At 46.4% G+C, this 67,028-nt stretch overlaps 4 protein-coding genes and 1 pseudogene across 8 annotated transcripts in view; 1 reads left to right on the forward strand and 4 right to left on the reverse strand.

The window, feature by feature from the left end:
* Positions 1 to 1,892, forward strand: part of ATP13A1 (ATPase 13A1) — a 29,243-nt gene extending 27,351 nt beyond the window's left edge. The window contains 2 exon segments of the mRNA XM_073318987.1: positions 239 to 382; positions 1,462 to 1,892. Coding sequence (XP_073175088.1) covers positions 239 to 382; positions 1,462 to 1,572 — 255 coding nt within the window. The 3' untranslated portion in view covers positions 1,573 to 1,892.
* Positions 1,647 to 9,181, reverse strand: MVB12A (multivesicular body subunit 12A). 2 transcript variants are annotated; one of them, XM_073318988.1, is made up of 9 exons: positions 8,948 to 9,181; positions 6,881 to 6,979; positions 6,450 to 6,546; positions 5,747 to 5,873; positions 5,525 to 5,656; positions 4,042 to 4,148; positions 3,474 to 3,538; positions 3,177 to 3,233; positions 1,647 to 3,008 (listed from the first exon to the last, which is right to left on the reverse strand). In XM_073318988.1, the coding sequence occupies exons 1-9, from the start codon at positions 9,029 to 9,031 to the stop codon at positions 2,946 to 2,948; spliced, it is 831 nt and encodes a 276-aa protein (XP_073175089.1). In that variant the 5' UTR covers positions 9,032 to 9,181; the 3' UTR covers positions 1,647 to 2,945. The 2 variants fall into 2 exon arrangements, with proteins under 2 accessions (XP_073175089.1, XP_073175090.1); XM_073318989.1 differs by lacking the exon at positions 6,881 to 6,979 and having other exon boundaries at positions 8,948 to 9,180.
* LOC140901028 (uncharacterized) lies at positions 7,242 to 8,873 on the reverse strand (annotated as a pseudogene).
* A 224-nt stretch (positions 9,182 to 9,405) lies between the features above and the next one.
* DSN1 (DSN1 component of MIS12 kinetochore complex) lies at positions 9,406 to 20,945 on the reverse strand. 2 transcript variants are annotated; one of them, XM_073318641.1, is made up of 12 exons: positions 20,705 to 20,944; positions 20,163 to 20,193; positions 19,522 to 19,582; positions 18,672 to 19,034; positions 17,635 to 17,708; positions 16,711 to 16,783; positions 16,130 to 16,217; positions 14,136 to 14,195; positions 13,417 to 13,488; positions 11,864 to 12,011; positions 11,317 to 11,404; positions 9,406 to 9,803 (listed from the first exon to the last, which is right to left on the reverse strand). In XM_073318641.1, the coding sequence occupies exons 1-12, from the start codon at positions 20,737 to 20,739 to the stop codon at positions 9,697 to 9,699; spliced, it is 1,200 nt and encodes a 399-aa protein (XP_073174742.1). In that variant the 5' UTR covers positions 20,740 to 20,944; the 3' UTR covers positions 9,406 to 9,696. The 2 variants fall into 2 exon arrangements, with proteins under 2 accessions (XP_073174742.1, XP_073174743.1); XM_073318642.1 differs by lacking the exon at positions 14,136 to 14,195 and having other exon boundaries at positions 20,705 to 20,945.
* Positions 20,946 to 23,811: 2,866 nt separating this feature from the next.
* On the reverse strand, positions 23,812 to 52,464 carry PBX4 (PBX homeobox 4). Of its 3 annotated transcripts, none has more exons than XM_073318262.1 (10): positions 52,082 to 52,463; positions 45,223 to 45,296; positions 34,943 to 35,184; positions 34,374 to 34,564; positions 33,907 to 34,042; positions 33,465 to 33,621; positions 27,605 to 27,711; positions 26,821 to 26,873; positions 25,882 to 25,968; positions 23,812 to 24,635 (listed from the first exon to the last, which is right to left on the reverse strand). In XM_073318262.1, the coding sequence occupies exons 1-10, from the start codon at positions 52,309 to 52,311 to the stop codon at positions 24,452 to 24,454; spliced, it is 1,461 nt and encodes a 486-aa protein (XP_073174363.1). In that variant the 5' UTR covers positions 52,312 to 52,463; the 3' UTR covers positions 23,812 to 24,451. The 3 variants fall into 3 exon arrangements, with proteins under 3 accessions (XP_073174363.1, XP_073174364.1, XP_073174365.1); XM_073318263.1 differs by having other exon boundaries at positions 24,453 to 24,635; positions 26,814 to 26,873; positions 52,082 to 52,464; XM_073318264.1 differs by lacking the exon at positions 26,821 to 26,873 and having other exon boundaries at positions 24,453 to 24,635.
* Positions 52,465 to 67,028: the final 14,564 nt, after the last annotated feature.

Raw genomic sequence — 67,028 nt, forward strand, 5'->3', positions numbered from 1 at the left:
TGAGAGTTTGGAAAAAGTTTGCTTATGTACAAAGATAGCTGTTCTGAATGCATCAAGGCGAGACCCAAATTGTACATTGAAGTATCAGTTCTCTGTCTGGGAGACCAGAATTCCTGTCCTGTTTTTAAAAAAGCTTGTGAATTTGGCATTGAAAGCTGCCTCCCACTGAACCTAGTGAAGATGAGCTGCAGCGGCTCTTCTGTTCTGATGGTGTCTCAATGTGCATTTGCCATTTCAGGGCCACCCTTTTATGGAGAGCCTGCGGGAGAACAAACCTCTACTGTGGAGCATTATCCTTTCAGGACTGGCCATTGTGGGCCTTTTGACAGGCTCCTCACCAGAGTTCAGTGAAAAGTTTGGGCTGGTGGAAATCCCCATGGAGGTGAGCAGGGACAGGATGGAGTGTTCCACACTGGCAGACTCTTCTGGAGTAACTGCTATAGAAACCAATACTCTGGAACTGCTACAGCAAGGACTTTCAAAGGGGCCCGAAGAAGTTAGGTGCCCACTGATTTCAATGGGAGTCAGACCCTTAACTCAGCTTAGGCACCTGTGAAATTCCCAACTTCATGCTTCACTTACAACTACCTAAACGCTCACTGGAAAGTAGCCCCTTGTACTGAAGACTAGACGTGCAAGGATTCTCTTGGACAGGAATCCGTTTGGGTTCTGAATTCCCCTGTGTACAAACCAAACTCCGCTCGCATCTAAGTTGTTAGACTGGATGACCCTTGCGGTTCCTTCTAACTGTATGGTTTTATGATTCTAAGGGGTGTTCCTTTTTAAAGATAAAACTTGATTTAAAATAGCCTCCTTATATATGGACTTCCAGAAACTCTTCCATAATGTGGTTTGTGTTCAGTGTTTGAGACTGAAAACAATTACTTGTTCTAAATACTCTGAAACTAAGAACACCCGGGTTACTCTCCCCAACTTGCCTCTGTGGCTGGGTCTCCCGGTGAGGTTCTGAAGAGCTGCATCCTGTCTGAGGCACAGTAGCAGCCTCTCAGAACTGTCTTTACATATTTTACTGGGCTTTAGACACGTTTAAATTCCTGACTAGCGCAGTACTGCAGTTACTGGCTCACTGAGCTTTTCATGTGACCCCCTGCTCTTCTCTCCTAGTCCCTGACAGCAACCTTGCACTGAGCTGTCCTTCCCCACCTCGAGGGAGACTAGACTTCTGGGTTTGGTCACATGAGGCAAGAGTTCACTTTGCATCCCTGCTTCCTTTGTGCAGTGCAGACTGAGGGGGATGAGACTGTCCAGTTCTGTACTAAGTGCTTGCTTGCCACCATTCACTGATGCGAGATATTTGTTCATTTACTTTGCTGATGCCCCGCTTGCCCCTTCATAATCTCCCACTAAAAATAAGTTAGTTATTAAAACAGGCTTTAACTGCTGGAAGTTTCAATATGTTGTTTAGCCAAAAATAACTTATCTAAGCTGCTTCCCTTTCAGTTTAAGATTGTGATTGCTCAGGTCTTGCTGGCTGACTTCTTCCTCGCCTTGGTGGTAGACCGAATTCTTCAGTTTCTGCTGGGGAGTGCAAAACTTAAAGTGCCTTCCTGAAACAGATTCCAAGCCTCCAACATCCCAGCAGTGCTGAGTATACAAGTGTGAAGGACAACACCGTGGGGACACACTTCCAGATTGCAAGAAGGATCTTTATTCTTTTGACAGTGACTTAGCCCTGCTCTGGAGCAGGCCTGGGAAAGCTTTCTGACATGCTCGTTTGGAGACCACTTGGTGTAACAATCAAGGCTGCATGGGGCAACACACCTTTAAATAACATTTCCAGGATGTGACATATTGGGAATTTTGTACTGCCCTATGCTTGAGGAAGCGTTTACAGAATTTGGTAATTAAATGGGAATCAGTGTATTTTAAAACACATTTGGAATTTCTTTTTTGGGGCTAGTAGTGTAAGAGCTCGACCTTTTGAGTAACTAACAGCTATTCCCTCTATGAGTTCTGAGGTTCAGACACAAAATTAGAGTCCCTCAATTATGAAAGAAACAAGGCAGGAAGAGTAGCTAGATTCACGTAGTCATAAATATGCAAGGAGGGCTTGAACAAAGGCTTGTTTTAATTAGTATGACAATAGCAGCAGCAGCAGCCTCTTTAGTCCTTAATTTGCTTAGTATTTCTGCTGTATAAAAAGTTGTGTCCTCAAAAATAGTTACCTTCCCAGGGGCAACGTCCGGAATAAAAAAGAGTTTTAGTAAGAGAGCTAAGAAAAAATGTTCAATACCCAATGTTCATTAATCTTTAAACACAGCCTGAACAAAATATTAGTGTCTTGCTGTCTGCTACACAAAAGTAAACCCTATGGTAAACCCTCAAAAACTTAACTTCCATGGAGAGCTAAATGCAGGTGACAGTGGCATAGTGGACACCACAGTAAAATACAAACAGCAGTGAGTTTTAGTCCCAGGGTCAGCTGACTGGCTGCAGGTTTAAAAACTGCAGTGTAGATATTTGGGTTTGGACTGGAGCCCTGGCTCTGCAACCTCATGACTTGGGGGGTCTCAGAGCCCAGGGTCCAGCCCAAGCCTCTCCACTGCCATTTTTAGCCCACCAACCCATGCCAGCTATGGCCATGCCTGTGTCTTTCATTGCAGTATAGACATAGCCCTACTAGACTGCAAGTATAAATGCACTTATTTGACTTTGCTAGTAATCTTTCAAAAGTTGATGGTGCTCTCTAGTTTCCAAGTGGATTACAGATTTAAATATTACAAAATTAGAAGGCAGAAACAGAGTTCATTCCGTTCTTTACAAGAGCGTCCTTTGGAGAATTGAGTCCATCACAGCTGGCTGTGCAGTTTGTGCACTGTGGCAACAGACAGCCTCAGCGGCATGATTTAATAGGAAGAATATAACTTTATCTGCTAGAAGGGACACGTACCCCATGCTTTGGTAGCACTCTGTGCTGCTCGCTGCTAACAGATGCTGGGTGGGAGTCTGGCAGCCGCAGTCCTTTCAACTACAAAGGCATAGTCATACTGAAACAAACCAAAGAAAAGGTTTATAGATAAAAAATGCTACCTCACGCTCATGGCTGTTAGTACATACAGAACTCTTATTCAGCCACTCTCATGCCTCCATCCTTTTGTACTCCAACTTGGTATTACCGGTAGAGAAGAGAGGGCAGACTGCAGTGAATTACTTACCTCCTTCTCAATGTCAGCAAGAGACTTAATGTTCAAGTTCGTGAAGATGGAAAAGGCCTACAAAACAGAGGTAACTACAATAGGTAATGTATTCCTGTTGTCCTAGCAGCCTCCTCCCACTGGTTCTTTATCCTGTAAAACTGTTTGCAATGCCCAGGAAACCAAAGACTTTTGCCCTATGAACATAAACAGAATCATCAACCCGTGGGACTACATGACCCTCTTACTCACCCCTTAAACAGCAATTTAATTCAAAGGGATTGGTACAGTGTCCTTGTAAATTACAGCGATACTCACATCAGTCCCACTAGTGATGCTGCTTTCAAATTTGGGGTGTAGAGCGAAAGGAACCCCGTCCATGGCTGAGGAAAGAGAAATGATCATCAGAAAGCTACAGATGAACAGCAGCACTATGAAAGCACTGTGCTGCAGGGCACTGGCAGGCCTGTCAGGAAAACCTGGTGCCTGGGACAGTCCCTCGACTGGTGAGTGCTAACTTGTGAATTGCCAGAGGGCTTGAAGAGTGAGTGAGAGGAACGCCCCGCTGGACTACCTTAGCCTAGTCTTCTAACATCGCAGTATGCCACTCCACTTACCAGAAGGAACAGGCGATAGAATACCCAAACTGCTCTCTGGGAAGCACCATGTGATAGTTTGGGTGTTCTGTCTGCATAACCCTGTCCAAGTGGAAGAGGTTAGAAATTCCAGCCCACAGCCTTTCCGATACCATAGTAGCACTGACTGGATTTTTTTTAAACTAGGTGGAGGAAAAAGACGAATACCACCTTAAGCAACTAATATAATGTGGAGTGTTTGTCCTAACCTAATTGTCAGACTTTGTACTTGGAAGGAGGACTTCACTTACCTGAGATGCCATAGAGATTAGATGTATCATAAATGGAATCATCTCGCTTCATGGATACATGTTTTGAGCCAACTCTAGTCAAAGACTTTTCTGATGAAAATTCTGTCCTGCAAGGGATTAGACAATTTACAAATGGAGGCCTCGGTGTTTTACATTTGCAAAACAGCACCCAAAAAAAAAAAAAAAAGAATTTAAATGAAAAACCTCCTCCTGCAGCAGCAGCTCCTACCCCATGGGGCTTGTTGGGCTGAGCTTCCCGCTCCAGCCATTGCCAGCAGGGACACTGGCATGCAGGGTGGCAGCGAGCTCAGAACTGGCCTAGCCCTCACCATCCTGACAGAGGAGCAGACGGGCCAACACTGAGTCCCACTGTGATCCCTGTGCTCCAGGGGCCAGGTCCCAACACTGGGAGCCAGACATCTGAGCCCAACTAGGAAAAGCTCTGTGCAGCTTCAAAACTTGCCCCACTCACCAAAAATGTCCAATAAAAGATATTTCCTTACCCCCCGCCCCCCAATACTCTGGGAGCAACACAGCTGCAACAATACTGCAAAATACTCTAAGATTCATTAGTGTCTTACACCAGAGCTGTGCCCTTAAAGCTAAGCAAACCTGAGCACACAGTATCCTCCTTCCATCCAGTCCCAGTCCCACCATGAATGGTGCATTTCCTGTGTGTGAAAAGGGGCAAAGGCCAGTGCCCGTCACTATTTTTGAAAGGGGGGCCACTTTGGCAAAAAACCTTCAACGTGAGAGCCACAGCAACCCCACACAGACGGTTGAACGCTCTGAGCTCTTTGTTAGTTGATATCATAATAGTACTGTTGTTGGTAATATTGTTTGGGGTTCAGGAGGGGGTATGGGGTGCTGGCTCTGGAGGGGGCTCTGGGCTGGGGCAGGGGCTTGGGGTGCAGGAGGGGGGTAGAGGGGGCTGGCTCCAGAAGGCTGCAGGTTGGGTGGGAGAAGGTTATTCAGAACCTGGCCATTGAAGGGGATGGCATTTACTTCGGGCGGTCCCGGACCCACGCCACTCCTGGAAGGGGCTCATGTGCCCCTGCAGCCCCTGTGGGGGCATGTGCTCTGCATGCTGCCCCTCTTTGCAGGCATCACGCCTGCAACTCCCACTGGCCCCAGTTCCCCATTCCTGGACAGTGGGAGCTGTGGGGGTGGTGCTTGCAGTGCAGAGACCTCTGCTCCCTGCCTTCTCTGGGAGAAGGCAGGGAGTCTGCCTTCGCTGCAGCCCTGCTGCCACTGGAGAGTGTGATCGACAAGGATCCGCACTTAGGCTCCAGGGGAGTCGGCCCTGGCTCATGCTGTGAAGGACACTGGGCTAAGGTATTTCCAGAACCCTTGGTAGTAGCACCAGGAGAGAGCCATATGACAAAACATCAGAAGCCACATGGTTGCACCATAACAAACTGGGACTTACTCCTAATTCAAGACAGGCACCAATGAAATCAAAGGTGACGACTGATATACTTACTTTTTGTTATCTAGGTCTGTGGTCTCCAGTGAAAGCCCCTTCATTGCTGGACTGATGTTCCTTGGTTTTGGAAGGGGTTTAGGTTTGAGAAGTTGCCCCTTTTTACACCAAACAGCAAAGCTGCTAATTTCCCTGGGGGGAGAAGAAAAACAGATTATACTGAGAACTAAAGCCACAGAAAGTGGGACCTGCAGCCAGGGTGAAAGGATGGCAGCATCTTACCCTATCTTCATATAACATGGGACCACTTTACTCTTGCCACTCAGCATAATGTCAAAAACAACTAGGTCTGCCGCACCTAATGGGACAAGCTTCACACATATTCGTTTCTTCTTGGAAATGGACGTTTCTAACAGGGAAGCAGAGATCATGACATCACAAGAAATTCCTGTGTTTGTTAGCAGTAAAGCTCATGGTATGTAACCTCAGTCTCTGCTGCTAGCCTTACCTGAACAGTGTGAATGCTGGCTCAAGAAAAAGCCAAGGTTAATGCTAGTGCTGTAAAAACATTACGGCTGGTAAGACGTTTTGAAGAGCTGAAATCCTAATCACCCAGCTTTAGATAAAGGCCCAGCGTCACCAAAACAGAAAACCTTGCACAACACTGTCCCATAAATGCGGCCTATGCATTTTCAACTCTGACTGTACAAAGACAGGTGCTGTGACATGTCTACGCCCTGATCTCCCTAGCACACAGGAATACAACTCCCAAACGTAGTACGTGGATTAAGCCTAGCAGAACGTGCACCAAGGCCAGGAACGCCTGCGTTCTAGTTCCAGCAAATCAATGGCACACCTACATCACACCGTGCACTGTTGCTTCGTGTTTAATAAAGTAGAAAGATGCTATAGCTGGGCTAAAGGGAAAGGTTGGGAGGGGCATAGGGGAGGGAGCGCGCCACAGGCATGGAGCAACAAGACTCACTTGGTTCTAAGAACTCCCGAATGTAAAGGTATCCTGTAGGCAGAGGCGTTTTCTCACTCAGGATCAGTACGTCGGCGACCACATGGCCTGGGGAGGTCTGAAAGAAAGACACTCAGGTCAGTCTGTAGCACTGGGTGACCACGGGGCTTAGAGGGCAGCAGATGCCCTCATCACGTGCAGGTGCAAGTTACTGTTAGGTCCACAGCCTCAGGGGAAGAGCGCGTGTGTGTGGCTAGGTTAAAGTTAATGCCATGCACTAAACTAAGGGGTCAAGGTCTAGCTCACACACACTGGCAAGTAGCATTGGGAGAAGGCCCTCTGCGTTAGGGCCACGCCTGCATGTGACCCCCCACTGGGTAATCACAGGGTAGGGGTAGGGTCAGGTTGCGGGCAGGATAGGGGCTGACGCAGCAGCGCTGGGCGCCTCCTACTTCACTGGCCACAGTGGAGGTGATGCACAAGACGTAGCCGGATTTCTGCCCAAATCCTTTCCCGAAGCTGGCTGTGGCTCCCTCCAGGGTCGAGGTGATCTGTGGGGGGAATGAGAGGCGCAGCCGCGTGAGTCTGTAGCCGCAAAAAGAACAGGAGGACTTGGGGCACCTTAGAGACCAATGGCTTTATTTGAGCATAAGCTTTCGAGGGCTACGGCTCACTGCATCGGAGGCCTTCTTCGGGGTTGATGGTGTTAGTCTCTAAGGTGCCACAAGTCCTCCCGTGCTTTGGGGGGGATGCAGACAGTGACCTTGAGCCTGGGCCTGGCCAAAGGGCGCAGGGCCAGGCGGGCGTCGGGTCTCACCCCTCGTGGGGGCAGCCCAGGGCCTCTGCCACTTGGGACAACTGCGCAGCCGGCGGGAAGTGGGGCAGGGGGGCTGTTCCTGCCAGGGGGTTCCAAAGGCAGGGGGCGGGGCTAGGCATGTCAGGGGGCGGGGGCAGTACAAAGGGCAGGGCCTGTTCCCGGCGCGGGGGAAAGAGGCGGGGCCTGTTTGGCGCGGGGGGGCAGTTCAAAGGGCAGGGGGCGGGGGGAAAGAGGCGGGGCCTGCTCCCGGCGCGGGGGGGGCAGTTCAAAGGGCAGGGGGCGGGGCCTGTTCCCGGCGCGGGGGGAAAGAGGCGGGGCCTGCTCCCGGCGCGGGGGGGCAGTTCAAAGGGCAGGGGGCGGGGCCTGCTCCCGCGCGGGGAGCAAGGGGCGGGGCCTGTTCTCAGCGAGGGGGGGCAGTTCAAAGGGCAGGGGGCGGGGCGGCAAGGGGCGGGGCCTCTTCCCGGCGCGGGGAGGCAAGGGGCGGGGCCTGTTCTCGGCGCGGGGGGCAAGAGGCGGAGCCTGCTCCCGCCGCGGGGGGTCCCGGCGCGGGGGAAAGAGGCGGGGCCTGTTCTCGGCGAGGGGAGGCAGTTCAAAGGGCAGGGGGCGGGGCCTGCTCCCGCGCGGGGAGCAAGGGGCGGGGCCTGTTCTCGGCGAGGGGGGCAGTTCAAAGGGCAGGGGGCGGGGCCTGCTCCCGCGCGGGGAGGCAAGGGGCGGGGCCTGCTCCCGGCGCGGGGGGGGCAGTTCAAAGGGCAGGGGGCGGGGCCTGCTCCCGGCGCGGGGAGGCAAGGGGCGGGGCCTGTTCTCGGCGAGGGGGGAAAGAGGCGGGGCCTGCTCCCGGCGCGGGGGGGGCAGTTCAAAGGGCAGGGGGCGGGGCCTGCTCCCGCGCGGGGAGGCAAGGGGCGGGGCCTGTTCTCGGCGAGGGGGGAAAGAGGCGGGGCCTGCTCCCGGCGCGGGGGGGGCAGTTCAAAGGGCAGGGGGCGGGGCCTGCTCCCGGCGCGGGGGGGGCAGTTCAAAGGGCAGGGGGCGGGGTCTGCTCCCGGCGCGGTGAGGCAGGGGGCGGGGCCTGCTCGCGGGGGGGGCAGTTCAAAGGGCAGGGGGCGGGGCCTGCTCCCGGCGCGGGGAGGCAGGGGGCGGGGCCTGCTCGCGGGGGGGGCAGTTCAAAGGGCAGGGGGCGGGGTCTGCTCCCGCGCGGGGAGGCAGGGGGCGGGGCCTGCTCGCGGGGGGGGCAGTTCAAAGGGCAGGGGGCGGGGCCTGCTCCCGGCGCGGTGAGGCAAGGGGCGGGGCCTGTTCTCGGCGAGGGGGGAAAGAGGCGGGGCCTGCTCCCGGCGCGGGGGGGCAGTTCAAAGGGCAGGGGGCGGGGCCTGCTCCCGCGCGGGGAGGCAAGGGGCGGGGCCTGCTCCCGGCGCGGGGGGGGCAGTTCAAAGGGCAGGGGGCGGGGCCTGCTCCCGGCGCGGGGAGGCAAGGGGCGGGGCCTGTTCTCGGCGAGGGGGGAAAGAGGCGGGGCCTGCTCCCGGCGCGGGGGGGCAGTTCAAAGGGCAGGGGGCGGGGCCTGCTCCCGCGCGGGGAGGCAAGGGGCGGGGCCTGTTCTCGGCGAGGGGGGAAAGAGGCGGGGCCTGCTCCCGGCGCGGGGGGGCAGTTCAAAGGGCAGGGGGCGGGGCCTGCTCCCGCGCGGGGATGTCCGTCCCGGCAGCCCCACTCTCACCGCCGTCCAGCCGGCGGGCGCCGCGCTGGCACTGGAGGACCAGGCCACCCCGGTCAGCGGGGACTGCTCCGGCAGCGCCGCCATCTCTCCTCGCCCGGCGGCTTCGCTCCCCGCGTCCGGGCCTCCCCTCCGGGCGGGAGGCGGGGCTGGGGACCTCACCGGCCTCTTCCTCCGCCTATTGGTCGTCTCGGCGAACACGCGCCTCTGATTGGGCTCTTCGCGGAGTGACAAATCCGAGACCGAGGAGCCGCCCTTCGGGCCAGCGCGCACGCGCCATTTGAACGCGGAAGCGGGAAATCACAGGCGGAGGGCTGGTACGCATGCGCCACCCACTTGTGCAGTGCGCAGGCGCTAATGGTGTTCAGTCCTTCCTCCCCTCCCCCCCCCACTCTGTTGGTTCGTCCCCTCCCTCTTCCCTCTCGGCGCTGAGCCCCGCCCCCAGGAGCAGAGCCCACACGTGGCAGCACAGGGGGGCGACGCCCCGCACTTTTATTCACAGCACAGGTAACCCTGAGAGCAAGACAGGGTCCGGCGATACAGCTCCGTCCCACCGAACAAGCCCTCTGACGCCCCCCACCAGCGGCACCCCACAGTGCATTTACAAAGGCAAGGGGGTGCTAAGTCACCCCAGGCCTCCTGGACCTCTGGAACCACAGCCTCTTAGAGAAGCGGGGAAAGAGCCTGCAGGGAAAGGTAATAAAGGCAAAGGCAAAAGGAGGCAAGGACAGCCAGCTGCTGCAAGTCTGTGTTTAACCCTCAGGAGGCTGCTGGCACTGGGTGACTGGTGGCTTCTTTGGGGGAACTTTGAGTAGTTTCCGAATAGGTGAGTTTTCCAGTTGCTGAAAGGTCCTTGATGCTGGAAGGGAAGCAAAAAAATCCTCAGTTATCTCCACCCGGTCTAGGGAAAGGCTTTAGCTAATCTGAAGCAGTTACAATGGAGCACAGACCTGGATCTAATTTTGGTTTTGGCCCAGTTTGTCTGAGGTCTTGAACAGGTTCCCTTGTTTTTCTGTGCATCAGATTCCCCACAGCTGGACTGTGTACTCTGCTTTTAGGATGTGACCTAAACATGTATCCACAAACCCAGCACTATGAGTCAGACGGCAGGGAAAGGGATTTTAGCCATTTAAATTTCCTCCTGTTCCTAAAGGCAGAGTTCAGCATCCACAGATTTAGGGCTCACTTTATAAATCCTCAGACTGGTGAAGAACATAAGAACAGCCATACTGGGTTAGGCCAAAGTTCCATCTAGCCCACTAGCCTTTGAACAATGGCCATGAGGAAATGAACAGAAGAGGTAATCATCAAGTGATCCATCCCTTGTTGCCCAATTCCCAGCTTCTGGCAAAAAGGCTAGGGCCACCATCCTTGCCAATAGCCATTCATGGACCTATCCTCTTTGAATTTAAACTTCTTTTTTTTTTTTAAATCCTGTTTAGTCTTGGCCTTCACAACATCCTGGCAAAGAGTTCCACAAGCTGACTGTGCATTGTGTGAAGAAATACTTCCTTTTTGTTTGTTTTAAACCAGTTGTCTATTAATTTCATTTGGTGATCCGTAGTTCTTGCGTTATGAGAACGAGTAAACGACGCTTCCCAATTCACTTTCTCCACCCCTGTCATGACTTTATAGACCTCAGTCATCTCCCCCCGCAGTCATCTCTTTTCCAAGCTGAACAGTCCCAGTCTTTTTAATCTCTCCTCATACAGAAGTTGTTCCATCCCTCTCATCATTTTTGTTGCCCTTTTCTGATTCCAATCTCTCTTTTTGGAGATTGGGCAACCACATCTGCATGCAGTATTCAAGATGTGGGTGTACCTTGGATGTGTACATAAGAGACCTGATATGGGAACAGCCTTAAATAGGCAATTGTGAGAGGTGTCATTTGTTATTTTCATTAACATGGCTATACTGTGTCTCACAATACAATATTCAGTAAAATGTCCCCAACAGCTACAGGTATCCAAGATTTCCTTGTGTAATATACTAGAATGAACTGCATACACAGGCAGAACCTCAGCAATGAAGAAGGTGGAGTAAGAGCTTAAATATAAAATAAACAATAAACCCTTTCTAAGGTAACATGCACTCAATGTCATTTTTCCCTCAACAGGTTTTTAATGCTTCGTACAGTGGTCTAACAAGTACCGTGTGCAGCAAATGTTATCACTTTAAAAACAAAAAAAAAACGAACCACCTCTTCTAATGACAGCTTGTCAAGGTACTGCCAAAGTGATTTAGGGATGAGAGGAAGAGAACAAAAATTAATCTACCTCCCTCTATAGCCTTCTGGGTTTTATTGTTTAACAAAGGTTCTGTATTTAATGGATAGGAAGTATTTACTGCCGATGGCTGGAACGTCTGCTTACCAAGTTGCTCTGACAGATTCCGGAGGTACTGTGTACTGTCTTCTATGAAAGTCTGCAACAACTTCACTGCCTGCTGTAGTTCATCCAGCTGCAAAACACACAAAAAAAAGGTTTCAGGGAAACTCAGAAGACAAAAGAGAAAACTTTGAGAATTTAGCGAACTAGGTGAATAAAGCAAATGCCAAACCAAAGCATTTGGTGATGATTTCATTAGAAATTTCCACTTATTTCCCTTTGCATTATTTCCCGTAATGCAGGTTTGGACCATAGAATGTTATTGAAATACAACAGCAAATTCCTTGTGTTCATTGCTGGAAAACATTTATTAAACAATGTACCATGTTCAGTGACCTCACTATGTCAATTCCTCACTGGCATAGAGAAGAGAATCACTTCTCTAAGGCAAATCAGCTAATTACTGGGTCTTGCATAGCCTGACATCTTCTCAAGACAAATGATTCAGACACAACAGGTCAGCTGACACTTCTGTGTTTGCACCATTAATGATTTTTAAACCCTTTAGTACATTTCAGACCCGATAACTCACCACAAGCTCCATGCAGTCAAACACCTCACCCTGGCTAGCGAGTATTTTCTGATAGTTAGGCTTGCTACTGAGAACTTTGGCCTGTGAGGTTCCGAGATAACTAGCAGGTTCCACTTGCACTTCATTCGTCTTGCACTGCTCCAGTTGTCTTGAAAACAAAAAGCATGGTACACATATAACCACTGCACATGGGGAGTACCCACTTTCCAATGGTGCCCAGCATAGGTGTGGCTAGATAGCAGCAAATTATTTGTATTTCTGTCATCTGTCACAAGATCTCCAAAGTGTCCCAATAAAACAAATGTTAAAAATTATCACAAATGCTGGCAGAAAATCAGTTCCTAACTACACATCCCAATTAAACAAGTTTCCATAATTTACCACAACTCCAATGACAGGACCTGAGTGTACTTTTCATTTCAAGGAGTCTTTGTGGCACCTTAGAGACTAACAAATTTATTTGGGCATAAGCTTTCATGGGCTAGAACCCACTTCATCAGATGCATGGAGTAGAAAATACAGGAGCAGGTATAAATACATGAAAAGATGGGAGTTGCCTTACCCTCTGCCATGTACATTGGCCAAACCGGACAGTCTCTACACAAAAGAATAAATGGACACAAATCTGACATCAGGAACTATAACATTCAAAAACCAATAGGAGAACACTTCAATCTCCCTGGTCACTCAATAACAGACCTAAAATTGGCAATTCTTCAACCAAAAACTTCAAAAACAGACTCCAATGTGAAACTGCAGAACTGGAATTAATTTGCAAACTGGACACCATCACATTAGGCCTGAATAAAGACTGGGAGTTGTTGGGTCATTACAAAACCTAAACCTAATTTCCCCCATACTAATTTCCCCCTACTGTTACTCACACCTTCTTGTCAATGTGTGTCAAACTCACACTCTCATTACCACTACAAAAGTTATTTTTCCTCCCTGGGTATCCTACTGTTAATTGAATTGTCTCGTTAGACTGACTTCACACTTGGTAAGGCAACTCCCATCTCTTCATGTATTTATACCTGTTCCTGTATTTTCCACTCCATGCATCTGATGAAGTGGGTTCTAGCCCATGAAAGCTTATGCCCAAATAAATGCGTTAGTCTCTAAGATGCCACAAGGACCCCTCGTTGTTTTTGCAGATTCAGACTAACACGGCTGCTCCTCTGAAACCTGTTTTCATTTCAGAGTCCTTTGCCAAGTATTTTTAAATAAGACTTAATTCCTTTAACATATTCTCTTCCATGTGTTCTTCAGGGCTGACAGCATGATTAACAGGACTTTCTTGTCTGACGTTTGCTGCTGCTTCATTATGCAACTGTGGGCTGATATTTAAATTAAACTATGTATGGAAAGAACACCTGATTGACAACTGATCACAAAGTGCTGAAGTCTTTTAACATAAACAATTTGGGTTCTAGAAGACTGGAATTAAATACAATAGAGGATCACATTAACTAGTGACTAGCACGATTAGATTCTCAATTTTAAATCTAATTTTTGGCTGAAAAGGACAGACAGAAAAAGGATAATAATCTAACCTGGACATTTCTTCTGCACTTTTCTGGAAACTCAGTAAAAGCTGATCCCAAGTTTGAGACTCTGTAGTAAACCTTTAGAATGAATGAACAGATGAAAGGTAGTTACTACATACTGTGGGAGAGGAATTACCTCCCTTGGGCTTCACTAATGTAAAGGGCCTATAGAAATTACACCAGATCCCTAGCTTTTACTCTGGGCCAGAATTTTGCCTTCTGATTTACGAGACAGATATACAGATGCACATGGGGACAGATTCAGCCACGAAATAAACAAGTGCTAACTTAAGTGGAATTAGGGCTGCTTACATCACAGCAGAGCCAGACTCACAGATTTCTGTGTTACATGAATGCTGTGTTATGTGAATTACCTCCAGACCAGAAGTTGCTTGCAATTCATGCCCTGCTCATGGTCCAGTTCTAGGACTTACAAAGGCAGGCTTACACTGGGCAAGCTTTCTCTAAAAATTTAAAAATAAACTCAGTGACCTAGAGCACCAGCAAGATTGAGGGTGGGAGCCGGTGTCCAGAAAGAATCTCAGAGTGAGTTTCTCTGTTTAATAGAACCTAACTGAGTTGCTTGTGTTAGGCTTCTCTTCACATAGTGTCCTGCCCCCATTTCAGATGCTTGAATCATTGCTGATCACACCAAGAATTAATGAGAAAAGGCCCAACTGTGTCCATTCAGCCATACGAAACCAGGCCTAGGCTGTTTTTCTTACCTGTTTATATATTCCTTCATCTGGAAGAATGACACATTTAGTGCAGGGTCTGATAAAATACTAAAACAGAGAAGTACAATATCAGAGAGATTTTAAGGTGTTGGCAATATCTGTATCACGCAGGGCTGTGATGATTGTTGAGTGTTTGTGCAGTGCCTCTGTGTAAACACAGTATATTATACTTCATTCAAATTTTTGATTCATTCTAGGACAGGGGTCGGCAACCTTTCAGAAGTGGTGTGCCGAGTCTTCATTTATTCACTTTAATTTAAGGCTGTGCATGCCAATAATACATTTTAACGTTTTTTAGAAGGTCTCTCTCTATAAGTCTATATATTATATAACTAAACTGTTGTCGTATGTAAACAAGGTTTTCAAAATGTTTAAGAAGCTTCATTTAAAATTAAATCAAAATGCTGATCTTACACCTCCGGCCCGCTCAGACCGCTGCCAGCTTGGGGTTCCATTCACCTAGTCTGGCAGTGGGCTGAGCAGGGCCTGTGGCCGGGACCCTGGCTGGCAAGGGGCTGGCAGCCAGAACCTCAGACCAGCAGTGCGCTGAGTGGGGCCGGCGGCCAGGACCCCAGACCAGCAGTGGGCTGAGTGGCTCAGCCTGCTGCCGCTCAGCCCGCTGCCAGTCTGGGGTTCCGTCTGCGGGCTCCTGCCAGCCAGGGTCCTGGCTGCCAGCCCCGCTCAGCCCGCTGCCGGTCTGGGGTCCCGGCCCTGTCCACATAGAGTAGATACCTACCTTCTCCCTGGTTCTAGCCATTCTATTCCTCTCTCTGCGCTGAGGTGAGGGTGGGAGTGCGCTGAGGACAGGGCTTTGGGGGTTAAAGGAGCAGGGTTGGGGTTGGGGTGCAGGGTCTGGCCAGGAGCTAGAATGAGGGAGGGGGCTTAGGGTTGGGGCAGGAGGTTTGGGTGAGGAGCGCTTACCTGGGCAGCTCCCATTTGGTGCGAGGGGTGCAGGTGGGAATGTGGGGGGGGGGGTGGCAGGAGCTCCCGTTTGGTGCTCAGGGTGGGGATGTGGGAGGTGTAAGAGTCAGGACACAGGGCTGGGTATGTGTGGGGGGTTCAGGGGTCAGGGCAGAGGGCTGGGGTGTTGGGGGAGGTTCAGGGGTCAGGGCGGTGGGCTGAGGTCATGGGGGTGCTCCCAGCCCCCTGCCCTGAGCGGGTCACGGCAGGGGGCTGGAGAGGATATGCCAATTCCACCCCCTTCCCCAAGGTCCCTGGAGCAGAGAGTGCACTGCGGCTCCCCTTTTCCCTCTCCCCTCTGTAGCAAGGGCCGTCAGCTGATGAGCTGCAGGGAAGGAGAGGAGGAGGGGCAAGAACCCAGCACGCTGGGGGAAGAGGTGTGTGGAGGGGGACGCTTGCCTGCCCTGGAAGGAGAGAGCGGTGGGCGGAGGGCAGAGAAGAGCGGGCCGGGCAGTGCAGGATTTTTAATGGCATTAACGGCAGACAGCAGCGTGCCATTAAAAATTGGCTTGCGTGCCGTCTTTGGCATGCATGCCATAGGTTGCCGACCCCTATTCTAGGATATAAATGTAAACAAGAAAACTCCTGCTGATGTGCCAAGCACTACAGTAGACACTTTGGTGCCATGACTATTAAGATGAACATTCTCTTTTAGAGTCATTAGCATTAAAGCCATTAAATACATTTTCCAAATTTTTCACATGGATAGCTAACACAGCCCTGCATAGCCCATTTGTCTAACATGTGGGCTCTTAGCACTCACAAATACCAAGTTCCAATGTAAGTTTTGCAAGCAAAAATTGTGGCATTTTAGCCTGCCAACCCTCATTATAAGTTGTACCCAATATCAGACATTAAGAGCCTGCAATAGGTCATTACTGTCTCCAGTGTCTGCAATATGAATCTTGACAAGTTTCATGAATTGCAATATAAGATAATCAATCAGGCACTGGGACAGGAATAGCAAACTCCAGCTCCATGACATGTTGCAACAACATTCTGCGACCACAGGAAGTCATTACCCTTTCAGCTCTTCTGTACATTTCTTTAGTGTTCCATCTAGTTTCAGTCTCTCTGTACAACGCATCAGCTCTTCTGAAACTGAATTCACTGGAAGTGGGGACAAGACAACAAGAAAACAAAGTGCAGTAGTTAAGCAACAGACAGTACCTGCTCTCTGCAGAACTAACTCACACCGAAGCCTGAAGTAAAATACATGGAACACTAGTACTCAGGGCTCACATGCCAAGATGTTGCGTAACCCATGAACCCTGTTTTTACAGCATAACCAGTTCAGTTCCCTAACAGAGGACATTCCAGATACGAGTCACGCTAGCTTTGGCAGAGAGAGGATATATGTGATCAAAGCTTACTTTGGGCATTCTCTTGGCACCACTGATAATGCACGGGCTGTTATTAGAAGCACCAATTTCAAGGGATTTTTTTGGCTGCTCAAGCTCCTTCTTTCCCAAGACATTTGGTTCCCTCTGGAGTGGAAATTGAGTGACCTTTCCCCTGTGCGAGTTGAGAGCTAGAGATAGATTATTACTCTCCTCAATGTATAGCATTACCCCTTCATTAAATATATCACATGGAGACCCACCATTTGCTTTAAAAGCCTCAGGGCTGAAGCCATCAGTCTGCTTCAAGAAGTGCTGAAGCTTCTGGGTAGAGAACTGGGAGAACAGAGAAGAAAGTGAGGTATTTGTTTTGTTTTTCTTTTTTTAGACTATTCAAAATGTCCCATCTGACACTGGGCTGCTTTTCATTAGACCATCCAGTGGGAGAAGCAGTTATCAAAGTTTTGCCAAGTGCAACAGGAGGATGATTATAGAATCTCAGCAGGTTTTCTCTTTCAAGATTATTACAAACAATGCATGACAAAAGTGTCTTTTTTGCACTCTGTTTTAAAGACTGAATACCAAACATTGATGTCAGTGTGCAGCCAAAACTAGAGAAAAGCTTTCAGCATTGCTTCAGTCAAATGCCTGTGGTATTACGCAGCAGGAAACAGCACCTTGCTAGGAGTGAAATTATAAAATCCTACAAACCAAAAATCACAAAAATTATTTTCCATAGAGCTCCAATATGTATAAAATCAATCCAAAGTTAATACCTCTTAGTTGGTATGACAAAGTAAAATGTGCCACAGCCTAAATTCTACAAACTATTTAATCTCTCTCACTTGTTTCACAGCTACATCTGTTTATAAACTGTAAAGTTTAGCTTTTGTATCATTTTCAAAGCATTTGCAAACAGTTAACCTTCACAACACTTTTATGGAGTTTATTCCCCCATATTACAGAAAGGGAAACCAAGGGACAGGGAAGTGAAGCGACCTCTCCTTGTTCATGGAGGGATTCAGATGGGACTAGAACTCAGGAGTCCTGCCTCTTGCTAGACCACACCTCACAACACTTCATTATTTATTTATAGATTAAAACCCATCAAGAAAAATGAAGTATTAGAAGCAGAATAATACACAAATAATTTGTTTTTAGCAAAAAAGTTCCTTCAGAGACCTCACCTGGAAACTAGACAGCAGGAGCATGGAAAGCCTGTCAGTCTCAGGAAAATCAAGGCTGATTGATTTGCTCAGCTCTAAAAGTTAAACACAAACACATTTAAAAAAGACAAGTTTACAACAAACTGTGAGCAGCTGAAATGTCCCTGAGCTGGACACTGTAAATACTGATGCATATAGACACAAGAGCGGGGACAGTCTATCCAGCAACTTCATTGCCAGAAGAGCCAATCTCAAGTGCTAAATGGAGAGGTAACAAAGCAGATGTTGCATGTTAGAAGTGTAATGAAAACTTTAACACAGAAGTTCCTTTTTAACTCAAGCAGTCGTTAAGAGAGCTGTTAACTCTCTAATGCTGAGTCCTGCATTTACTTCCTCACTGGAGGATGGTCCATCAATCTGGGGCTGGGAGGTTCCTTTCTATGCATGCTCTAGTGGATGAATCTCACACACTTCGGAACTAAGGAACTGCTTTGTAAAAGAAAAAAGAAAAAAGAAGAGAAAAAGAACGGCGTTATGGAGAATCAAACATATAACTCAGTCTCTGGGCTGCCTGCATGGAACATGCTCCGAGATAGGAGCTTCCAACTTCTACAGTGAAAGGTCTGATTTGGTGTTCCAGATTTTTACTAAGCAGAAGCAGTGCTTTGCGTGCAGCCAGATGCTGCTCCTCACCCTTAGAACCTTTGTACGGTACACATGCACACATTTTTGAGCTGTTCATGCTAGCTGGTGTTCATGTCACCATCTTCTTTTGGGCAAGGACATCTGACAGAGCTATAAATAGCCCATTAGCTTAAACTGGATCATTGCAGCACTCATGATCTAAACATCCATTTTAAAGTCAAAATTGCCAGGTCTCATTTTGTGCTGTACTCAGAGAAAGCTGCCAAACATAGCCCTAACTGGAGCAAAGTCTGGGCCCAATCACTGCATTGGTGCCTTACACATTGCACCCATGAAGTCAGAGTTCCATTTGTCCAGAATTCTCACACAGGATTTCAGCATAGTTTAATCACAAGGCGGTACATGGCACCTACCTGTGACATCCTGGTGGAAAGGAGGCAGCGACTTCCGGCGGTTGGTTCCTTTCATACTGGAGCGGCACCATGAGCGACGTGTGGTTTGTGGGCTAATGGCAAGTGCCCTTGGGGACAAGTTAAATGAACTTGAAGTGAGGCCTTTCCTGGGACTCTCTCTCCATGGAGATATCCTCTTGGGACTGGGACTCCGGTCAATTTTCTTGGGGCTAGGATGAGGACATGACCTTTTCCTAGTAGCCCCTCTGACTCTGTCACTGGGACTTGCTCTCACATTAGCCTTGTTACCAGGCCCAGGACTAATAACTTTGTTCGGCTCTGAAAAGTGTTCAGGCTCCACTTTCTCCTCACTGGGGTCATGTTCTAGAAGAAATACACATAACAGATAAAATCCACTGAAACGCTAAAGCAGAGGAAATTACCTCTCATGGGATTGTGAATGGGAATATAGGGCCTGTCACCTATGCATCACTGTTTCAAACCCAGCCCAAGGTGGCAGTGACTGAAAGATATTCTGATCTGATGGCTGTTACACCTTTTTCAGGCGACCGCCACAGAGTCAGGGTGTGGACCGTTTGAGCCCTCTGTTCCCACCCACTCCTTCAATTAATCTTTAGACCCATCCTCTGCAGAGTCCAGGAAGGGAGGAAGGACAGGGCTGTAGAGATGAAGGAAGATTGTGCTTTCCCAATCTGGCCCAGTATGCAATCTAATACTGCAATTCTGGTCATAGCTAATGTGAATATCCCTGTGTTTGAAACACCTCTAGAAACCAAACCAACTTGACTGTGTCACATCACTATCATTTACCCAGGGAACTAATAATTAGTTCTTTGAAATAATACCTTACCTTGTGTCCCACCACTGTTCTTCCCATCTTCAACACCCGGGAGGTTCTGTTGGGGGGGATTCTGAGAAATAAATATTTTCCATGATATATTTTAGTTCCACAAAACAGAAATCCATGTGGACACAAGGGATGGGAAGAGATAAATAGGCAGGATGCCTGCGTGGCTGCTCGTCTAAAGCTTAAAAAGATGCATAGTCAAATTCTTTCCTTTCTCAACAATCAATCTCAGTGCCCATTGACAACAGCTAGGCAAGTGGTATGCTGCAACTTCTGCTTATTGTGATCAACATGATCAGCTCAGTGCCAACTTGTCCTTCTACACATCCCCCAACTGTTGACATCTCTTCTCATTTAGACCAGTGATGCTCCACCTTTCCCACCAACCAATATATGAAGCACAGGATGACTGGGACTCCTTGATACCCTGTTTGTAACCTCTTTATGGGTCATGACTTCCAGACCAAGAGCCCATGGCTTAAACTGCAAGCTCTTTGGGACAGGGACGGTCTTTTGCTACATGTTTCTGTGCAGAACCTAGACCACAGGAGCACTAATCCCAGACAGGGGCTTCTAGGCACTGCTACAGTACAAATAGATAACAAAACCCCATTTTAAAGGTGGGGCAGGGGCACAGCGCTCACCTGCGTTTCCTGTAGCCAGGCCTCTTTAGTCCTGCAACACCAAACACACGTGGGGTAAGAACCTGGCCAAAGCTACTGACTTCTTGCAGCCACGCGAGGCTTCTCGAAGCCCACCGGGCGCCGACCCCTCTGCTCCTCCTTGTTGCCCCAGGCACCCCGCGGCGTCAGCAACACTGCGCGGAGGCCGGGGCCCTGGGACAGCCCCCTCCGCGGGGCAGCTCGGGGACACGAGGCGCCTAGAGCGCCCGCTAGAGCCGGGCCCCAGGGGGGGAGGAGAAGGGGGGGCGCACCCCAGGCCGGGGGGGCCCTGGGGGGGAGGGGTGGCCGGGCAGGGACAGGAGGGTCGCTCTCCGTGGGAATGGGCGAGGACACCCCCCCGCACGGGCCATGGGGGGAGGGGGGCACCGCAGCGACCCCCCCCGGAGCCTGCGGAAGGAGAGACGGGGGACACCGCAACCGCCCCCCGGGGGGCCCAGCGAGGCGAGGGGGCTACACTGCAGCGGGGGGGGAAGCCACCGCCGCACCCCACGGCCCCCGCTCACCGGCCCCGCCCAACTTCCTCCGGCTTCGCCTCCATCCCTGCCGCCTTCTGCCCTCACTCAAACCGCCCGGCCGCCGCCACGCAGGCGCACTGAGGCCGCCCGGCCAACCGCAGCGCCTGCCGGGACTCGTAGTTCTAGGCGACAGGCGGACCAAGGCCCGCCGCGCGAGACTCTTGGGAGTACTTCATGCGCGCGGCCAGGACGCCGCCAGCATTCACCCGCTGCAAGGGCTTCTGGGAGAGATCCTAGGCAGGGCCTAGAGCTAGTCACGCGGTGGGTCCTGGGAAGTGTAGTTTTGGGGGCAGTATCGTGAAGAGCAGCCAGGGCTCTAGGGCCACCAGTGAGAGGAACAGAGGAGAGGTTGTGAAGAGGAATCTGCAATGATTATTTACATAGAAATCCTTGTGAGAGGAGGTCGGTCAGAACCTGAACTAGCCAGGACAGAGCTCCCTTCAGCAGGCTGCAGGCATATGATTCACCTGCCAGCTCCACACATCAGCAGTTCCCTCACCCCTCCTAAAGATAAAGGGATTCTTGCTTTGCAGGATACAAGCCTCCATCTGTTCTAACCAGCAAAGGGAGTCCTCTAAACCTGCCTACACGTGGGCAGAGGCCCCACAGATCTCTCAGCATGCTATGTGTAACAAAATAGCTAAAAAGGGACTGACGGGGGCTTACATGTTCATAAGCATTATGTGTAAAGACAGGCATGCAGGATTTGGTAACTTTTTAATATCTTATTTAGAGGGAAGTCATACTGATTATCCTATCCTAAAAGTCCCTACTGTGTTAGTTTGATAAGTCACTTTATCTTCCCTATAGAGAAACTCAGGACAAAACATGATACTTTCTCTTTTAAAAGGCAATTTAAATTTTGTAACGTGTAAACACAATATAAGCCACTAATAGAGTCATTTTTGGAGGGTTAAGTCAAATGTTTTAAATGGCATTTAAGTGTGTATACACACACGGTTGTCAATTTTGGTTAGACACATTCCTGGAGGTTTCATGACATACCAATCCTTAATTCCTGCAGATTCTAGGACAATCCTGTAGGGTTGGCAACCCTTTAAATTATATAACCCTAAAATAGCAAAGAGCTCCAATACAACTGGAATAGGGTGCAGAATGGCAGTGAGAAATATATTAGCTTTTTCCTTAACAGGACAGGATCCATGTCACATGATGTATCCAATTTGTCCATGTTTAAGTTTCCAAATTTAAAAACTAGGTACTATAATAAGATATGTACATCTTTACAATGAATGTGGTATCTCCTAAAAAACACTGATAAAATTTTTCCCAACTGATTTTTTGAAGCCTTCATTAGTCCCCTATACCTTATTTGCTATCTTTCATATTACATTCTATAAATAGGCAGCCTTATTTAGATCCTCCTTATACAGACTTTTTAAGCCCACAGTTGTGGGGCACTCTTGCTCAAAAAAATTAAGTATTTGTACTATATGATATATATTAATTAGAAACCAGCCCTTGGTAGCAGAAGCAACTCTGAGACACCATGCAATCACCTACTATCCAATTCATAACTGGTCTAAACCTGTTTGGCTTTTAAAAGTCAGTAAGAAAGGCAAGACTCCTCTCTAAAGCATCTGTTGTACGATCAATTGGATTCTATATAATTAAAAAGAACACAGTGAGCCAAACAGGGCTTCCATTTACTCAAGTGTATGTAATGGCAGAACTGGACCAATTGTTTCTGTACTAAGAAAAGCTAGACAGTACCATGACTCTTCCTCTCAGCATGTTGTTAGTGTCACACACTAACCCCTATATTCACCAATGTTTATGATATGTTTTGTACAAAGTATGCCTTGTGAGGTGGTATTTGAAAAGTTATAACCTGTTAAACATTGTCCTGTTAAAATGTGCGTATCATCATTGTATATGGTTTCAGAGTGGTAGCCGTGTTAGTCTATCAGCAAAAAGAACGAGGAATACTTGTGGCACCTTAGAGACTAACATTTATTTGGGCATAAGCTTTCGTGGGCTAAAACCTACTTCATCATTTTTAGCCCACGAAAGCTTATGCCCAAATAAATGTTAGTCTCTAAGGTGCCACAAGTACTCCTCGTTCTTTATGGAGTTCTTATTTTGCCATATGCTTGCTACTGAAACCTGTGGGTCTGGGAAACACCCACAGACCAGCCCCCCAGAAGTAATAAAAACAGTAAACAAAACCCATACATGTGAAGCCTCAGGTGCACAAGAGGCGTGAGTAATACATTTGCAATCCACCTGAGAGAGACACTATGAATTCATTGTCTGCACCCCAACAGAGTGTATAAGTAAGGGACAGTGACATCACCACAGGGCCTCTCCTTCCCCATCTGTACACAAGGAAGCAAGATTGTCTGGAAGACAAAAAGACTGATCAGTGAACTGTGAGGGAGGGGCATGGTCCTGACTGGAAGACTGTCCAGTTAGCATGAACAGTTGAAAGATTTGGATAAGAGAAACCTTTTTGCTTTCAAAACGTATTTAGCATGAAAGTGTAGGAATTAGCTTGCAATTTTTGTCTTATTTCTTTTGTAATCAATTCTGATTTTCTATGCCTCTATCACCTATAATCACGGAAATATTTTTATAGTTAATACATTTGTTGTAATTTTACCTAAAACAGTGTGGTTGATTGAAGTGATTGGGAAATCTCTACCAGGTTAAAATGACAAACTTTATGAGCTTGTATTGCTCAGTAACCAAACAGTACAAGATGGTACATTTCTGGGGTGCAAAGCTGGGACTAGGGATATGCAGGTGTTGCCCATATATAATTCAAGAGTGGCTGGGCATAGCATTCTGGTAAAGGCTGGGGTGAGTGGGCAGAGTGGCAGCTCACACAGCAAAAGCAGGGCATAGTGTACACCAGAATGGAGAATTAAGGGGGCACAGCTGTCCTACGATCTGGACTATACCCTGGCAGATGTCACAGGTAGTTTTAGCAAACGCTGTTTTGAGTAATGGTGCATGGGTTGTTTTTGCATTCATATATAGTGAGGTTTCTGCACTGTCAAAATGGCTGCACTAAGCTGCTACTAACCAGCAAGCCCATAAGGATGAGGGGAGGCTCATGAAAAGGCAGGAAGGAAAAAGGCTTTGGAAGTTTATTATCTTTGATAAAATTTCAACTGAAAATGAGGATTTTGTATTAACATTTTCATAAATGCACAAAATCTATTCACAGGGAAGTCTGAGTTTACACTAGACATTAAATTAGAACTACATGAAATGACACAAAAGATGGAAGTTCCTATTCAATAGCAAAGTCCAATGAAAGTTTTGGTAAAGCAATGTTCTGTTCTGGTTAATTAGTTCAGAATGAATTTGAGTTAAGAAAAGAAAAGCTTGTTTTCCTATACAAAATTACAATACAGAGAACGCGTACAATTACAATACAGGGGGTTTAAATGTTAGTAACTATCAACTAGAACAGAAATTTCATAGTAAAAAAAACCTTATGGAAATTAAAATAAGTCAACTTTAACTGGAAAATCGGAGACAAATGCCAAGTCTTAGAAGAGATACTTTCAGATTCTTACCATAAAATTGATATTTAAAAAATGAATTTGGTTAGGAAAATGAAGCAAGTTCTTTTAAAACAATTTCACATCCCAGTGGGCTGAAGTAAAAAGAACTCAACTGTGTCATGCTGAGAGGTAGAGAGGTATCACTGTGATCACAATCTTCTATTGGTTCCAGGGTTTGTCTGAGGTAATTAGCTGTGTGTCAAGTTGTATAAACAATAGTATTGGCAAGAGAGCAACATTGACAAATTACACTAATGACCTCTTTCCTCTCATCAATAGGTCCTAAAAACTTAATTAGACGCATCTGAATTAACACTTCCAGGGTCTCCAGCAGGTGAAGTGATTGATGAAGGGGTGGTAGCGTCCTGCCAGCTGCCATTAGCCTGAAACAGGGGATAAAACTATTGTCATTAAACCCTGAAGATGTTACTTGCATCCAAAAGATAAATTTTTTTAGTTGGCATATTTCCACATTTCAATAGAACAGTTGTGTTTGTGAAAGTGAGGAATTAAACAATTAGAACAGAGCTCAGTGCAGACATGTGCTGCAAAAGCTCCTCCTACACACCCCTCTTCTGTGCAAGTGTACCCCATCACCTGCACCATACCAGCTGCTTCTATTCCAGACACAGATTGTAATATGCATGAATCTGAGACTAGGACATGATGCACCAAAATCTCACTGGTGACCTATGCCTGCATTTTAACTGCATCTCCAGAAGTGAAAGATGGGTGCATTAACCTCTTTGCCACATCAGGCACCTTCTCCCACCCACAGTAAAGAACATTCCAAGCAAAATTTAAAAAAAAAACCCACAGGAGAATCTGTAACATTTACAGGTTATTAGCTAGCCTGAGACTGATATGAAGTTTGTTGTGCTTGTAAAGCAGTGTGTTCCAGATAGGAATTTCTCATAAGCCAAGGAAAATGCTAGTGCCAGGCTCAGCATGGGGGTCTCAGCATGCCATTTCCTTTATAGCCCACTGGATTTTTTTTAAAGCAATACAGCTAAGACCAGCAGTCCCCAAACTTTTAAGTGTCATGCCCCCACCTCCCTCCAGAGCCAGGGTTGGGAGTAGGGCTGGGGCCAGCATCTGGGCCTGCGGCCAGGTACGGGTCCATCCCCAGCTTTGTCCCCAGCCTCATCCCCAGGCCAGGAACAGAACCACGGCCAAGGCTGGGAGCTGGTGCAGGCCCAGGATTGGAGCCACACTGAGGTTGGGGACGGGGCCAGGTGCAGCACTGGGGGCCAGGGATGCAGCTGGGTAAGGGAGGAGCTGAGTGAGACTGGCCCAGACCCTACCATACCCCACCCAGACATCCCTCCACACTGCCGTAGAGGACACGCCCCACACTTTGCAGACCTCTGTCTTAGACAATAGCCTTTCCATTGGAGTAGCTCAAAGAGGCTAGCCAGTCCCTTTAGCTACCCAGGCAACCATTTAGTGGCTGGGGGGTAGACCAGGAATAGCAGAAGACCACTAGGTTCTGGAAATCACTTTTTTATAAACAAACAGCAATTTATAACTATGTTAAGACACAAAGGGGTAGTGTGCAATAAGAAATGCATTCTCTAATTCCTGCTAAAAAATTCACTTATCTACTGAAAGTGAAATCAAGCTGCTTACATCAATGCGCTGCGTCGTATACAAAGGATTCCCCACAATGGTGTCATATCTTCCTGTCTGGTGTATGACATGATGTAAGGAATCCATCTGTAACAAGACCACAAATGAGATGGGATTAACAAGTGTGACTGTTCTTAATGTTTCCTCTGAATACTGTAGGGGTGCCTCAGTTTCCCCTAGGCATTTCTTAAGTCTCTAGGTGGTGGGATAAGGGGGTGTAATTGTTGCAGAGCAAAGAGCCAGTGAACATAAATGGCTGACACGCTGTCTCCTGGCAACTGATGACCGGGGCCCTTCCGCCCCTGCAATGTGAGAGCTAAAGAGTTGGAGAACAAAGGAATCAGGTGACCTCCTGGCCCGGGAAAGGGACAAAGCCCAGAGGAGGAGGGGCTGGAGGAGGAGTCAGTTGGGGGCTGGCTGCGGATGTGGAGTGAAGTGCAGACAGGGTTATCTGGCTTACTGCCCCCCCCACCCCCCCAAATAGACCCGGCTGAAGGGTCCTGTTCTCTGTACCTACAAGCTTTGTTTTAGACCATGTTCCTGTCATCTAATAAACCACTGTTTTACTCGCTGGCTAAGAGTCACATCTGACTGAGAAGTTGGGGTGCAGGACCCTCTGGCTTCCTCAGGACCCTGCCTGGGTAAATTCAGTGCGAGAAGGGCACTGAGGGGCAGAGGATGCTGAATGCTCCAAGGTCAGACCCAGGAAGGTGGAAGCCATGTGAGCTTCTTGCCCTGAAGACAGTCTCCTCACAGAGAGGAGACTTCACCAGAATCCTGACTGGCTTCGTGGGGAGCAGTTCCAGAGCATCGCCCAGGGACTCCGTGACAACAAGGGAAATGGTCTGATAAGAAATGAAGTGGTGTTGTAACACAGCATTCTAATGCCTAAAGCATGTGGCAAGGAAAGATGTAGAGGGCCAAACACTTAACTTGCACCTCTCAAGTGGTTTTCTTGTATGAAGGGAATTGCTTTCATGGTTCTGTTTTCTCTACAAAGGAAAGAAAAGTGAGGGGGGATTTGATAGCAGCCTTCAACTACCTGAAGGGGGGGGTTCCAAAGAGGATGGAGCTAGGCTGTTCTCAGTTGTGGCAGATGACAGAACAAGGAGTAACGGTCTCAAGTTGCAGCGTGGGAGGTCTAGATTGGATATTAGAAAAAATTTCACTGGAAGAGTGGTGAAGCACTGGAATGGGTTACCGAGGGAGGTGGTGGAATTTCCATCCTTAAAAACCTCTAAGGCCCTGCTTGATAAAGCCCTGGCTGGGATGATTTAGTTGGGGCTGGTCCTGCTTTGAGCAGGCAGTTGGACTAGATGACCTCCCGAGGTCTCTTCCAACTCTAATCTTCTATGATACATGGGATCACTTTTAGATCAATTTAGTCCCCAAGTTTAGAGTTCATAAATCCAAAGTTCAAGAGAGTCCTTGAAGGGTTCCCCGCCCACCCCCAAATTCCACATTAAAAAACCCAACTTTGTTCAGCTTTAATCATTCCTTGAAATCTAACCAATGGAGTACTGTTCTAATACATGCGAGATGGCGGGGGGGGGGAGGGGGAGGAGTCACTACTCTATCCTCATTAAAGTACGTGAATACTGAATGTGCAAAACCAGTTATTTTGCAAATTTGAATCTATTTGCATCCATATACAAATGAGATGTACCAAATGAGACATTTGCCTTGTTGACGAAGCTATGTGCCAGTTCTCCCACACGCCTACCTGTGACTGCACATTGGCTCCCACTGGGGAGCTCTGATAGGAAGTCAGTGACTGCAAGTTTATAAATGAATCTCCAGAATTTGTCATCTTAAAAGAGCCAGAGGAACCTGAAATAAAGCAAGAATAAAGTTTAGCCAAATGCAGAGAAACTGTTTGGCTCTTTCTTCTAAAGCAGAAATATTACATTATCTTAAGTTTGAAGGAAAACTAAAAAAAAAAAAAATTATACATACAAAAAAGGCAACTTTCAAACACTGCCAAAAGATACCCAGGGCAAGTATATGCCTTCAGAAAGTGAATAAAGGTTATATAAGAGAAACAAACTGATACAAGTACTCTCTTTATTGGCAAAAGACAAGCCATCTGGTCCATGATGCACGGTCCCCTGTTTGGTAAGTATTAAGGATACACCATTATAAAGAAGGCATGACACAGATTACTAGAACATGGGCTGCACTTGAGATTTTCAGAGGCATTGAGGCATCTAAAGATGTAGACAGGTGCCTGGTGGGATTTTCAGAAGCATCCAGGTGCCAAATTTGCCATTGAAATCAATGGGCATTCAGCATCAGGATGCTTCTGAAAATCCCAATAGGCCACTTATCTGCATCTTTAGTTACCTAAATACCTTTCACAATCTGGCCCCTTGTCTACAACCTAGAATTCAAATTAAGTAATTAAGTTAATAGGTGCTCAAAACAAAACTCCAATTAACACGAACAGAGATAAAAAGGCCAATCCTTGGGTCTGGCTAAGCAGCACACAGTGCAAGACCCAAGTGTGGAGGTAAGAGGTAGAAATGCATATTTCTGAGACTAAGCATCAAATGTGTTCTGCACTCGTCCCCAGTGCAGAGCAGCCATGCCAAAAGCAGCATTCCCCTAAGGGCCATTCTGCTAGCTAGGGATTGCTGGCATGCAAGCCACCATGTCCCCTCCCCCATGGCTTCATGCACCCTGGGAATTCCCTGTGGTTGCCCTGTGAGCAGCTTCCAATAGAAAAAATTGGGGGGGGGGGGCACACCAAGGATCTGGTCCCAGAGGTATAACACATTGATGGGAGGAATGATACAAATTAAACACTGGTTATATCTCGTAGACCCAGGTGTGTGTATCTGGGCTTGGCAGTTCATAGCCCTGGCACATATGAGCTTGCTGTATCAGTTATGAATGTTTTAGATTAGATTAGGAGAGAGAGAGAGCGCACGAGCAAGCGTGCGCTCAAGCCCTGGCTCCTCTTTCATTACAAATTAGGCTCTGGATATAATCCTCCATAAAACACACCTCTCATGTCACATGATAGTGTGACAACCCTGCAAAGGGCACATTTGTAAAGAAGAAAGCGGTTAAATCTTTTTATTTTTAAGCCACCAAATTTAACCTCTAACATTACAAAATGGATCTAGTTTTTCCACTCCTCTAGTCACGTCTAAAAGGAGGTGTTGGTAACTCCCTGATGCAAAAACACTTCTTCAGGTTTTTCCTTTGACAATCTTCAGTAAAGCCACACTAATGTGCATTGCTGATGGGAAGTCTCACTGGTCTACTGAAATTACCCAAGTAAGCAAACAAAATATCTAAGGATAATGGATCACCATTTGACACATTTAACTTAGATTTGATGTATGAAATATTTTGTACTGTAACATCTTAGTAAGCCTTCTGTAGTATAACTTTTAAAGTAATAAATACTTAGTTCTTGGTTAATATCTGTTGGTAATATTACTCCTGGGGGGAATTCTGCACCACTGCACATGCCCAGAATTAATGTCCCCCATAGAAAAATGCTGTCTGATGGGGAAGCAAAGGGAAGCCTTAAATTGCAAACATAAATTGTTGTGCAAAAGTCAACATGGTTTCTGTAAAGCAGAGGTGGGCAAACTACAGCCCGCGGGACCGTCCTGCCAGGCCCCTGAGCTCCTGGCCGGTGAGGCTAGTCCCCAGCCCCTCCCCTGCAGTCACACCACCACACGGGCAGCACGGCTGCGAGCTCCTGCCACTCTGAGCAGCATGGTAAGGAGGCGGCGGCATGTGCGTGGCTGAGAGTAGGGGGTCCCAGGGGGCAGTCAGGGGACAGGATAGGCGTGGGAGTCCAGGGGGGCTATCAGGGAGCGGGGGTGTGGACAGAGTTTGGGGCAGTCTGGGGTAGTGGAGCAGGGGGGTTGGATAAGTGTGGGAGACCTGGGGGGCCTGTCAGGGGCAGGGATGTGGATAGTGGTCGGGGGGGGGCAGTCAGGGGACCTATCAGGGAGCAGGGGTGTGGACAGGGGTTGGGGCAGTCTGGGGTAGTGGAGCGGGGGGGGGGTTGGATAAGCGTGGGAGACCCGGGGGGGCCTGTCAGGGGCAGGGATGTGGATAGTGGTGGGGGGACAGTCAGGGGACAGGGAGCGGGGGTGGAGGGGAGAAGAGGGGCTTGAATGGATTGGGAGTTCTGAGGGGGGCAGTCAGGGGACAAGGAGCGGAGGGAGTAGGGGGTTGAATGGGTTGGGGGTTCTGAGGGGGACAGTCATGGGGTGGGAAGTGGGTGGGGACTGATAGGGGGCGGGGGCCAGGCTTTTTGGGGGGCACATCCTTCCCTACCTGGCCCTCCATACAGTTTCACAGCAAGATGTGGCCCTCAGGCCAAAAAGTTTGCCCACCCCTGCTGTAAAGGAAGATCATGTCTTACTAATCTATTAGAGTTCTTTGAGGGGGTCAACAAACATGTGGACAAAGGGGATCCAGTGGACATAGTGTACTTAGATTTCCAGAAACCCTTTCACAAGGTCCCTCACCAAAGGCTCTTAGGTAAATTAAGTTGTCATGGGATAAGAAGGAAGATCCTTTCATGGATTGAGAACTGGTTAAAAGACAGGGAATAAAGGGTAGGAATAAACGGTAAATTTTCAGAATGGAGAGGGGTAACTAGTGGTGTTCCCCCAAGCATCAGTCCTAGGACCAATCCTATTCAACCAATTCATAAATGATCTGGAGAAAGGGGTAAACAGTAAGGTGGCAAAGTTTGCAGATACTAAACTGCTCAAGATAGTTAAAAGACAAAAACAGACTGAAGAACTTCAAAAGGATCTCACAAAACTAAGTGATTGGGCAACAAAAATGGCAAATGAAATTTAATGTGGATAAATGTAAAGTAATGCACATTGGAAAAAAACCCCAATTATACATACAACATGATGGGGGCTAATTTAGCTACAACTAATCAGGAGAAGGATCTTGGAGTCATCGTGGATATTTCTCTGAAGATGTTCACGCAGTGTGCAGCAGCAGTCAAAAAAGCAAACGGGATGTTAGGAATAATTAAAAGGGATAGAGAATAAGACGGAGAATATCTTATTGCCTTTGTATAAATCCATGGTACGCCCACATCTTGAATACTGCATACAGATGTGGTCCCCTCATCTCAAAAAAGATAGACTGGCATTAGAAAAGATTCCGAAAAGGGCAACTAAAATGGTTAGGGGGTTGGAACAGGTCCCATATGAGGGGAGATTGAAGAGGCTAGGACTTTTCAGCTTGGAAAAGAGGATACTAAGGGGGGATATGATAGAGGTCTATAAAATCATGAGTGGTGTGGAGAAAGTGAATAAGGAAAAGTTATTTACTTGTTCCCATAATATAAGAACTAGGGGCCACCAAATGAAATTAATGGGTAGCAGGTTTAAAACAAATAGAAGGATGTTCTTCACTCGGCACAAAGTCAACCTGCGGAACTCCTTGCCTGAGGAGGTTGTGAAGGCTAGGACTATAACAGGGTTTAAAAGAGAACTGGATAAATTCATGGAGGTTAAGTCCATTAATGGCTATTAGCCAGGACGGATAAGGAAGGGTGTCCCTTGCCTCTGTTTGTCAGAGGGTGGAGACGGATGGCAGGAGAGAGATCACTTGATCATTACCTATTAGGTTCACTCCCTCTGGGGCACCTGTCATTGGCCACTGTCGGTAGACAGGATACTGGGCTGGATGGACCTTTGGTCTGACCCAGTATGGCCACTCTTATGAAGCCACAAAAGTGGTCATGCAACCCTCCCCAGCAGTGTGTTTCAGGTGCCCAGATAGCCGGCAGAGAGGTAAATCACTGTGGGGCAGGGCGTGGGATTGTGAAAGATTCGGCTGGTGGCTCCTACTCTGTGCCGGGCTCAGCTGCTAGTTCTGGCTGGGCTGAAAAGAGGAAGTCCCATCCTCCCCCTGCACGGCATTCAGGGCCATGTCAGACCCACCCCCAGATTTCTCCCCCACCCCCATGCTTCCTGCACTCATCACTCCTCAGCTGCAGGGGGAAGGATCACTGTAAAGGGAGCTGCTCCCACATCCGCCCAGCCCCTGTGCATTCAGACCCCCTCATACACAAACCCTCCCACCGAGCCTCACCCCCCCACACCAGAACCCCCCTTGACGAGCCCCATTCCCCCTGGACCACCCCAATGAGCCACCAGCACCCAGATCCTCACACTACCAAGCCCCAACCAGCTGCACTTGGATCCCCACCCCACTGAGCCCCATTCCCCCAGCATCTGGGCCCCACCCCCACTGAGCTCTCCACACTCAGACCCCCCTGCTGAGCTCTATCCCCCCCCACCAACACCCCCCCGCTGAGCCCCAACCACCTTCACCTGAACCCCCCTGCAGAGCCCCATCATTTCACCCAGAACTCCCCCCAACAGGCCCCTGTGCATCCAGATCCCCCCACACCCAAATCCCCCACTGAGCTGCTCGCACCCAGAGTGCCCCACCCAGAACCCTCTCAACCCACACCTGGATTCCCCACACTGAAGCCCCTCCACACTTGTATCCTGCCTTGCTGAGCTTGCCTGCCCACACCTGGTGCACCTGGCACGAGGGGCAGTGCCCTGGGGTGATTCTGGGGCAGGCTCAGTCCTTGCACTGTGTCAGGGTTGGTTGCAACCTCACCACTTAGTCTGTGTCCCTGGAGTGGAGTGTGGTGCAGTGCTCTCCCACCTCTGTGCAGCCAGTGGTCTGTGCTCCCCATTTATTTGCAATAAAATTTGCAGAATTTTAAAATATTGTGTGCAGAATTTAATTTTTTGATGCATAATGCCCTCAGAAGTATAATATGAGGCTTCCCTATAATATTCGCTACTAATTTTTTTCCTGAGGAGACAGATATGGTCAGGAATGCACAAATTATGTGGGACAGATTAGGAAGGTGAGAATTAATGAGTTTCAATTGTATCTTTAACATGTGCATATGATTAGTCGGAAGTGCCACTACACACACACAGGCTCTTATCCTTTGTGGTGCTCTGACACAGTGGTATAAAGACTAGGAGGGCCATTTGCAACGAGAATGAGAAGCCTCTGGCTCCGGACTATAGAGGCTTCTCAAAGTAGGAACATGAGAAATACCATATTTTAGAGAAAAAAGAAAAGGAGTACTTGTGGCACCTTAGAGACTAACCAATTTATTTGAGCATAAGCTTTCGTGAGCTACAGCTCACTTCATCGGATGCATACTGTGGAAAGTGTAGAAGAAAAAACCCACTTTGTGCGTGTGGGGTGGAGTGGGGTGGGGTGGGGTGAGAGAACCTGGATTTGTGCTGGAAATGGCCCAACTTGATTATCATACACACTGTAAGGAGAGTGATCACTTTAGATAAGCTATTACCAGCAGGAGAGCTGGGTGGGGGGAGGTATTTTTTCATGCTTTGTGTGTATAAAAAGATCTTCTACACTTTCCACAGTATGCATCCGATGAAGTGAGCTGTAGCTCACGAAAGCTTATGCTCAAATAAATTGGTTAGTATAAGGTGCCACAAGTACTCCTTTTCTTTTTGTGAATACAGACTAACACAGCTGTTACTCTGAAACCTGTCATATTTTAGAGGCAGCTTTTCCTTACTTACCAGAATTTGGTGTTGATGGGGAGTTTGCCTGGTTACCCTGGGCCACCACATTTGTTGCATCCACAGCTGTTTTTGCTGCATAAATGTTAGCCTCTTCCTGGAACTTCCCCATATTTTTTTTGTACCGGATTCTCTTGTTACCAAACCAGTTGGAGACCTAGAAAAACATCCCTGTCAATACTTGACCAAACTATCATGATCGCCTAGTAGTTATTGAGGCTACCACCAGAGGTAACTCAAACCAAGGTTAGAGGGAAAAATTTGCCATATAGCCTCTAACAAAATCTAGGATGCATAAAAGCCTCTTTCACCATAATAGGTGGTAATAATGAACCATGAGAGTTTAACTACAAGTCTCCTAATGACAGAGGACTACTGATATTTTACAAAAATAAAAAAGCATCTTTACAATGAGAGCAATTTCAAATAAAGCACTGTATACCTGCGAGACTGTGATGCCACCCTTCTTCGCTAGCTCTTCTTTGGCTTCTTCACTGGGGTAAGGATTACTCAGGTGGGAATAAAAATACTCATTCAGTACTTCTGTTGCCTGTTTGCTGAAGTTACGCCGTTTACGCCTGTAAATACACAAATAGTTATTCTTCCTGCTAAAAAGAGTTAAAGAACATACCACAGGGATTTGTCTCATCTCCTCTGAAATCTACTCTATATTGTTTCAGCAAATTCACAAGACAGACTTTAATAGCTATTAAAGATTGTAATATTAATGATAACTAAGCATACTTCATAACACATGACCAGTGGTGTGTATTTAAAGATATTTATACTAGTTCAAGGTTGTAAATACAGGCATTATAACTGTTTTATAATTACTGGCATCAAGCAAACACATCAGAAAATGTGGTCAGAGCCAATAGCTGTTGCCATTGGGTTGTGCTTGTTTATTACCTTGCATCAAGAAATCGTGAGCGCAAGATCATCACTGCCTCACATGTGCTCTGTTTCAGCTGCATCTGGATAGTGCTGAATTTGCCATGGATTATGTTCACCATGCGCTCAATTTCTTTTGGTGAAATTGGCCTTGTTCTACTCTGTTCTCTGAGAAGGTTCATAACGTGGGTGGTGAACTCACTGCATGCCTGAAAATAAATTAAATCAACACACACAATAAAGTACCCCTAAAGTTCGGTTTAATTTCCCCAGTAAGTGAATAAATCCAGAATATTTTAATTCACGTTTAGCTTTACTCCTCTATTTCCTCTTAAAAGTATTGCAACAAGTATAATCTTTCAGTTAGCTTAGACATCAGACCAGGCAAGTTTAATGAATGTCAAAAGTCCTTTCATTTTAGTCTTATTCTAACATAGTGAGCTGAAAGATTTTTAATTGAATTTGCCATCCTTGCATTTATATGAATAGTTTATACTCCCTGTTCTGAGCTTACAACCAACAGCAAAGGAAAAACGGTTATTTTTTTTAATTGAGATGATAAAAACTCTTCCATGCAGAAAGATCACCTGTTCATATTTCTCTAGCTCAGAGTGGTATATCTGTCGGATCTGTGACAGCTTGGCCCTGTAGTCAGAGTGTTCAATGCTATTGTCATTTGGACAGCCACCTGATGTTGCTGCTACAGTCGTAGGTCCTCCTCTTCCTCTTTTCTCCGGCCCGGAGACACCCTCTGCCAGCAACATGTTATCTAGTCTCATTAGTTGAGCATCGGGGGGATCTTCCTCCTGAATACCGCGAATACTTAACACTAGATAAATATAAACAGGGATCAACAGGTTATTTCCAAAGTAGGGAAAAAGTCAGCTTTAACTCTGGTGATTTATTTATATTCTCTTCAGATTTTAACAGAGTAATGTCTTCATGTACAAGGAAAAATCGGACAGTTAATGAAGCTGAATGATGACAAATTCAAAATTCACAAGATGCTGCTAAGACCAAGAATTTACCAAAATTCAAAGAGATTGTACATTTATATGTATAACAAGGATATACTGAGTTATAGTAATTAACATTAAAAAAATGTTGGAAGGGACTTAAAACCTCATGCTTTAGATTAGACTAATCTCTAACTATTAGAGGTTAGGTTGAGAACTTCATGGAACAGATAACGCCCCCATTGGCCCCTCAGAAGCATCTGGTGCTGGCTACTGTTGGAGACAGGATACTGGACTGGGTCTGATACACCATGGCAATTGCTTTATTCCTAGACATGTAACTGAAAAGAATGACACAAAAGTACAAACCTCTATGGAAGTCAGTACAACAGGGATGAATTTTGCCTAGTCTGTTCTATGTCACCAAGTCTGACACCTCTGAATTTCCATTAGAATCAGACCTAGAGGTATTACTTTGTGAATAGTCTAAAACCACCAAAACAGTCCTATATTTATGTCTGAATTGTACATAAGTCTCTAATCGCAAGAGAGCCAAGCTTTAGAGCCGTTTATGAACTTACATGCTTCTACATATGTAGTTTGTTTAAACATGTTTATTTAAAAATATATAATCATTTCCTTCTCCCAACAGTGTTTTGTCTCAACAGCTGATTGGGGGCAATCTCCATTTTAAATAAGAGTTTGCAGGGCAGTTGAGCCAATTGAACAATATATGTATGCAAACATTTTTCAATTCTTTCTAATTCAAATTCTTTGCTTGTTAACCACAATTTTTAGTCTCAAGAGAACAGTAGGTACTAGACAAATTTTGTTAAATGACTGAAGCTTGCAAAGCTTCAGAGATTTGATATCCTATAATCTTCACACACCAAGGACAATTTTTTTTTAAATACATAGATTCAAGATGAAGGAGATACCATAATTATGAAGCAGTTGGGCAAAGGGACCATCTTTCACTATAGGCAAGGCCAGGATCCTGATTAACAAGTATACGGACACTTAATATACACAGATTACAAAATACTGAAACAATATAAATAAAAATCCAGATTAGTTTACAATTAGAAATTCATAAGCCAACATTCACAATTCTGAAAACACGCATACTACAATAAAAGTTAACTTAACTTTTGCTGAGTCACACAATATTTTACAAACCATACAGAAACTATAAACCATGCAGACAGCGAAAAGACAACATACAGTCTTAAACTGCCAGTGTAGTCAAACTGTTCTCTTAAGTGTGCCCCCCGAACCTATTCTTTCTGCCTTTGCCAGCAAAAAAGTAGAGCAAGGGCATGCACACAGGACCAGGGTGTCAACATAAAAACCTTAAGACCTTGCTCCATTAACCATAAATCTTGCTCCACATAACAGTGTTGGCTTTAATAAAAAATAGTTCTGTCAACTGAACCTCAGTTGCTTAACTTTTTTAAAGTTACACAACTCCAGCAAAAGTTGGAAAAAAACTGAAGTACTCAATGCTTTTTTTGCCTTGGTCTTCGGACAAGGTCAGCTCCCAGACTGCTGCACTTGGCAGCACAGTATGGGGAGGAGGTGAGCAGCCCTCACTGGTGAAAGAACAGGTTAAGGACTATTCAGGAAAGCTGAACATGCACAAGACCATGGGGCCCAATGCAATGCATCCAAGGGTGCTGGCTGATGTGATTGCAGAGCCACTGGCAATTATCTTAGAAAACTTGTGGCAATTGGGAGAGGTCCCGGACGATTGGAAAAAGGCAAATATAGTGCCCACCTTTAAAAAAAGGGAAGAAGGAGAATCTGGAGAACTACAGACCGGTCAGCCTCACCTCAGTCCCTGGAAAAATCATGGAGCAGGTCTTCAAGGAATCCATTTTGAAGCACTTGGGTTGAGGAAGCGGATCAGAAAAAAAGTCAATATGGATTCACCAAGGGCAAGTCATGCCTGACCAAGCCGATTGCCTTCTATGATGAAATAACTGGCTCTGTGGATATGGGGAAAAGCAGTGGACGTGATATACCTTGACTTTAGGAAAGCTTTTGATACGATCTCCCACAGTATTCTTGCCAGCAAGTTAAAGTAGTATGGATTGGATGAATGGACTATATGGTGGATAGAAAGCTGGCTAGATCATCAGGCTCAATAGGAAGTGATCAACAGCTCAATGTCTAGTTGGCAGCCGCTATCAAGCGGAGTACCCCAGGGGTCGGTCCTGGGGTCGGTTTTGTTCAACATCTTCATTAATGATCTTGATCATGGGATGGATTGCACCCTCAGCAAGTTCATGGATGACACTAAGATGTGGGGAGAGGTAGATAAGCTGGAGGGTAGGGATAGGGTCCAGAGTGACTTAGACAAATTGGAAGATTGGGCCAAAAGAAATCCGACGAGGTTCAACAAGGACAAGTGCAGAGTCCTGCTACAGGCTGGGGAACGGCCAGCTAAGTGGCAGTTCTGCAGAAAAGGACCTGGGGATTACAGTGGATGAGAAGCTGGATATGAATCAACAGTGTGCCCTTGCTGCCAAGAAGACTAACGGCATATTGGGCTACATCAGTAAGAACATTGCCAGCAGATCGAGGGAAGTGATTATTCCCCTTTATTCAGCACTGGTGAGGCCACATCTAGAGTATTGCATCCAGTTTTGGGCCCCCACTTACAGAAAGGATTTGGACAAATTGGAGAGACTCCAGCAGAGGGCAATGAAATGATTAAGAGCAATGATTAGGGGCCAGGGGCACATGACTTATAAGGAGCAGCTGAGGGAACTGAGCTTATTTAGTCTGCAGAAGAGAAAAGTGAGGGGGGATTTGATAGCAGCCTTCAACTACCTGAAGGGGGGTTCCAAAGAGGTTGGAGCTAGGCTGTTCTCAGTGGTGGCAGAAGACAGAATAAGGAGTAATGGTCTCAAGTTGCAGTGCGGGAGGTCTAGGTTGGATATTAGGAAAAACAATTTCACTAGAAGAGTGGTGAAGCGCTGGAATGGGTTACCTAGGGAGGTGGTGGAATCTCCATCATTAGAGGTTTTTAAGGCCTGGCTTGACAAAGCCCTGGCTGGGATGATTTAGTTGGGGCTGGTCCTGCTTTGAGCAGGGGGGATGGACTAGACCTCCTGAGGTCTCTTCCAACCCTAATCTTCTAGGATTCTATGAAAAGAAAAAAATCCATCTTCCAACAGGAGAAAATAGTCCTGAATTCCTTTCAGATCACCTAGAGAAACAGTTCTTAATTTTTGCATCTTATATTTTTGCATATTTTTTGCAAGAAAGTGTGTGTAACAGACTGATATGGATACACCATTTCTTCTAGATACAGTACTTCCCCTACTACATATTCAGTCTTAAAACAGTGTATTTACTGAAGAGTTTCAGACACAAATCTTGGGCAAAACAGACTGGCATTAACGCCAGAGAATGGGCAAAGAGTTTTTTCCACTTTTAAATGGTTTTAAAATACATATATGCATAGTGAAACACCATTTATGTAGCAAACACTGCCTTGCCACCCATAGCTAGCAGTTTCATGGTCCTCAACTTTGTTTTACTCTCTCACTAGGTTTTCAACCTAGTAAGTCTGTTCTTCTGACTTCTATAATTCACCCTCCTTGGCCTCTCGTTCCAATACTCAGTCATAGAAAATGGAACAAAGCCAGTTCCACAGAAAGAAGAAAATGAAAAGCAAACTGAAAAGATGCTCTCCATTAAAACATGAGTGGGGAATTCTGCTAAAGGAGTGTAAGGAAGGGAAACTTGCATATTTTTTAACCAGAAATTAAAACAAAGGAAAGCATATTTTTATTGCAGATCATACACAAAAGTGTTCCTCTAACAGCACCATTACTGAATAGATACTTTTGTAACGTGGAAACAAGAGGAAAAAAAATCGTAGTTTGTTGTTTTTTTTTTTAAAATGCCAGTTCTCTATTTCCAAATAGTTCTGAACTACGGGTTGGCCACTGGGACTGCAACCACGTGGGCAAGTGAGCCAGAGTTCATTTGCTAACTAATCTTGGCTAAATTTCACATTAAAGTATTTTGATTGGTAGGTACGAATACAATTGAGAGGAGCAGATATATTTGGGTCTTGCTTGCCATTTGAATGCAATTCTGCCAATCCCTTTTCCATATGTATATATTGCATATCAGAATCTGCCTCAGTGCTAGAGTCAAGTTCCCAGCTGCAGCTTAATTTTCTGTCACTTGTCTAATTACAGTAATTAGACATTAGTTATCAATTACACATAGGCTCATCTCAAGTCAACTGTTGAAATGCATGTATGAAATGCTTGTAGAGTCTCAAGGGAAGAATTTAGTTGGCTGACTCAAGTAAGTCACAAGTAGAGAGGAGTTAAAAATCATTAATTTTGTAGGCTGCACTTCTACTCTGGTAAGTCAAATGTTTATTTAATGGAACTCTGTCAAGATGATTAGACCTAAGCATTACTGACTGAGCTTTTTTTTTTTTTTTAAAGCCTACTACACAACCTATATTTTAAACTCCTGGTTTAATTGAAATTCACTTAAATTATACATATAATTGCCCCAAAGATCAGATATTTTAAATGGTTAAATAAAGCCATTAAACTCCTCAAACTCAGACTTTCACTGAGCAGCTGTCACAGGTGGTCAATTTTTAGGCCTAATACTTTCAACATCCCTCTTCAACTAGTTTAACATTTGAGTTATTTTTGGTATTAATAAAAAATGTCTGATTCATTCAAAACTATCTATTTGAAGAATTCATAACCAAGAATTTGCTGCACGTAGCAGCCTGTTCAAATCAGTGAGAACAAAAGCTGCATTCATTTATGTAACAACCCTCTAGAGCCAGTAATCATGGAAGAGGATGATTGGATGAACAAAACCATAACCAGCACAGCCACTTTATAGGGTGGTATTAAATCCAGCGTGTGGAAGGGTATTTAGATAACACAAGCTGCCTATAAGTCATTTCAGTTGACACCATCTGGATTTTAGTACTGGTTTGTCTTCTATCAAAAAAAGGAAGTGTTTGGAGCAGTAGAAAAACAAGAAGCTAAGGATTCTTTAAACAAATTCTAGCCTATGACACAAGAACAATATTAGGATTTTAGAGTCTGTTAAGAAACAGGTGAATCTCCTCTTACTTTTGATTTTTTTAAAATTCAGGCCAATCTCATCCCTGCCCCAATAGCAATCTTGGTCTCCTCAAGACAACACTAGCCTTCAGGACTTGGCAGAAGTAAAGTAGAAGCATTAAAAACCACTAAACAATATGCTCCTCCCCCTGCACAATCAGGGACATTTGTAGCACAAATGAACCTTTAAAGCCCCCTAAAAAAAGCCTTTTTTCATTGGCATTAAACAATGATTAATTAAAAGCAATGACAATTGATGATTCATTATTTTCTCTGATGGAGACAAATCGAAAACCAAAAAGTTTAGCTTGAGCTTGCCCAATCTAATCAATCTCCCAAAGCTAGTAAAGACATAATTGGCTAGTCTCACTCAAATATTAGAAAGAAAAAAATCACTAATACGATCACAAATTTCTAAATTAACAAGGGTATCCCACATCATTTTCCCCATATGGTATTGTGTGGATTGGTTCGGTCACTTCAGTTTAGAGGTGGGTTAGCAATGTTTTGCCTTTTGGTAGCCCACTGGACCACTATACTAATTAGATCAATTTGTTCATCACTGTATCAATACCTTAATAAGTGATCAACATATCAAACTGGACAAAAAGATAAACACATTTTTTAAGTTGCAGCTACCCTAATGTGTACTGCATTTTAAAACCCTAAGATGTACAACAACCAACATTATTATGGGGTTGTGTCTCAAGACTTTATTGAACTGAAGTGGGAGTAGTTGGATTTTTTCCTAGAAGTTGTACGGTACTCTTAAAGGTAATTACCATGTACAGTACCAGAGGATGAGTGACAAAAATATAATTCAAGGGTTTCTACTTTAGTTTTTGATACAAAATATAAATGAAGACTAATTTATTCATTTTGTCTATCTGTCCAGCAGATAACTAGACTATTCTAAGTAAATGTTCTGCCATTCTGCTTATGTAGTTAACTATCACATATTCAATGTTTTAAGCATGACTCAGACTTGTCCGGGCTTAGTAGTATGCCCAAATCTTTCACTATCCATCCATCATTTTTATGAATGCTTTTAACAAACACCCTTCAGGATCATAAAGCCTTTTAAACTGGTGCTGTCATATACACTAACATGGTATTATACATTCCCCAGCACAACACCCACTAGATATTCATCAAAATGTAAAATAATTATACTAAGCCCAATGAAATTCCCATCATTTCTAATTAATCCTTAATTAAAATACATCACAACCTAAGGTACTGAAACCTCACTCAATATGCAAATGCAATCATTACAATATATTTACATATCATTAATTAAAGATCTGCAGTTCTGTAATGAACTGTATGAGATCACTGATGCCAAAATAAAAATGATATGCAATTTGTTTAGGCTTGTTTTCCTCTCCAGATTTTCTTCCACGTGGCAACAGTGCAGAAAAGCTAGAGGTAAATACATCTATTGGCTGTACAGCACACAAGAACAGAACCTTGAACGTTAACCTCTTTGAATTTTAAGGCATTAGAAGAAGAGGGATAGGGTGGATTTGAAAATGCAGGTCTTAATGGCCCACTTTGTATAGGTATAAAATGACTACACAAAGCGCAAGGCACTGGGAGTCAGAGGGTTGTACAGGTGCTGACTGACTGGAATTTAATAAACAATTCTGATGAGACATGAGGGAATCTATGGAGTAAGAAGATTCCTTTTTCACAGTCATTTTTAAAAATAGAACTGCAGAGTAATTAATTGGCTCTCAGCAGGAACTGGGACTAACTAATCAGCACTAACTGCTTGTAGAAAGTGCACACATTTTATTTATTTGAAGACTTGGTGCCTATTGCAATGGCATTCGGTAGCCATACAACTTTTTTTTTAAAAAAAATAATCTCCACACATATCACTTCAAGCCATCCCTTACTGCTACCAAGAGAGAAACCCTCATAATCACATCATTTAACAAATGGGCCTCCCATTGCACCCTGAAGGCTATCAAATCCAAACTATCATTAGCCACAAGAGGGAGCAAATTCCGCAGCCAATGACCCTCTGTGAAGAACAGCCCTCAACCCGCACCTCCACCCTGGGGAGCCCAGTTCTGGGGAATGACAACAAAGTTGCCTCTCCTGGTCCCAAGTGTTCTGACAGGACAAAGCTTTCTTAAAAGTCAATATCTGAAGGTCTTGTAGATTCTCCACCACAGAGGAGAAGAAAACTAATTCAGAAGGAAGAAAAAGGCCAGCATGGTTCTGAGTGCTAAGGAACAAGACAACAATGTAGGAATGTCAACAAACCCAGGGACAAAGGGAAAACACCCATTTAGCCCCACACCACTTGCCAAGTTCTGTAATGGAATGAAAAAGTACAAATTGAATTAACCTATTTGAACAGCTGGGATGTTAGAGGAAGGATATATTGCAGTCAGTGGGAGGGGGAAAAAATGGTATGTGTCATAAATTGCTAAACAAAAATACTTATTGATTCTTTGTATTGCAGTCATGCCGAGAGCCCCATTTTGCTAGGCACTGTACAAACACATAAGGAGACAGTGCCCGTGCCCCTGCCCTAAAGAGCTCGAAATCCATCATAACTCAGGTGTTTGCTGCAATCAGTCAGGAAAAGAAAATCCTCAAGGATAATATTTGCTTTTATTTCCATCGATGTACACACCTGGATATTAAAGCTATAAACAGCTTTTATATTTGGATAAGCATAGCATTCTGGAGTCAAGCATCTGATGTCCATGGCAGCTGAACACCAAGAAAAGAGTCTGCTAGACAGATTTATTAACAACAGGTTTTTAAAATATTCTAAGACAGAACAGTACTTTTGCCAGTTCTCAAAAGAATTAAGTGGATGTTATTGTGAATGAGGTTAGTATGGACTTCAGTGGAGCAATGTGCTGTTGTCCTCCTTGACGGAGCACTGTCTGCCCCCCAAAACGTTGCTTGGGTTAGATGTGCCTTCAATAAATGCATGTGGACTGTGTGTATCTAGGACATACTTGAAAGTGAAATCTATTTCAGTATATTTTTCCTGGTGAAATGTACAAATAAAAATGTCACTCTACAAACTACAGTGACTGAACTATTTAATCTAAAAAGAAAAATATAACTCATACAATTCAGAATTCAAACAGTTTGAGAGAAGGCTATAATTTGGATAAATCAATTTAACTGGCAAAAAAGAATAGTCACTTTTACAAGTATTTTTTAAAAAGCACTTTCTGGGCAGAATTTCTCTGCACTTTCCAGCTGGCTGCTCAATGGAGGGGCACATGGCTTATCCTGAGCTATTGTGAGTGACACTGGCACAGTAACAAAGGGAATGTGGGAGAGAGGTTTGGGGGGCCAAACATGTTTTAAACTGATTCTGAACTAGAAAGGAAGCTTGTGCGCCTGGGTCACAAAGAAAGCCTAAACCGTATGCTACAGTATGTCCAGGCTTTTATTTGCTTGAAGCCATAACATCTGCTCTCCATAATTTAAATAAGGAACAGACAGACCATTAGACATTCAAAAACCTATGAGACCAAAACAAATCCAGTGTAGCCAAGGTATTGGAGTCTCTTGTTACAAATATGTTTAAGTCAAATAGAAGTTAAACTTCCAGGTCATAACACAGAACAAGCAAATCCCAACATGGAAAAACAAATAAGAAGGGTGCTCCAGTGCTTGGATTAGTTTCCTTTTAGCTGTTCTAAGATTAGCTCCTGCTCAAAGGAAAAAACCACATAGGATAAACAGACATAAGAGACTATAGCATAACTGTTCACAAATTTCTATTCCTTTAAAATTTTCCTACAACAAAAGAAAATTGCTGCTATGAGAACTCAAAATACGTCAATTATAACATTCTCTTTACACAAAAGTGTGAGTATGTTGCATTTCATTTAGTATCACATACTGCCTTTGATGCCAAGATCATCATTGAAGATATAACTAGATGGCCTTTAGTTTGGAAATATGGTACAAAAGTGACATACAAGAAAATTACAAGTTATTTTTTTAGTACAGGTTCAGTACCAAGGGCAGTATTAGGATATTAATGTTAAGCAACCTATATAATAAAGAACACATTTTCTACAATTAAACAGGTTCTACAAGCAACTATCCTTTAATATAGCATCCAAATTAAGCAAGCTCAAAAGTTTACACAACAAAGCACAATAAAACATCCTGACATCATTGCCCAGGAGTTTATAGATGAACAATTGATACACTGGGTGGCCAAAATCAAAATCCACTCGCTCCTAACAACCCCATTCCTCCTCACAAAGAAAATAAGTCACATAATCCACCTGTCAACTCAGTTTCCTGCAGCTTTTGTCTTCTTTCCCCATCTATCTTCTGCTTCTCCTCACAGCCTCTCTTTTCTGAGGTCTAGTTCATTTTCCAGTGTTAATCTCCTAGTCCCGCCACAGTTTTGGGACCATTTTCTTTCAAGAAATGGCATGACAGAGACAAAGGGATGACAACCAGATACAGAGAATGTCTTTAACAGAATGCCTACACACGTCTCCTCAGAGATTATAATTGTAATGCTTACATTTTATTTTGTTTTTCAAATCAAAAGCCGTGAGCAGTAATATTTCCTTCAAATCAGGGCACGGCCTACAGTGTAGGAAGCAAGCTACAAATAAATAATCTCCAACCAACAGAGAAGAACATTAGGCCAGGAAATCACCATTAAAGTCTGAAGCTGTAAAAATTATTCACTCGGTAAAGACATCTCAATTGCACTTGACCCAGGAGATGTTCATGTCTGATACCCAACTTTCTAAAAATCATTCAAAAATTCCAACAACACACCTGTTTTTTCCTTGATCTCACACAGCACACTGAAGAGAGCTGGTTTCATTCTGTGGCAATTCAAGGCATGTTTTCTGAAAAGGAGAGAAAGAAAGGATGAATGCCAAGTGGAAGGGGAAAGAGGCAGGACTGCCAAGGTTTATAAAAAAATGATTCCATGTATTTGTAAAAATGAGCAAATAAGATTAATGTACATTTAGAAGTTCTAGTCACACAGTTCACTCAAGGTCATCAAGAGAAACTCTCTACCAGAATAATTGAAATACTCAGTTGCTTGTAGTTGGCAGAAGTAAAACAGAAGTTAAACTCTACGGAAAGTATATTTTATATGATGTAGTCAACAAATGGCTGCTTTCTGAATTAGTATTCTTCCAATTGCTCTAACAAAGCAGTCCATCCAAAATGAGAGAGATCCGCATTTTTACATTATACAGATTCTGAACATTAAAAAACAAAACAGAACTCAATTACCATTGATCAAATCAAATATTGTTTCTTTCAGTTTAATCAAACTCAAAACAAGTATCAGCCTACAAACAAAAGGAGACTGTCCTTCCCCTAGAACAGAAATGGAAGAAATTGCACCCTGAGGATTGTTGGGATCTCGGTGCAAGAGGGATGAAAGGTAGAGATACTTTTTAAGAAGGAGTAGGCCTTAATGGTACCAAGAGCAGGCTGGTTGTCTGTTAAGGGGACACCTCTGTGCAAGCAGGAGGACCTAGTGCCAGAAGCCACATCATATGTAACTACCTATAAATTCACATTGTGGAATATCATGCAGAATGTGTTTGACTGCATCCTTAGTATGAAATCATAGCAGACATTAACTGCTTCTTTGGAGCGGTTATGTTTGTGGTGAATATATTAAAAGCAGTATTTGCATATTATGAGCTATACCTGACCTTGATGCATCCATGTAATTCTATCAAAGAAAGGGGTTTACAATTGATATTCTGACACAGCTGTAGCTGGAGGGGCACTCAAGCCCCACTAGAATGTTCATCTACTTTTCCAAACAACCTAAAGTACATTCTACTTTGATAGAAGCCACATTATGCTTCCAGTGTTTGAGACTGATGCCACCTCATTTTTTGTCCTTGTTTATCCAAACAGAAAGTATGGGAAGGGGGAAAAGGTTAATAAGTATAGGTTTCAGAGTAGCAGCCGTGTTAGTCTGTATTCACAAAAAGAAAAGGAGTACTTGTGGCACCTTAGAGACTAACAAATTTGAGCATAGCTCACGAAAGCTTATGCTCAAATAAATTTGTTAGTCTCCAAGGTGCCACAAGTACTCCTTTTCTTTTTGCGAATACAGACTAACACGGCTGTTACTCTGAAATCTTTGTACCCCTGTATATCCTAAGAAGTTTGAGACAAACTACAAAAGGAGTTCTCAAACACCTTGATGAGATATACTCTGCATCAGCAAAAATACAGTTTTCATAATACCAAAATATACAAGAATGCTGAAATTAATTCCTTTGCCCTTTTTTCCATCTATGGCAAGTAATGTCTGCTTCTCTCCCTATCAATGGTAAAGCTCTTTCCATCACCATTTCAGTTGGTCTCTCCTCTAGTCACAGAAGGCATTAAATTTTATTTCAGTCTCATTCAGAAGCCTTAAAAATAAGTGTTCTTGTTGGGTCTGGTACCTTCATACCCCCCCTCAACCCCCAGACATTTGCTGTGGGATCTTCATACACAGCTGAATACTCAAGCTACTTGAAAATCTCAAGTACCAAGAATTATGACATTCAAAAACCAGTCGGAGAACACTTCAATCTCTTTGGTCACTCGATTACAGACCTAAAAGTTGCAATTCTTCAACAAAAAAACTTCAAAAACAGACTCCAACAAGAGACTGCTGAATTGGAATTATTTTGCAAACTGGATACAATTAACTTAGGCTTGAATAAAGACTGGGAGTGGATGGGTCATTACACAAAGTAAAACTATTTCCCCATGTTTATCTCCCCCCCCCCCCCCCCCCCGTTCCTCAGACGTTCTTGTCAACTGCTGGAAAACCTTGATCATCACTACAGAAGGTTTCAGAGTAGCAGCCGTGTTAGTCTGTATTCGCAAAAAGAAAAGGAGTACTTGTGGCACTACAAAAGGTCCCGTTCCCCCCTCTCCCCCCCACTGGTAATAGCTCACCTTAAGTGATCACTCTCCTTACAGTGTGTATGGTAACACCCATTGTTTCATGTTCTCTAGGTATATAAATCTCCCCACTGTATTTTCCACTGAATGCATCCGATGAAGTGAGCTGTAGCTCACGAAAGCTTATGCTCAAATAAATGGGTTAGTCTCTAAGGTGCCACAAGTACTCCTTTTCTTTTTGTGAATACAGACTAACACGGCTGCTACTCTGAAACCTGTCACATACCATAGTACTTCACTGAAGAGATAGCAATGGCATCTGTTCTGCTGTATCTCACCTGAAATGTCATGCCATATTCTCAGTTATAGCCATACATGTAGCTGCAATTACATTTTAGCTTCCAGGCACACTGTGAACCATCCTCACAAAGTTTGTTAGAACATCTCTCTGGAACTACTGGGGAACAGGATACTAAAAAAAAAATTTACGTTTCTCTGGGGGAGATTTTTAAAGGCACAAATGTCAATAAGGCACCTGTCTTCCACTGGAAGTTGGGAGTTAGGTACCTGCCATTTGTGCCTTTAAAAATTCCCTCCACCACCACCTTCTGTGATGATGATCCCTTTTGTAATTTTTAAATTATTATTTAATTAAAGTACATTCAGAGCTGGGAGTAACCCCTTTTTCAGAAGTTTTCTTCATTAAATACAGCTCATCCTGATATTCCTAACATAGCAGTACTCCAGCTGTGGGTAAGGTCTTAAAAGTTTACTCAATTTCCTTACAATCCCTCACCAACAACATTTACAACAGGTAGCTGCAAGCCTGCAATAAATATTCAAACACAATACAAAAATTAAGCAAAATATCACAAGTTGAAGTCCACTGACCAGGTTACTTCAATACACTGAACCAAGAAAAGCATAATGCACATTATAAGATATCTAAGCAGATCAATATCTACCCACAGACAAGCAGCCTGAGAACAAAGGCAGCTGAAAAGAAAGCCAAGTGGATTCTATTGTCCTTGCTTGATGACATACCACCAATTCTAGGCCTTAAAACTCTGCTCCCATAAAAATAGGGCTAAAAAAGCTGATTTACAAACTACATAAGCTAGATGTGTTACAAGTTCTCAGAAACAGGCTGTCCAGAAGTCATTACATAGCTAATATGGCCAATATTTATTCTTTTGTAGAATGATAAAGTTGATTAACATTGATATTAAGCGGGTTACGTAATGTAATTTTTGGCAGATGAATTTTAAATAAAACTTCATCTCTTCAGTTTTTAGCTTGCAGTCTAAAATTTACAATATAAACAATGAAAGTTCTGAAACTCAAGAGGCCCCAGTGAAGCTATTTTGAAACCCAGTACAGTTCAACATGCAGATTTTTTAATACGGAATAAAATTGAAGTCTAGCAAATAAAACATCTGGAGCTAAATCATGGCCAAGACATCTTGCAGATAGGTAGGTATTCCAGGACACTCTGCCTAACATCCCTGAAGCATCCGTGAGACTAGTTACACTGGATTTGAGGAGGGATGCTTTGCTTTCTTTACAATGACATACAGGCCTTCTTACCAAGATTCTCCGTTTGCAAGTAGACTAAACGGATGGACCCATTATTGTCTATAATGCAAGAACCTGTATTGTGCATGCACAATCTCATATGCAAGGTCACTTTTTATAAAGTTTGAGCCTTCAAAAAACTTTGTGCCTAAAATTTTTTCTAAAGGTTTCAGTTTTCTAAAAACACTGAAAATAGCTAAAGCAATTTAGCCTACACAAAAAGCACTAGGATCCCATAATTAAATTATTGTTTACAGAAAAAAAAAACAAGGAAACTTCCTAAGCACTCAACTTTATCAGCTCTCTTGTACAGGAGTTTTGAAAATCAAACAGAACTGCAGTGTTGTGTGTGACATACACATTAATCTGTGCATGCACTTACTATGAAGCAACTATAGACAGCTTTAAATTTTGTGTTGCAGTGACTGGTAAGAGGAGAGAGCATATTAGGGGAAGCCTCATACCACCACCAGTAATGGAATATATGTAAGGAGCTTGAAATAGCAGCAGCATCCCCTTCAGTATTTTTCCCCCCCCTCTTCATTTCAACAGGCATAAGAGGAACACAGAAGAGCACCTCTGAAGAGTCCCTCTGACTCAAACTAGTCCAGAATATTGTTTGAAAAACTATAATGTAGAATATCTTTCCTCAGTAAATACAGTCTAGAAAACTAATTTTACCACAAACTCTCTCCTAGGAAGCCCCACCATTGTTCTTCTTTTTAAAATCAATAACTATATGGTTAGTACTTATCTTCAGATCATACCAAACATGTTTATGGGCCTGGGGTTTATTTTCAGTAGTTCTGTGTACTTGGATAAATCATTTGTAGCATGGTTTCCAAAACTGTAATTAAAACCTTGCTCTACAGTTTCTGAAACAGTACAGACCATGACTTGCCATTGTCTACATTTGCAAGTTAAACCATTTTCAGCACCAGTTCAGCAGCTGACACCAGCACAGAAAGGGCTTAAATGTCAGGCCAAAGAAACTTCTCAGAGTAAATAAACCTTGGTTTAGGTAATTTATAATGGAAAGTCAGCCAGACTCCTAACCAAAGTCACAAATTAATGTCTGGAATCTGATGCATGAGTATTCGTTTGCTAGTTTTATAAGCCAGATCTGTTTTACAATCCTTCCCTTTCCAAACTGCTTCCTCTAGTCTACGTACTTTTTACAACTGGTACATGCCAAGTAAGCAAAACATATAATTACAGAGAGCCAGTCAGGGATACAGACACCTCTAAGGCAGAGAAAATAAACTACAAGGTATTGAATTATGCTGATTTTTTACATCAGGTTATGTTATTCACAATATGCACAGAAGACAATGTACTACTCCTCAGGTAGGCTTCTCTCTTTAAAACACAAGTACAGTTAGTTCTCACCCAAGTGAGACATAGAGCAGGCAGGTGCTGTGAAAACTGCTCACACATAGCTCTGTCAAAGCACCTTAGACCTGAAATGCAATACACCTGCCATTCAGTTCCTGTGTGCACATGCCCCTCTCCCTACCACACACACCACTCTCTGCCAGGGCACTTTAATCCTGTGCTGCAATCACAACTTTGCATTTATTCTATTCCTAGGCCAAATTAAACAGTAGTAGTGCAACTGACAGAAAAAATAATTTTCATTTGTGACTGGAGCTATGATTTGAACCCCTATCTGCAGTAGAGAAAGGACAATTCATTATTAATACAGGCTAGCTTGTAAAAAATAATTCTAAGAATTCAACTCACCTCTACAGCACTATATGCAAGTGCTACACAGTTATCAACAGGACAAAGGTACAAGAACCTCTCAGCAAATATACAAATTAACTGTTCATCTTGCAAACTGAAAGTCTCCACACTCTTATTCTTACTGGCATGGGAACAAGAAAGTCTAGTTAAAAACTTCCCCTGAGCAGAACTAGCAAGTGATAAATTCAAAAATTAGATCCACAGCCTCAAATCCTCTAAGGAGAAATGAAAAAAGGAAGTGTGGTGGCTCAGGAAATCAGTAAAAGAATGTAGAACTTTCCATCTCTAGGTCACTAGTGCCACTACAGCTAGTGAGTCAAAGACATTCCCATTAGGTGACTTCATTAAGTAACCTGTGTGAAAAACTCATGGGTCTCAGCTCTATTCCTAGCAGATAAGTGTCTATATCATAAAAATCACCACCATTGAACTTCCCCTGCCCCAAAAGCAGTCTCAGCAGCAGCCAAAGAATGAGGGGCCAATAAAAAATGGCCTGCATCATCCATGAGGTGGGGGTCTCTCCAGGACAGGGCTGAGACACACTAGATAAACAGGTTTCAGAGTAGCAGCCCTGTGAGTCAGTATATGCAAGAAGAAAAGGAGGACTTGTGGCACCTTAGAGACTAACCAATTTATCTGAGCATAAGCTGTCCTGAGCTACAGCTCACTTTATCGGATGCACTCAGTGAAAGCTTATGCTCAAATAAATTTGTTAGTCTCTAAGGTGCCACAAGTCCTCCTGTTCTTTTTGCTAGATAAACAGTGCCTGAGGAAAGTTTGCTTTATTGCTGCCTGAACTGTACCTGCCCTGCAGATATATAGGGAACTTCAGTCTCCAGGACTGTCAGCACTAAAGTCCCTTAAACTGTAACCCCATGCTGAGGATTTGCTCCTAACACTATAACTCACTCTACCGTTTTAAGCAAAGTTCCTCCGTGAAACTAAATCAGGCTGCCTCACGCCTTGCCCAGCACACAGGTTCACAAGCAACACGGGCGATGGAAACAGGCAGGGAAGTTAGTACCCGGGAGCCTGGGCACCTGGCGCTCTCAGCACGCCAGCAGCAGAGGCCAGGCACTACCCCACCCCACACTTCAGTGCCACACACTGCCACCCCCTGGAGCCAGACTCTGGCTCCCCAAGATTCCAGGACTTGGAGCCTCTCTAGCCATATCCTGGTCCCCAGCCCCCAGAGACTCTGCCCTTCGCAGCCCAGGCCCTGATGCCTACAAACCCCTGGACTCGAGACCCTTCAGTCCCCAGAGCCTCGAGCTCAGAGACGGCGGCCAGCCTCCAGGTCCCCTAGTCAGACCCCCGGTGCTCAGAGCCCCGCTCCAGGCCCGCGCCCAGACACCCCCCGCCCCGCCGCCCACCTAGGGAGCCTCCCCGCAGGCGCGGCTCGGACCCGAAGGGCCGCACACCCCGGCCCCTGCGGTACCTGGCTTGCGCCTCGTCCAGGCTCTGGTCGGTGATGGCCATGATCTGCTGCAGGATGTCCCCAGTATCCTGGTGCCCGGGGGGCGGCGGCCCCGGCTGGAGCCGATGCGGGGGCGGCGGCGGGGGGGCGGCGGCGGCCGGGTCTCCAGCGGAGGGAGGCGGCGGGATCCCCCCGGGGTGGGAGACCCCCGCACCGTGCGCCGCCGCCAGCAGCCGGGACGGGTCCTCCATGGTGGGGGGGGAGGCGGAGGGGCTGGGTCGGGGGTGGGGGGGAGCCGGAGCAGCCACTAACTGGCTCTCGGTACGGCCCGAGCTCCTCACACACAACAGGCCCCAGCCCAGCGCCGTGCGGGCCCCGCCCGCTCCAGCGTGACCCCGCCCCCTCCGGCGTGACGGGACCCCGCCCCTTCCCGGCGTGTCGGCGCCGCGAGACCCCGCCCCGGCCTCCGAACGAGCCCCGCCCGTCCCCTTCCTCTGGGCTCTGCCCCCGGCGTGGGGAGAGGCGGGGCGCCGAGCGCCTGCCCGTGAGCGGGCGGCCCCTGCCGGCCGCCCCAGGGCGCAGCGAGCCAGCGGGCTGCCCCCAACGGCCGTTCTCCCACGGCCCCCACCGGCCCCCTTCAAACCGCCCCCAACTGCCCCCACCGGCCCCTCCCGCCTGCCCGCCCCCAACGGCCCCTCACAGCCCCCTTCAAACCGCCCCCAACGGCCGTTCTCCCACGGCCCCCACCGGCCCCCTTCAAACCGCCCCCAACGGCCGTTCTCCAACTGCCCCCACCGGCCCCTCCCGCATGCCCGCCCCCAACGGCCCCTCACAGCCCCCTTCAAACCGCCCCCAACGGCCCCCACCGGCCCCCTTCAAACCGCCCCCAACGGCCGTTCTCCAACTGCCCCCACCGGCCCCTCCCGCCTGCCCGCCCGCACCGGCCCCTCACAGCCCCCTTCAAACCGCCCCCAACGGCCGTTCTCCCACGGCCCCCACCGGCCCCCTTCAAACCGCCCCCAACGGCCGTTCTCCAACTGCCCCCACCGGCCCACTGTCCCCTCCCGCCTGTCCGCCCCCAACGGCCGTTCTCCCACTGCCCCCAACGGCCCACTGTCCCCTCCCGCCTGCCCGCCCCCAACGGCCCCTCACAGCCCCCAACGGCCGTTCTCCAACCGCCCCCAACGGCCCACTGTCCCCTCCCGCCTGCCCCCAACGGCCCCTCACAGCACCCTTCAAACCGCCCCCAACGGCCGTTCTCCCACTGCCCACACCGGCCCACTGTCCCCTCCCGCCTGTCCGCCCCCAACGGCCGTTCTCCAACCGCCCCCAACGGCCCACTGTCCCCTCCTGCCTGCCCGCCCGCACCGGCCCCTCACAGCCCCCTTCAAACTGCCCCCAACGGCCGTTCTCCCACGGCCCCCAACGGCCCCCTTCAAACCGCCCCCAACGGCCGTTCTCCAACTGCCCCCACCGGCCCACTGTCCCCTCCCGCCTGTCCGCCCCCAACGGCCGTTCTCCAACCGCCCCCAACGGCCGTTCTCCCACTGCCCCCACCGGCCCACTGTCCCCTCCCGCCTGCCCGCCCCCAACGGCCCCTCACAGCCCCCAACGGCCGTTCTCCAACCGCCCGCAACGGCCCACTGTCCCCTCCCGCCTGTCCCCAACGGCCCCTCACAGCCCCCTTCAAACTGCCCCCAACGGCCGTTCTCCAACCGCCCCCACCGGCCCACTGTCCCCTCCCGCCTGCCCCCAACGGCCCCTCACAGCCCCCTTCAAACTGCCCCCAACGGCCGTTCTCCCACTGCCCACACCGGCCCACTGTCCCCTCCCGCCTGTCCGCCCCCAACGGCCGTTCTCCAACCGCCCCCAACGGCCCACTGTCCCCTCCCGCCTGCCCCCAACGGCCCCCTTCAAACCGCCCCCAACGGCCGTTCTCCAACGGCCCCCACCGGCCCACTGTCCCCTCCCGCCTGCCCCCAACGGCCCCCTTCAAACCGCCCCCAACGGCCCCCCACAGCCCCCTTCAAACCGCCCCCAACGGCCGTTCTCCAACGGCCCCCTCCCGCCTGCCCCCAACGGCCCACTGTCCCCTCCCGCCTGCCCCCAACGGCCCCTCACAGCCCCCTTCAAACCGCCCCCAACGGCCGTTCTCCAACGGCCCCCTCCCGCCTGCCCCCAACGGCCAACTGTCCCCTCCCGCCTGCCCCCAACGGCCCCCTTCAAACCACCCCCAACGGCCGTTCTCCCACTGCCCCCACCGGCCCACTATCCCCTCCCGCCTGTCCGCCCCCAACGGCCGTTCTCCAACCGCCCCCAACGGCCCACTGTCCCCTCCTGCCTGCCCCCAACGGCCCCCTTCAAACCGTCCCCAACGGCCGTTCTCCCACTGCCCCCACCGGCCCCTCCCGCCTGCCCGCCCCCACCGGCCCCTCACAGCCCCCTTCAAACCGCCCCCAACGGCCGTTCTCCAACGGCCCACTGTCCCCAACGGCCCCCTTCAAACCGCCCCCAACAGCCGTTCTCCAACGGCCCCCAATGGCCCCTCCTGCCTGCCCGCCCCCACCGGCCCCTCACAGCCCCCTTCAAACCGCCCCCAACAGCCGTTCTCCAATGGCCCCCTTCATACTGCCCCTAACGGCCCACTGTCCCCTCCCGCCTGCCCCCACCGGCCCCTCACAGCCCCCTTCAAACTGCCCCCAACGGCCGTTCTCCCACTGCTCCCACCAGCCCACTGTCCCCTCCCGCCTGCCCCCACCAGCCCCCTTCAAACCGCCCCCAACGGCCGTTCTCCAATGGCCCCCTTCATACTGCCCCTAACGGCCCACTGTCCCCTCCCGCCTGCCCCCACCGGCCCCTCACAGCCCCCTTCAAACCGCCCCCAACGGCCGTTCTCCAACGGCCCCCTTCATACTGCCCCCAACGGCCCCTCACAGCCCCCTTCAAACCGCCCCCAACGGCCGTTCTCCAACGGCCCCCTTCATACTGCCCCCAACGGCCCACTGTCCCCTCCCGCCTGCCCGCCCCCAACGGCCCCTCACAGCCTCCTTCAAACCGCCCCCAACGGCCGTTCTCCAACGGCCCCCACTGGCCAACTGTCCCCTCCCGCCTGCCCCCAACGGTCCCTCACAGCCCCCTTCAAACCACCCCCAACGGCCGTTTTCCAACGGCCCCCTTCAAACCGCCCCCTTCCCACTGCCCTCAACGGCCAACTGTCCACTTCCGTCTGCCCCCACGATCCCCTCACAGCCCCCTTCAAACTGCCCCCACCAGCCGTTCTCCAACGGCCCCCTACCGCCCCCAACGGCCAACTGTCCCCTCCTGCCTGCCCCCACCAGCCCCTCACAGCCCCCTTCCCACTGCCCCCAACGGCCACCTCCTGACTACCCCCAACGGCCATTTTCCAACTGCTCCCTACCGCCCCCAACAGCCATTCTCTAACTGCCCCCTTCAAACTGCCCACAATGGCCATTCTCCAATTGTCACCTCCTGACTGCCCCCAATGGCCATTCTCCAACCGCCCCCTTCCCACTGCCCCCAATGGCCATTCTCCAACCATCACCTCCCGACTGTCTCCAACGACCCCTCACTGCCCCCTCGTGATTGCCCCCAACAGCCATTCTCCAACTGCTACCTCCAAACTGCCCCTCCCGCCTCCCCTAATGGCCATTCTCCCAACTGCCACCTCCCGACTGCTCCCAATGGCCCCACACAGCCCCCTTCCCACTGCCTACAACAGCCATTCTCCATCTGTCACCTCCCAACTGCCCCCAAACTGCCCGCACCTGTCATGCCTGACTGCTCCCACTGGCCATTCCCCAACTGCCCCCAATCATAGAATCGCAGAATCATAGAATATCAGGGTTGGAAGGAACCTCAGGAAGTCATCTAGTCCAACCCCCTGCTCAAAGCAGGACCAGCCCCAACTAAATCATCCCAGCCAGGGCTTTGTCAAGCCTGACCTTAAAAACTTCTAAGGAAGGAGATTCCACCACCTCCCTAGGGCAACGCATTCCAGTGTTTCACCACCCTCCTAGTGAAAAAGTTTTTCCTAATATCCAACCTAAATCTCCCCCACTGCAACTTGAGACCATTACTCCTTGTTCTGTCATCTGCTACCATTGAGAACAGTCTAGATCCATCCTCTTTGGAACCCCCTTTCAGATAGTTGAAAGCAACTACCAAATCCCCCCTCCTTCTTCTCTTCTGCAGACTAAGCAATCCCAGTTCCCTCAGCCTCTCCTCATAAGTCATGTGTTCCAGTCCCCTAATCATTTTTGTTGCCCTCCGCTGGACGCTTTCCAATTTTTCCACATCCTTCTTGTAGTGTGGGGCCCAAAACTGGACACAGTACTCCAGATGAGGCCTCACCAATGTCGAATAGAGGGGAACGATCACGTCCCTCGATCTGCTGGCAATGCCCCTACTTATACAGCCCAAAATGCCATTGGTCGCCTTGGCAACAACGGCGCACTGTTGACTCATATCCAGCTTCTCGTCCACTGTAACCCCTAGGTCCTTTTCTGCAGAACTGTTGCCGAGCCATTCGGTCCCTGGTCTGTAGCAGTGCATGGGATTCTTCCGTCCTAAGTGCAGTACCCTGCACTTGTCCTTGTTGAACCTCATCAGATTTCTTTTGGCCCAATCCTCTAATTTGTCTAGGGCCCTCTGTATCCTATCCCTACCCTCCAACGTATCTACCTCTCCTCCCAGTTTAGTGTCATCTGCAAACTTGCTGAGGGTGCAATTCACACCATCCTCCAGATCATTAATGAGGATATTGAACAAAACCGGCCCGAGGACCGACCCTTGGGGCACTCCACTTGATACCGGCTGCCAACTACACATGGAGCCATTGATCACTACCCATTGAGCCCGACAATCTAGCCAGCTTTCTATCCACCTTATCGTCCATTCATCCAGCCCATACTTCTTTAACTTGCTGGCAAGAATACTGTGGGAGACAGTGTCAAAAGCTTTGCTAAAGTCAAGGAACAACACGTCCACTGCTTTCCTCTCATACACAGAGCCGGTTATCTCGTCACAGAAGGCAGTTAGATTAGTCAGGCATGACTTGCCCTTGGTGAATCCATGCTGACTGTTCCTGATCACTTTCCTCTCCTCTAAGCACTTCAGAATTGATTCCTTGAGGACCTGCTCCATGATTTTTCCAGGAACTGAGGTGAGGCTGACTGGCCTGTAGTTCCCAGGATCCTCCTGCTTCCCTTTTTTAAAGATGGGCACTACATTAGCCTTTTTCCAGTTGTCCAGGACCTCCCCCGATCGCCATGAGTTTTCAAAGATAATGGCCAATGGCTCTGCACTCACATCCACCAACTCCTTTAGCACTCTCGGATGCAGCACATCCGGCCCCATGGACTTGTGCTCATCCAGCTTTTCTAAATAGTTCCAAACCACTTCTTTCTTCACAGAGGGCTGGTCACCTCCTCCCCAGGCTGTGCTGCCCAGTGCAGTAGTCTGGAGCTGACCTTGTTTGTGAAGACAGAGGCAAAAAAAGCATTGAGTACATTAGCTTTTTCCACATCCTCTGTCACTAGGTTGCCTCCCTCATTCAGTAAGGGGCCCACACTTTCATTGACTTTCTTCTTGTTGCTAACATACCTGAAGAAACTCTTCTTGTTACTCTTAACATCTCTAGCTAGCTGCAACTCCAGGTGTGACTTGGCCTTCCTGATTTCACTCCTGCATGCCCAAGCCATATTTTTATACTCTTCCCTGCTCATTTGTCCAGTCTGCCACTTCTTGTAAGCTTCTTTTTTGTGTTTAAGATCAGCAAGGATTTCACTGTTAAGCCAAGCTGGTCGCCTGCCATATTTACTATTCTTTCATAGAATATCAGAGTTGGAAGGGACTTCAGGAGGTCATCTAGTCCAACCCCCTGCTCAAAGCAGGACCAGTCCCCAATGTTTGCCCCAGATCCCCCCTCAAGGATTGAACTCAGAACACTGGGTTTAGCAGGCCAATGCTCAAACCACTAAGCTATCCCTCCCCTTTCTACACATCCCGATGGTTTGTCCCTGTAACCTCAATAAGGATTCTTTAAAATACAGCCAGCTCTCCTGGACTCCTTTCCCCCTCATGTTATTCTCCCAGGGGATCCTGCCCATCAGTTCCCTGAGGTTGTCAAAGTCTTCTTTTCTGAAGTCCAGGGTCCGTATTCTGCTGCTCTCCTTTCTTCCCTGTGTCAGGATCCTGAACTCGACCATCTCATGGTCACTGCCTCCCAGGTTCCCATCCACTTTAGCTTCCCCTACTAATTCTTCCCAGTTTGTGAGCAGCAGGTCAAGAAGAGCTCTGCCCCTAGTTGGTTCCTCCAGCATTTACACCAGGAAATTGTCCCCTACACTTTCTAAAAAATCAAATGCCGCCAACTGTCACCTCCCAAGTAACTGCCCCAATTCCAACTGCCAATGGCCAGGCTCACCGATCACTTCCCAGCTGCTCCATTTTAAACTGCCCCCAACCAACCATGCCCGACTGTTCTACTGCAAACTGCCCACCTGCCACCATTCAAACTTCCCTAAGTGCTACAGAACCTCCTGGTACCACATTCCATTCCCTCTCCTGGGAAAGGGGCATCACCCTTTCACACTCTGGTCACACTCCAAATAGCCCCAGAGAGTGTCTCTCCATGTCCTGCTGGTTCTCTCTGTTGAAATTCAACCATGTCAGCACAACCAGACTGGACTAGCAGCAAGCCAGCATTTGCCTGCTATAGGGGCCTAGGATCATCCCAGTCCCTGCCGCCACTCTCAAGTGTTCCAGTGCAAATTGCCCTTCCCGTTGCCATCATCTTTTGGCAATGTACCTGAGCATCAATGGATTAATCCATAAGGTGCTGAGCATCCTTGATTCTCATTAACGCCACTCTGGACCTTGCAAGAGCAGGCTCGGTGACAGGCAGAGTAATGCTGCTGCTGTGGTTAACCATTCTTATATCTGTATTCAAATTCATATGTGCTGGCCTGCAGGTGTGAGCTCCTTCCAGGAAGAGAACAGGTTCTCCAGCTAAAAATGTTCTGATCTGACTAATTGCTCTAGAAAGACAATGAAAACATGTGAATCATCAATATGAGAGGCAAATTCTACTCTGCTAAATGCACCACTATCATTCTCAGACAATTGGTGTAAAGCAGAATTCTGTACTGATTGAAAGCTTAATCATAGATTATCAGGGTTGTAAGGGACCTCATGAGGCCATCTAGTCCAACCCCCTGTTCAAAGCAGGACCAATCCCCAATTTTCACCCCAGATCCCTAAATGGCCCCCTCAAGGATTGAATTCACCACCCTGCATTTAGCAGGCCAATGCTCAAACCACTGAGCTATCCCTCCCCCCAAATAAGCCTAACTCTCCTCTCATTTACTCTGATGTAAAACAGGACTAATTCCATTAAAGAAAATTGAGTTTAATTAGTATAAAACCCATGTACATGAGATGCAGGCTATATATTTCTACTTCATTAATTAAAATCACTACTAGCTGCCCAGCTGCAATGATTCATTCTCTCCAACAACTCATGGAAACAGTCTTCACTTGAACTGATTTACTCTACCCAGCTGGAGCTCATCAAAGCAGCTAAACTGGGAGTCCTCTGAAACATTAAACAATGCTGATCCATCTCATAGGCATGGCTGGAAAGAGGCTTCATCATCAAATGCCATTGTAGAGTCCTAACCAAAGGGGAAAAAAAACAATGTGCCAATTTAATTATAAAGTAATAGGTAATAACAATAACTAACAACATTTAGCTCTGATATAGCTCTTTTTTATCTATAGAGCTCATTAGAGGTGCTTTTTTTAAGCCAAAGTACAGAAGCTAAGGTTATTGCTACGGGCGGCTACCAAAACAGATATGTTCCTGGGTTACTCCAGTGGCAGCTCTGTCCAAAACAGTAGGATACTTTATTCAGTCTGTACACGGTGAGAAGAGTGTGACTTTTCTCTCAAAGGCGGATCTTGCCACAGTTACCAATGCTTTTGTCGCTTTGAAAATATGATCTAATGCATTGTACATGGAAGTACATGAAATTACTAGGCAGCGGGTTTAAAACAAAAGGAAGTATTTTTTCCACACAACGTACAGTCAATTCGTGGAACTCCTTGCCAGAGGATATTGTGAAGGCCAAGACAGGGTTCAAAAAAGAACTAGAAAAGTTCATGGAGGATAGGTCCATCAATGACTATTCGCCAAGATGGACAGGGATGGTGTCCCTAGCCTCTGTTTGCCAGAAGCTGGGAATGGGCGACAGGGGATGGATCAGTTGATGATTACCTGTTCTGTTCATTCCCTCTGGGGCACCTGGCATTGGCCCCACTGTCAGAAGACAGTATACTGGGCTAGGTGGACCTTTGGTCTGACCCAGTATGGCCATTCTTATGTTGTAAGTACATGATCTACATCTTAGACATATTGGAAACCAGAGCTAATGCAGATTGCTGCTTTTTAAGTTGTGCATCTTGCAGAGAGCACCTCACACACATGCTCTGTAATCTAAACGGAAGGTGAAATTCACCTCTGTGCAGAAAGCCAATTCAAGGACTATGCACCACAACGCATAGGCATCTTGATAAATACTTTGCAGATGTTTTAAAATTTCTAAAATGGACAATTTATAAACACCTAAAGCTAAGGACAGGTGCAAAATGTTTTCAAAATAACAGAACAGTCCAGATTTAAAGCACATGCCATGTATTTAGAACTCTTTAAAGTTGAATCCCAAGCACGAGTGTCATTCATCTTCCCTGTAGCCCAACCCAACATTTGTCTCCTCACTTCTCACTGAATGATAATTTCATGCTGCAATGTAGTCATTTCATAGTGATTCCAAATCTTAAAATAACATCTGTTTTACATGTTAAAACATGTACTCAGGTTCCAAAGCAGGGACCTAATGGTCATGGTCCTGGTCTATCATACGAGACTTCTAGACAATCATCATATTCAAGATGACAGTGAATATGCTGAGAAATAATATGGGGCTTCCCCCCTAGGGATTTTCTGTACAGAGTAAGTGCGGCATATGGGCAATTGTTCAGCTAATGGAATTATGCTGTGTCAGCATGAAATTGCATTTTCCCTTTCAATAGCAAACTCACAAGAGCCTATGAGCAAAAACTTAATTAGAAATGACAAGCCCGGTAACTTGTAGGCCCTTCCTGTCATCCTGCTGAAAGACCTGAGCTCAGCCCTGCCTGCTTGTTTGTAGCTTTAGCAGTTCAACAACAGTGACATTGTTTTAGTCTTGCAGAAGCCTCCTAGTCCAGGACTTTTTATTGTCAAAGGGAAGTCTTGTTAACCAGGATGAAAATGGATTTTGTGCAAGGAGTGCCTTGTTGCCATTTATTTTTACGAGTGACTCCAGCTATTGATACTACATGAGACTCAACCTCTCTCACAAGGTGTAGCTGTAGAAAGCCAAAATAATTTGTGATACCTGTTCTATCCACCTTTGACACCATTTAGTAATCAGAAAAGCAATTTTGGTTCTATTGACATCAAATTTTTCCACTGATTTCAGTGGAAGCAGGACAGGAACCCCTGTTCCATTTAGCAATGCTTTGGCGGTGAATTACTTGATTTATAGACAAGGTGGGTGAGATATTACCTCACCCACTTTCTTGCTCTAGTATCCTAGGACCAACACAGCTACAACAACATTGCATACATTACTTGATTTATGCAAGTTTATGGTGATGGTTGGGGGTGAGAATGTCTTTTAGTGAGACCTTCAACATGCTCTCCCCTCTCTATGAGCTTGAACCCTTAATTCCTAAGGGTTCATAAACTGGCATGTTCTATACATGGTTAGAGAGGAATCTGGAATTAAGAGGTTAAAAAAAATCTTTGGGCACTTTTATTAATTTCTCAATGTCCCTATTCACAATTTCTCTTCCTATATGATTATTGTTGAGTACCAGGTAGCTGGGTGGCAGTAGAGAAGTGATTCTGGTACATATCATTTTGGAAAGCCCTTTTCAATGAAAGATTCTGCAGAAATGTGATCTATTCTCATTCATTATTGATTCATTTACATTTCACTCTCTATATGTGGAAAAGCTTCTTTCTTATCTTAAGGTTTCCAGGACTGTTCCAAGCAGTTACATGCATGTGGGAAATAAGTGTAGCTATTATGGGTTTATTTTTCAATGTACCATTTGTACACCTTGATCCTCTCTGCTCCACCAATAATCGTTGCTGTATGATCAACTCCATCCCAGCACAGTTCCCCACACCGCCACCCTTTTTTCATTTCCCTCTTAAAATTCTATTCTTATTTTTTCAGGCCATCTTCTAGCAACCAGCTTTTTAAAAATTGCTAAGAACCCATTGTTCAGAAGGTGGGAAGCAGGGGGAATTCTCCAGTCTTCTCAATGGGATTGGCAGGGCACTTTTGAAAATTTGGCCAATTACATTTTTTTCTCCTTGGCTGCAAGATTAGGGCAGAAACCATGTATTTTATACACAAAATATTGTGCATTTTTGGAATTAACCAAATAATAAGATAATGAATAATATGCACACATTAAACTGCTTTTCTGTGGATTTTGAACCATGCTCAAAATGTATTTATTTCATCACCTGTTAAATGATGAATGCACTTGTCTCTCTGGGGGTCTGGATTCATGAGTTGCATTCTTGCAAACTTGACTCAATTAAGAATCATGAGCACTTTGAACCCCACCCCATGGTAGATGCCACAATACTTCTCTTTGAAGAAAGCAATCTGCACTGCCTTCCCCTAGGAAGAGATTCCCTATAAATTTAGATGGATGAAATTAAGAGTAATCTGGTGCATTAATTTATTATGAAGAACCCTGACACCTGGGTGCAAATTTCCCCTGACCAAGAAGGACATATGTAAACAAGACACTTTCTCTGGGGCAGGCACTCAAGCTTACTAGGCTTGTGAGAATTACGGCCCCTTTCATTGTGGGCTTCCATTCTGCCCCCTGAGTTGCTCCCTCTTTAATGTCTGTACTCATATGTAGGATGCTACTTGGTCCCAATCCTACAGAGCTTACATGTCCTTTGTACAGTGATGTTTTTAGTGAAGAAAAAACATCCTTACATCTTACCTATATATCTGTCACATGACAGGCATGATCACCTAAGGAAGAAGGCAAGGAATCACAACTGACCAAGTTTTGTTATAGAAAGGAAGGATGGCCTAGTGGTTAGGGCTCCAGGCTGCATACCTGATACAGAAAAGAAAGCCTTCCACCTATAGAAACTGGGGAAAAACTCTCATCCCATCCCAAATACAGCACTGGCTCTTTCGTTAACCAGAGAGCTTCTTACACTCACTAGCATTTACAGACACCGACACAGCCAGAATCAACATACATTCACAGTCAAAATAAGACTAACACTGCAGTTATTGGGGACAATTACTGTGTCAAGCAAATAGGCTGAGAGATTTTGTCTGTAGAGAACTTCAAGGCACTTGCTAGTATCAGCAAACACAAATATACAGCTGAGAGTTCCCAGAACTCTGCTGGCTTCAATGAAATGTTTCCAAGCAGAGCGTTACCTTTCTATTAGCATTGGTGCATTTATTGATTGAACTGACTGAGGCTTTAAATCTGCAGGGAACACAATAACCCCAGTAACACTCTCAAATTGATCTGATCCTCATATTTACTGGTTGGTTTTTTTTATTATTTTCTGTGCAGTGGCTGGACCAGAATCTATACTGATGCCTAGAAACAGAAAAGCTTGTTGCTCTCTCTCCTCCTTTACACTGTCCTGTTTATGATTGATAGGAAACGTAGATGATGATGTCTCTACCCCTAATGCTCTCTCTGGATCTGACACTGCATAGTTGATGCCTGTGTTTCAAAACAATACTTTCGCTTACCTGACAATTGTCTATCACTACAAGTACTTTATGGGAATTAGAAGGCAGAACTGCAGCACTCCGGCCAAAGTTTTCAAACCAGCATAACTAAATGCAGATTTAAGAGTCTAACTTTAAACAACTACAAAGATCTATTTAGGTGTCTGAATATAGATTTACAAACCTCCTTTTAGGTATCCAGGTATGAAAACCTTGGTCTCTGGTCCGTCAATTTAATTGGTTTTATCAATAAAACCCCTAAAACTATTTTATGAAGTGTTACCAAAAAAACCCTCCCTCTCAATTACCCCTTGTAGTGCACATTCTGGACTCCTTTCCATAGAACAACCTCTCCCTGACCCCATAGCAGGTTACACCATCCATGGAAGAGGAAGGGAACCGTGTACAGGAAGCAAGGTGATTTTGTTAATAGCCCCACTGTCCAGTTCCCAGACAATGTGTCACGTACTCCAGGTATCATTAAAAGATTGTAATGTATAGGTGAGATATCAAATAGTATAGATGCACTCAGTCCTGCCTCAGTGCAACAGATGACCTCTTGAGAGTCATTCCAGAACTATACTTCTGTGACTCTCTCTCCTCTCCCAGACACAATCTCTATTTCTGCCATATCCTAAGAAGGTAATTTTGTTATCTAATTTTGGCCAGTTTTGTAAATATTAACAGTTGATTGCACTTGTAAAGTTTTGGGTGCCAAAACAGAGAGGCCAATAATTAAGTGTAGCCCATAAAGTTCACCTTTGAGGATTTCTATGGCATTGTCACATTAAGAAATACTGTTCTACTTAAGCGTTAAAAATTGTGTTTGAGTTAGCGAACACAATGCTGGTCAGGGCTTTACAGCCAGCATAGACAGAGAGAAGCCAGGTTTAGCATTATGGTTGAAGCCTGGTCCCAGAGAGTTTAACCATGACTAGCTGACAATGCTGAACATGATCCATCACTGTGTACGCTAACTGCAAATTTGTGATGCCCAAGGTAACAGAAACACTCCTCTAAAGTACACCCTCACGGCATGCAGTAGCCCTGCAGACAATCCAACCTCAGTCCCTCCTTGCATCTGCCAGTAGCCTTTCACCACCTAAATGTATTAAAAACAGTGCCCTTCCGGGGTCTAATTTACTGAGTTTTTACACACAGCTTCCAACAGCCAGCTAAGCCCAAACCCTTTTCATGTAGCTAAGCAATTCCACAGCTCTCCTTCCAGGGCTTGTGTTGTGGTTCTCCATGGTCCCTTTATATTGCCTTCCACTGCATCCACCTAGACTGGCAACAAAGTCAAGAAACAGAACCCTGAACAAAAACCTTCATAAGAGTGTTTCCTCCATGGCATCTCTTCCAGGGTTCCTCCACAGCTTAGCCGCCAGGATACACACGCAGCCTTCTCCAGCTAGTGTCTTCTGAAATCAGGGATAGTAGAAGCCCTCCCCCTTATCTACTCCAGGGGGCTGATTGAGTCACATGACTGAGCTGCCATATGACAGTCTTCATTTTCCCCACCTAAGGAGGTGAGTTAACTGTGTCACAGGTGGGTCTGAGATTCAACTCCCTTTAAAGGGCCAGCCACTTTCTGAGACCCAATATTTTAACTAAACAACAAGGAGTCCTTGTGCACCTTAGAGACTAACAAATTTATTTGGGCATAAGTTTTCTGGGACTTTCAAGTGGGTTTTAGCCCACAAAAGCTTATGCCCAAATAAATTTGTTAGTCTCTAAGATGCCACAAGGACTCCTCGTTGTTTTTGCTGATACAGATTAACACGGCTACCACTCTGAAACCTGTCAATGTTTTAAACTGACTCCATTCTCTGTAGTTGTATTCTAACACAATAAAATTCTGTAGTGAGCACAAGGAACAGAAAAAACCCTAGTGTTTCCTTAAGTGTTTGTAGGGCTGTACAATTGCAGAAATAAGTGTAGTTTTCCCAGTGCTGTTTTTAATGGCAAAAGAAGGTACCTAGATGAATTCTGTCCATTTTGCGTAGAGTAGGTTAGATTTTTTCCAGTGTCACTAGCACGTGAGCATAACTAGAACTTATGGAGTTAAAAATAAGTTACTAAAATGGTTTTCCAAGGCCCCGGCTAGCTCTTGCTTACTTTCATCCCATGAAAACTTAATGGAAATCTGTCCTGATGAGCTTATTTTAACAACATTCTAATTTTATACATGATCTTTCCAGAGACAGAAAGTGACCCCTTAAAACACTTCCAGATTCAGACCCTAGGGACTACTTGTTTGGAAAAGCTTTGCGCTAGGAAAGCGGAGGGGGAACCAAGATGATGAGGGCAGTAATAGAAAAAGGAAAGAGGAAGTAAACAGTGAGTCTCTGACCCCATCTGACAGAGGAAGCAAACTACACAGAGGGTTTATTCCTGGGCCGGGGGTCATTTCCCGGGCACAGGCAATTCCTCATGAGGAGTCACACATACATTTTCCTCTAATGCAACATTTTTAAAATGTTGCCCTATGATCCCAGAGAATGGGAGATGTTCCATTGTGTAATATGGCAGAATTCCTGCAGTGGGACAAGCCACCTCCTCCTTTCTGTGCCCTTGTACGCACTCCAAACAAGCACTCCACAGCTAGATTTACAAAAGGACTTAGGCACTTGACTGCCACTTTAGAACCAGACCCCACTAGGATTCACAAAACCCTTGCTGCTCGCCGAGGCACCTAAAAATCACTCAGCACCTAGATTTTCCACTAAAAGCTCCCTCCATGCCTATGGTTCTGCCTCAGAGCACAAAAGGCATCCGTATGCCTATGCCCCAGAGCGATGTATGAACTGGGGGACAGACAGACATTCCTCTGCCTAACTCACCTGCAGGACTTGATCTGGTAGGCAAGGTCTGAGCTCCTCTACTGGATTGGGCCCCTGTAAGTGAGCTTACAAAAACAGCTGGCTGTGAGATGCCAAGCCCCTGCACACACGCTCACGCCGCCTCAATGGTGGTTAAGATGCAATTTCACAAGCATTGGCACCATGTCTAGAAAGGACCTGCCCACCCGAGACCTTTGAGCCAGGGCTGGGTTAACCTTGTGAGCCTGGTGCCAAACATGTGTGTGGGCCCCCATGAGGGCAATG

The sequence above is a fragment of the Lepidochelys kempii genome, chromosome 20 (assembly GCF_965140265.1).
Source record: "Lepidochelys kempii isolate rLepKem1 chromosome 20, rLepKem1.hap2, whole genome shotgun sequence".
NCBI lineage: Eukaryota > Metazoa > Chordata > Testudines > Cheloniidae > Lepidochelys > Lepidochelys kempii.

Coding starts and splice junctions, on each gene's coding strand:
- MVB12A (XM_073318988.1), bottom strand. CDS start 9,031: ATGGCGGCGCTGCCGGAGCAGTCCCCGCTGACCGGGGTGGCCTGGTCC. Junction 6,980..8,947: donor CGCCCGCCGGCTGGACGGCG/GTGAGAGTGGGG, acceptor TTCCCCCCACAG/ATCACCTCGACCCTGGAGGG. Junction 3,234..3,473: donor GCATCACTAGTGGGACTGAT/GTGAGTATCGCT, acceptor TCTGTTTTGTAG/GCCTTTTCCATCTTCACGAA.
- DSN1 (XM_073318641.1), bottom strand. CDS start 20,739: ATGGAGGCGAAGCCGGAGGAAGTTGGGCGGGGCCG. Junction 20,194..20,704: donor GAGGAAGTTGGGCGGGGCCG/GTGAGCGGGGGC, acceptor TTGGTGTTGCAG/GACTAAAGAGGCCTGGCTAC. Junction 16,218..16,710: donor TGAGGCTTTTAAAGCAAATG/GTGGGTCTCCAT, acceptor CCCCACTTCCAG/TGAATTCAGTTTCAGAAGAG.
- PBX4 (XM_073318262.1), bottom strand. CDS start 52,311: ATGGAGGACCCGTCCCGGCTGCTGGCGGCGGCGCACGGTGCGGGGGTC. Junction 45,297..52,081: donor CTGGACGAGGCGCAAGCCAG/GTACCGCAGGGG, acceptor TCTCCTTTTCAG/AAAACATGCCTTGAATTGCC. Junction 24,636..25,881: donor ATACGACGCAGCGCATTGAT/GTAAGCAGCTTG, acceptor CCCCTGTTTCAG/GCTAATGGCAGCTGGCAGGA.